At 42.0% G+C, this 72,089-nt stretch overlaps 2 protein-coding genes across 4 annotated transcripts in view; one reads left to right on the top strand and one right to left on the bottom strand.

Moving 5' to 3' along the window:
- INO80C (INO80 complex subunit C) overlaps nt 1–1,943 on the bottom strand; it is a 26,323-nt gene extending 24,380 nt beyond the window's left edge. The window contains exon 1 of the mRNA XM_033169982.1: nt 1,722–1,943. Within this exon, the coding sequence (XP_033025873.1) occupies nt 1,722–1,928 (207 nt within the window). The 5' untranslated portion in view covers nt 1,929–1,943. The remainder of the gene's footprint in view (nt 1–1,721) is intronic.
- Nucleotides 1,944–17,495: 15,552 nt separating this feature from the next.
- On the top strand, nt 17,496–71,319 carry GALNT1 (polypeptide N-acetylgalactosaminyltransferase 1). Of its 3 annotated transcripts, none has more exons than XM_033168844.1 (12): nt 17,496–17,711; nt 34,270–34,496; nt 37,461–37,635; nt 54,904–55,070; nt 57,959–58,166; nt 59,754–59,924; nt 61,056–61,173; nt 61,814–61,994; nt 62,949–63,088; nt 67,593–67,691; nt 68,972–69,138; nt 69,175–69,247. In XM_033168844.1, exons 2-12 carry the CDS (start codon nt 34,358–34,360, stop codon nt 69,230–69,232), a joined length of 1,623 nt encoding a protein of 540 aa, XP_033024735.1. In that variant the 5' UTR covers nt 17,496–17,711; nt 34,270–34,357; the 3' UTR covers nt 69,233–69,247. The 3 variants fall into 3 exon arrangements, with proteins under 3 accessions (XP_033024735.1, XP_033024734.1, XP_033024736.1); XM_033168843.1 differs by lacking the exon at nt 69,175–69,247 and adding an exon at nt 70,213–71,319 and having other exon boundaries at nt 17,499–17,711; nt 68,972–69,106; XM_033168845.1 differs by lacking the exons at nt 17,496–17,711; nt 34,270–34,496; nt 37,461–37,635; nt 69,175–69,247 and adding exons at nt 51,169–51,255; nt 70,213–71,319 and having other exon boundaries at nt 68,972–69,106.
- The last annotated feature ends 770 nt before the right edge of the window (nt 71,320–72,089 follow it).

Genomic DNA, 72,089 nt, shown 5'->3' with positions numbered 1-72,089 from the left:
TGGTCTGCCATAGTCAAAACAAAATAAAAAATAAAAAAATCCTTCCAGTAGCACCTTAGGGACCAAGGGTCTGGTGACTTCTATTTCAGTGTATCTGAAAAAGTGTGCATGCACACGAAAGCTCATACCAAGAACAAACTTAGTTGGTCTCTAAGGTGCTACTGGAAGGATTTTTTTTATTTTTTATTTTCTTTCCAGTCAGTATAGGAACCAGGCGATTGTTTGACCGCAAGCTTCTAGCTCACTTGTTGTTGTTCAGTCGTTCAGTCGTGTCCGACTCTTCGTGACCCCATGGACCAGAGCACGCCAATCCTTCACTGCCTCCCGCAGTTTGGCCAAACTCATGTTAGTAGCTTCGAGAACACTGTCCAACCATCTCATCTAGCTCCCTTGGTCTCTAGCTCACTATGAGAGCAGTAGAATTGTACCAGATCTCTTCAGTACAGTGGAACCTCTACTCACGGCCACAATCCGTTCCGGAGGCCCGTCCTTATGGCGAAACGGGTCACTGGTAGAAGCGCTGTTGTGCACAGGCACATTTGGTGGCAGCACGCTTCTGCGCATGCGCAAATCACGGCAAACCTGGTGTTTACTTCCGGGTTTGCCACGGTCACAACTTGGAATGGGCCTAAGTAGGGCGGGACGTAAGTAGAGGTTCTACTGTATTCCCTAATTGGGTGTCTGGTTTATTTGTTCAATCCCAAGGTACAGTTAAAAACCATTTTGCATGGGGGTTCCGTTCCTGGCCCTCGCACGAGCCCCATAGTTTTGGGTCACTTGTGGGTTCAGTCCAATATGCATGTGCACAAGCGCACATCATTTAGACACGTGTTAATTGGTTGTTGCCTGTACTTGCATGCAACACAGATATGCTTGCTTTTCCTCAGGGGTTGGTAGATGCATATTCAATGCTTACACCCAAAGCCAACAAAACTGAGTAAATCTCACCCATATTTACACACACAATACAACCCAAATCTTGCAAAAAAAAAAAAAAAAAACACAAAACACCACACTTGCTGCTGTTGCCCTAATTTTTGAACTACAAACATTCCCATTTGCTGTTCAGTGTCACAAGTTGGAAATATATCTGCATAAATATACACATAACTGTGCTATAATAATAGTGATTATGCCACTTAACAAGCATTAAAACAGTCAGATATGTATCTTCATAAATATACTCAGAGCTGTGTTGTAATAATAGTGAATGATAATGCCACTTACAAGAAATAAAACAATTTGTTTCAGCCCAGCTATGGCAGCAATGTGTTGAATACAACACAAGGAGGATTTCAAACTTTCAGGCGCCTTTATCTCCACTACCTCACACACGGAAAACTTGCTACTATTTTTTTCTTGATTTTATTGTTTTGCCTTTTTAGAAACTGCTTTGATTAAAAAACCAGGCAGTGTATACATTTTACTAAATAAGAATAATAAAAACTTCCACTCCCAATTTTTTATGCACATTTGCCAGGAAGCAAGACCCACTGAATTAAACGGTGTTTTACCACCAAAGAGGACTGCAGAACACATGGAAAGCTTGGAAATAAACGGAGAGGAAGCGCACGGTACCATTTCTGAAATATACGTAAAAAGCAATAATATACGACTCTAATGCTATCGTACGTTCCAAGAGGGGGGCGGAGAAAGAGGCGTGTCTTCTCCTCCGCCCCTCCCTTTCGGGCGCAAATCCGCGCAGGCGCACTTCCAGTTACCTGAGGGCAGCTCCCGCCTCCGACGCCGCCAACGGCCGCCAGTCGCTTCTTCTTACCGGAGCTGCCGTTCCCAGGGCTGGAGGGGCGCTTCTTGCCGCGCGCTGCGGCGGCTCCTGCCCCTGGCCCAGGAGGGGCGGCCGGAGAAGGCGCAGGGGGCGTCGGGGCGGCCGGCGGGGAGGAAGCGGCAGCGGGTGCCGGAGCCGCCATTGCGGCGAACGCCTCCTCAGGGTGATCTTCCTCTCCCTCCCCGGTTCGCCGTTGGCGCATGCGCACCGCGGCCGAGGGCGCCGCCTGGTTGGTTCGCGGTTGGGCGCGTGAAAGCGCGACGGGATCGACCGAGAAAAGCTCCCTTCCCCACAGGAACCGGCATTCAGAGAGGTTGTTCTGCCTCCGAAAGCTTTATTGTTATTTTATTTTAATTTATTTATTTATTTATTTACTACATTCCTTCATCCGAGGATCGCAGGGTAGTTTGCAGCATAAACACGTATATACACAAACACATAGGGTTTAGGTTTGATGAGGCCCTAAGCCGCTGAAGGTAATGGGTCCCTTTATATGTCCAGCTGTCCTTTGTTAACAACAAATTGCCGCTGTTTTTTCTGTTGAATATATGCTATATGGCAGGGGTCCCCAAACTTAAGGCCTGGGGGCTGGATGCGGCCGATTCACCTTCTAAATCCGGCCCGCGGACTGTCCAGGAATCAGCGTGTTTTTACATGAGTAGAATGTGTCCTTTTATTTAAAATGCATCTCTGGGTTATTTGTGGGGCATAGGAATTCGCTCTTTTTTTTTTTCAAAATATAGTCCGGCCCCCCACAAGGTCTGAGGGACAGTGGACTGGCCCCCTGCTGGAAAAGTTTGCTGACCCCTGCTATATGGTATCGAAATAGGCATTGAAAGCCATTTGCACATAACAAAATATGTATTTTATCAAAGTAATTGTTGAACTGAAATACACTCAAGGTGTTACATTCAAAAGTGCTATGAAATTCTTTGGTCATTCACTCTCACAACTGCTTTATGAAATTGGTCAATGACTGTTCCATCTCTATGAGCAGTGGAGTTGATGCTGATCCTGTCATAACTGAGGTGGATTAAAATCCAGGCCTTGGTGCAAAACTGTCCATTGCACAATGGCTCTTCTCATAAACCCTGTTCAGACATTCCAACGCACTCAATCGGAAGCCGGTTGGACGTTTGGCTTCTGAAAAACATTAGCAAAGCGGAACACTCACTTCCGGGTTTGCGGCGTTCGGGAGCCAATTTGTTCAGGAGCCAAGCCGTTCAAATACCAAGGTACCACTGTATTACTTTATTTGCTGTTTTTGAGATTGTGAGCCTCTTTGAATATGTACAGAAGGAAGTAAACAAACTGATAGCAACATTAAAAAACCGTAACAATTCAAATACTGTACCTCAGAACATTAAAGTACTGTACTTTGTTCCATTTCTGAGGCATTTCTCTGGGAAGATAAAACAGGCACTTCTTAGCTGTGGCACCCAAAATCTAGATTCATCTCCCAAGAGCAGCATGTCTGGCCCACTTAATAATTGTAATTTAGTAATATTTATTTATTTAAAAGCAGGGGCTGCCCAGAAGACTCCAAGGAGAGGGAAGAGGAGAGGAGGCTGAGGGAACACTCCACAAGGAAGGGTGTTCAAAAAAGGGTGAGAGGCTGCCTGATCTGAAGGCAAAGGGGTGGCATAACTGGGCTCTTGAGCTCCACATGGGTGCCACAGAAAGAATGTAGTTGGTCAGGGGAGCCACAGACTCAAAAAGGTTGAAAACCTTTGTCTTAAACCAAAATTGCTTCTGAAAGAGGAAACTAAACAGTGCCTCTCCAGCTGATCAACAAAAAGATTGCCAAACATTTTTGTATTACAGAATCTCATGATTAAGCTATTTAATTTAGGAACATGGCTTGTGCCATTTTCATACTAGCAAAGGCAATTTGGTTTTTTAATCGAAGTTTTCTTTTAAAGTCCAGCAGGATTTCAGTGAAATAGTCAATTGCTTAATAAAATAAAATGCTTACTGTATTTTACATGCGGACTTCAAAAATAGATAAGTTCTCAGCTTTACAGGTCATCAAGCCAACTCCCTAGAGTCCTGCCGTTTTGTGGCTTAATCCCCCCTCCACATGCATTGTAGCAGTGCAATCCTATGTCTACTCAGGAGCAAACCCTATAGAGTTCACATGGTCTTACTACCAGGTAAGTGCATGTAGGATTGCAGCCATAGACATTTCAGTTGGTTAGCAAAGCGCATAGAGAGACTTCCGTGTTTTGCATTTATTCTCTATATTGCTGCAAGCACTGAAGTACTTTGGTTCAAATATGACAGTTTCTTTAAAAACAAGTATTTGAAGTTGTTTTACAGAATAAGTTACAGAAGACTAATAAAAATGCTTTTTAGTCTTACTAGAAAATTGACACCCGATCTCTCATTAAATGCAGTCTTTCAGCTGTTAGCTTTCAAAGTACCACCCTCTGGGCTGTTGGTATCAAAAAAAAAAAAAGGATTACCTAGTAGAAACTGTGCTGTATTTTGACTGTATTTTTAACATTGCCAACTCTATTAAGATTGGAAAAAGAGAGAATGGACAGACACCCCTAAATACGGTAGGCAGATACATCAGGCCTATATGTGGGTGGCGCTGTGGTCTAAACAACTGAGCCTTGGGCTTGCCGATCAGAAGGTCGGCAGTTTGAATCCCCGCAATGGGGTGAGCTCCCATTGCTTGTTCCCAGCTCCTGCCAACCTAGCAGTTTGAAAGCACGTCAAAGTGCAAGTAGATAAACAGGTACCACTCTGGCGGGAAGGTAAACAGCATTTCTGTGTGCTGCTCTGGTTCGCCAGAAGCGGCTTAGTCATGCTGGCCACATGACCCGGAAAAACTGTCTGCAGACAAATGTCAGCTCCTTCGGCCAGTAAAGCGAGATGAGTGCCGCAACCCGAGTCATTCGCGACTGGACTTAACTGTCAGGGGTCCTTTCCCTTTTTACACCAGGCCCTTGGCATATTTCCTGTGTAGTTTATGTAGCATCCTAACTGTTCCTGCAGGAGGTGTGAGGCAGTGCAAGCTTTCATTTTCTTGCCTTCCATTGACTTCTGTTGAATTAATTTGGTAATATTAACATTTATGATGGTGTTAGTTGCACTAATCTCTAGGTGGGATAAGTGAACGAAAGGTGTTAGGATTGGTTCACCTCATTCCCCACCTCAATATGCCCATTCTCAGCCCTTGGCATGCTTTTTGTCGTTTACACTGGCTTAACTTCTATTGGCACAACCCCGTGGTTCCCAAATCCCACCCCACCCCCAGGACTAGGCAAAAATTGCTGACGGTCTTACTGGACCATTTAATGATTTTTCTGCCTAGTGTAGCAATTGTAATGTGCTGTGCTATATGCTGTATGTTTTTTAATTGTGTTTTTATTGCTTTCCTTATTGTATTTTACAGTAAGACAGTATAATAAAATACAATATGACATAAAAGTGATGGGGTTAGGATTGCACCGTTGGTTTTTTAGGCTGTATAAATATTAGACAATGATTTTATTTTTTTTACTATCCAGTAACATTTGGATGGCTTTTTTTTTTTGCTTTTTTTGCTGTTAGACGTATCTGAAAAGTGACCATCTGATTTTAAAAGCTCCAAGAACAATAAGCCCCAGTAAATGTCAGACTGGAGTACAAATAAAACCTGTATGGAGCCTGAAGTGCTTCTTGTATATAATAAAAAACATCATTTGTCTTTTTATAGCACTTTTCAGTTTGCAGTCTTTATATTTGTACTTCTCATGTATGCAAGGAATAAGCCTAGCAATAATTTTGAGCCAGCTATGATAAAAGTTATTAAACATCTGTAATTAGCAACCTCTGCTCTTAGACACTGCTTACTAGAATTCTGCTTTGAATAAGTTGTCCTGTGGTCGCCTTCATGTGGAAGTAAAGGATTATGATAGAAATTTCCCCAAAATATGATTTTCTAATGTTTATTTTCTCATATTAAAATTGTTGATATTTGTGAAAGAGAAAATAGGATGAATTTAACTTTTATTATGCTTTATTTTTCAGGAAATTTCAAAGCAGTTTGTCTCAACAAAAATCAATATATGTTACCGGTATATACAAATACAAATTTCACATTCAGTACAACTACCACTGCATTCAACATCCAATTATGTGCAAATTCCACAGGTTGATAGCCAAAAACCCCACAACTGTTTCATTTCATTTCCTCTCCATCTCTCACCTGGGGCAGTACAAGCACCCTCTCCCAATCTTTTGACTAGGGAGATTAAACCCATTCCCCTCAACAGACATTTAGGGATTTGAGCTGAGAATCCAACAAACTTGGCACAACTCCATGGACAATTACTGTATAATCAATTAAAAAAAAATCCCTTAAAAGAACAATAATGTCTCCCAAACAACAGTTTGAAACAAGGACAAATTCTTAACAGGACTACATACCATTTGACTATACACCTTATTAGGTATCAACTTACAGTATACATATTATTTTGGTGACTTTTTCACCAGTGTTGTAGTGCAGTGTTTTTCAACCTTTTTTGGGCAAAGGCACACTTGTTTAATGAAAAAAATCACGAGGCACACCACCATTAGAAAATGTTAAAAAATTTAACTCTGTGCCTATATTGACTATATATAAAGTAATTCTCTTGAATTTTTCATTTTTTCCCATGGCACACCAGGCAACATCTCACGGCACACTAGTGTGCCGCGGAACAGTGGTTGAAAAACACTGTTGTAGTGGGTTCAACTGGCTATGTAAAAGCAAGTTCTGAGTGATAATATTTTTGTATGCTATTAGCTGCAGATGTTCTGAAGTCGTTTGCAAGCTTTTGAAGATGCTCTATGCACAATGGAACTAGCATGTTCATATTAAAATATATAATAATTTCACAACTGTCAGAATGAATTTTAGTCAGCTCCATGTAGTTTAATTTAGGTGCTCTATGCAAAAGAAATGCTGTTAATCTGCGGTGACATCCTGTCTCTCCCAATTAAAGAAGAAGAATCATGGCAATATTTGTATTTGTTTTATATTTGTAGGTGTGGGTGTATGTTTTGTTATGAAAATGTCAATAAATTCTTATAAAAAAAAATCCTGTCTCTCCCAATTAATGGGGTTCAAAACAGGGTTCCTGACTGGTGCAAGATCCTGGAAGTTCTTTCTTGTGACCTCGCCTGATTCCAGAAGGTACTGAGGACCACTAGCAACAAGAAGGATTCAGCCTCAGCAATCATGTCAGATTGTTGGAAAGTAGTTCAACATTCCCACCAGTAATTTAAGGAACAATTGTGATTCCAAAAGGACATTTGAGGAAGGTATTTTAATATTAAATCTTGCAGTGCTCAAATTACAGAGTCATCAGTGTGTATTGCATAAGACACTTCAATAGACATTGGGTGTGAATGTAGTGTAGATCCCTTTCCAAGGTTTTTCTGATGCTGTGGTTAGGGCAGTGGTGTAGCACGGGGGAACGGGTGGTGGTGGCCCTGGGTGCAAATTCTGGGGCTGCAACCAGGTCTGGCGAAGACTGCAGAGCAGCAAAGGTCCACAGTGAGCACAGATGAAGGGAGGTGGGCAAGGGGTGACCCCAGCATGTTCGCGAATGTCGGGGGGGATTTGCCCACCAAGGGCCATGTTGGCTGGCTGAGCTCCCCCCTGCGTTGGCAGGCAGGCAGGACAGTGCGACCGCACTTGGGGTCAGTGGTTTGACTGTCAGTGGTTTGCTCTCCCCAGACACTGGCAACCCATGCTACACACTGAGTTAGGGTGGGTGATTTGTATGTGATTTTATGCAGTTTTCAAATTCATTATAGTAATTCAAGGGCAGAGGCATGGAAGGGGCCTCTTGAGGCACAGGCACTGAAGAGCTTTAAAATGAAGAAGAAAAGACAGGTTTCAAGCCTCTCTTCCTGCTTGACTTTGAGTGCAACATCAGTATAATAATAATAATAATAATAATAATAATTTATTATTTATACCCCGCCCATTTGGCCGGGTCTCCCCAGCCACTCTGGGCGGCCTCCAACAAATACCAAAATACAATACAGAGTCACAAATTAAAAACTTCCCTAAACAGGGCTGCCTTTAGGTGTTTTCTGAATGTCAGGTAGTTGTTTATTCCCTTGACTTCTGATGGGAGGGCGTTCCACAGGGCGGGCGCCACTACCGAGAAGGCCCTCTGCCTGGTTCCCTGTAGTTTTGCTTCTCGCAGTGAGGGAACCGCCAGAAGGCCCTCGGCGCTGGATCTCAGTGTCCGGGCTGAATGATGGGGGTGGAGACGCTCCTTCAGGTATACAGGACCGAGGCCGTTTAGGGCTTTAAAGGTCAACACCAACACTTTGAATTGTGCTCGGAAACGTACTGGGAGCCAATGCAGATCTCTCAGGACCGGTGTTATGTGGTCCCGGCGGCCACTCCCAGTCACCAGTCTAGCTGCCGCATTCTGGATTAATTGCAGTTTCCGGGTCACCTTCAAAGGTAGCCCCACGTAGAGCGCATTGCAGTAGTCCAAGCGGGAGATAACCAGAGCATGCACCACTCTGACAAGACAGTCTGCGGGCAGGTAGGGTCTCAGCCTGCGTACCAGATGGAGCTGGTAGACAGCCGCCCTGGACACAGAGTTAACCTGCGCTTCCATGGACAGCTGTGAGTCCAAAATGACTCCCAGGCTGCGCACCTGGTCCTTCAGGGGCACAGTTACCCCATTCAGGACCAGGGAGTCCCCCACACCCGCCCGCCTCCTGTCCCCCAAAAACAGTACTTCTGTCTTGTCAGGATTCAACCTCAATCTGTTAGCCGCCATCCATCCTCCAACAGCCTCCAGGCACTCACACAGGACCTTCACCGCCTTCACTGGTTCTGATTTAAAAGAGAGGTAGAGCTGGGTGTCATCTGCATATTGATGAACACCCAACCCAAACCCCCTGATGATCTCTCCCAGCGGCTTCATATAGATATTAAAAAGCATGGGGGAGAGGACAGAACCCTGAGGCACCCCACAAGTGAGAGCCCAGGGGTCTGAACACTCATCCCCCACCACCACTTTCTGAACACGGCCCAGGAGGAAAGAGCGGAACCACTGTATAACAGTGCCCCCAGCTCCCAACCCCTCTACCCGGTCCAGAAGGATGTTATGGTCGATGGTGTCAAAGGCCGCTGAGAGATCCAGCAGAACCAGGAAACAGCTCTCACCTTTGTCCCTAGCCCGCCGGAGATCATCAACCAGCGCGACCAAGGCAGTTTCAGTCCCATGATGAGGCCTGAATCCTGATTGGAAGGGATCCAAGTGGTCCGCATCTTCCAGGCGTGCTTGGAGTTGTTCAGCAACCACCCGCTCAATCACCTTGCCCAAGAATGGTAAATTTGAGACTGGGCGATAATTGGCCATATTGGCCGGGTCTAGAGATGTTTTTTTAAGAAGCGGTTTAATGACCGCCTCTTTCAGCGGGTCTGGGAAGATTCCCTCGCAGAGGGAAGCATTCACCACCGCGCAGAGCCCATCGCCCAGCCCTTCCCGGCTAGCTTTTATAAGCCAGGATGGGCAGGGATCTAGGAGACAGGTGGTCGGTTTCACTCGTCCAAGCAGCCTGTCCACATCCTCGGAGGTAACAGATTGGAATTGATCCCATGAAACATGACTAGACAGGGCTCTAGCACTCTCCCGCCCCGGCCCTGCTCCCACGGTGGAGTCTACCTCCTTCTGAATCTGAGCGACTTTATCTGCAAAAAACTTTGCAAAAGCATTGCAGGAGATCTTGGGGTCCCTACCAGACCCCGGTGACAAAGGTGGTTCTGCTAGGTTGCGAACCACCTGGAAGAGTCTCCTGCTGCTGTTTTCTGCAGATGCAATAGAAACAGCGAAGAAGGTCCTCTTCGCTGTCGCCATTGCCACTTGGTAGGCTCGAAGTTGAGCTCTAGCCCGTGTCCGGTCTGATTCAGAATGAGTTTTCCGCCACCGGCGCTCTAGCCGTCTCAGCGACTGTTTCATCGCCCTCAGCTCCGGGGAAAACCACGGAGCTGTCCGGGCTCCATGCAATCGGAGAGGACGCTTCGGAGCCAGACAGTCAATAGCCCTGGTTAACTCCGCATTCCAGCGGGCCACCAGGGAATCAACTGAAAGGCCATCAACATGGGATAATGCATCCCCTACCACTCTCTGGAAGCCAAATGGATCCATTAAGTAGCGGGGGCGGACCATCTGAATCTGTCCCACCTCCCTGCAGAGGGGAAGGGTCGCAGAGAAGTCCAGTTGCACCAGGAAGTGATCTGACCATGGCACTTCTTTTGTTTCACTTTTACTTAGTGTCAGATCACCAACATCCATAGAGGTAAACACCAGGTCTAAGGCATGTCCGCGGCTATGAGTTGGACCAGACTTATTCAGGGACAGCCCCATGGAGGCCATGCTTTCCACGAAGTCCCGAGCGGCCCCTTGTAAGGTCGTGTCGGCATGGATGTTAAAATCCCCTAAGACAACCAAACTAGGTGTCTCCAGGAGCATATCCGCCACGACCTGAAGCAGCTCGGGCAGGGAATCCTTGGTGCAGCGGGGAGGTCGGTACACCAAAAGGAATCCTGTACTGCCCCTATTGCCCAACTTCCAGAACATGCACTCAGAAAACTGGGTCTTCCCAATAGGACGCCTGGTGCAAACTAATGACTTCCTAAAAATCACTGCAACCCCCCCTCCCCGCCCAGATGGCCTGGGTTGCTGTGCGTAAGAGAAACCTGGTGGACAAGCAGCGGCAAGGACAGGCCCATCTGCTTCATCCAACCAAGTCTCTGTTACACATGCCAGGTCAAATCCTCCATCCACAATCAAGTCGTGGATGGCATTGGTTTTGTTAATCATTGACCTGGCATTACACAGCAACACTTTCAGGTCATGTGGGTATCCCCTGCTGATTCCAGTATCCATCCGGTCAGGACCAGACCTGGAGGCAGGGATAGTCCTCAGACAACGACTAAACCTGCCTCCTCGGTAATGACATGGTCTGGTCTTAGCGTGACTCCTCCTCCTGCCCATGATCACTGTATCGTTTGTCCTAAATCCTCAGCTGGAATACCCCTTTCTCTGAAGTGAATGTGGACTTAAGATTCATCAGCTCAGTGCCCATAATGGATAATACATGTGATTCTAGAGAGATTGCATGCAGATTTCCCTCAAAAATTCTTCTGCTATCTCCCGTTCCTATTGATACCTCCCTCTTGTGTTGTAGACAATGCTATAAATTGCACACATAGCCTGAAGGTTGGAAATGCAGGGAATTGTGAAAATTCTATTTCCCACTGGCATGAATTCAAGTCACTAACTGCAGACAGTTCTTTAAATTGCTTTCAGAGACGGCTACAGTTCTCAAGTGGGAAGTGTGCGCATGTGTGTAAACGACTACGGCTGTAGGAAGCTAGGGCACAGACTGGATTGCTGATTAAAGTGTCCCAAGGCAGCCTGCTCTGCACTAGCTGCAGTTTCCAAGCAATCCTCCAGAGCTGACAGAGACAAAATAGATAATGTCCCCTGCCCCCACAAAGCTCAAAATCTATTTACTGCTTAATTGCTTTCACTACTCAAGTACTCTTCTAATCTAGGGAACTAGCAATTGAATTCATGCTGTAGATAAACAATTGCCAATTTATAGTATGATAAAATCATAGTGAACTGTAACAGATTTTAGCAACATGGATATCCCACAGTAGCATTTTTAAGCATTACTGTTGAGAGACTCCGTGATAAAGGAGCCATGTAAGGATTTTTGCCAGGCAGACCCATAGCAAATACTATGCACAGCTTAATAAAAAAAAAGATAATAAATGAAGTGGTTTGTAGCTTTCTTTGGAAATACAATCAAGGGGGTGATTTCTTTTTTTAAAATATATTATTTAGACTTGTTTCATCTTTGATGAATTGCAGAGTAATTTTTTTCTTTTGAAATTGTGAAAAATTGTTCTAGAAGACTGATATGGGGGAAGAGAATTATTTTTCACAACAGACCTATGAACTGAAGAAAAGTTTCACGACTGAAATTCCAACTGAGGTTGCAAGTTCTCTGCACAGTTACTTATGAGCAAACAGAAAGGTTCAGTGCATGAGTGAGTAAATTTAAAAACAATATTACAGGTCATGTCTAAATGAGGGTCCTAGCTAGGGTAGCTAACTGATCGGGGGGGGGGGGATCCTGACCTGACTTGTGCCTTTAACAACAGCTTGTTATGCAGAAATAAGCATACAAACATTTCCATACATACATAGAGATACACATACATATTGCCACCTACCAATGTCTGCTAATAAGGGCCCCAGCTTCTAATAGGACCAGATCAAAAGGTGGCAACAGACTGAAGGAAAGAGTGGAATTGCAGACCATTTTTATGGCCTTGTTTTCTTTTAATAAACTCACCATTTGGTGGACATTTCTCTGCTGCAATATTTCAAGTAAGCAAGTGGGGGGGGGGATACTCAGCCCCAGAATCTGTTTTTAGCACCAGGGCTGAGTCCTAGAATATGTAAATTTATAACCACCTCTGAACATAATGTAAAACTATATATTTAGTAGTAGTTTCCCCCTGTATCAGGACCTCTATGGTAGATGTAATGGATTCCCCAAAAGCCTTGAGACCACTTTAGAAACAACCCTGACTGCAATTACATGCATATCTACTCAGAAGTAAGTCCCACTGCGTTCAGTAGGACTTGCTCCCAGGTAAATGGGGACAGGTTTGCAGCCTGAGAGTATTTTCCCCCTATAATATCAACAGCATCCTTATAGAAGATTGTAAACTCAAGCACAATAGTGAAACGAGGGTCGTTTAGATGCTATTAGAATGGCTAACAGCGTTCTTCAGTCTTTACAAAGTTGGTGTTCAACTGCATGATAATTTCTTACATTGGCAAAGCAGTAACACCTTCCTGTTTGTGGAAACTCTTTGCACATAGCTCAAAATGCTTGTTCTCATGGAATGGCTTCATGCCCAGCTCTGTCTGGCAGATACTGAGTTAGTAAATGTTAAAATCCTGTTAGACAACTTGCAGTATTAGTGTTGACTGTCAGGTCAACAGCAGATCTTGAGAAATTCCTTTCTGTTTGACATTTGGACGGAACCCCTTGTATGACATATATTGTAATGCAGGGTGAGTCTCCTCCATTTTCGAAACTGTTGCAGTCAGAAAAGCCATCAGTCATAATTCAGCTGACAAAACACAAGCTTGACATCTGACTATCATCTGTCTGTGTGTGTGTCTGCAAGTTGTGGTTGCCAAGGTATATACAGTAAGAAAACTTAAGCAGGTAGGTAAACCAACACCATTTCCCCAAGCTCACCTGATTCAATTTTCTTTAAAAAATCCAGAAATGCATTGATACTATATAGGGGAACTCAGTGGTAAAGCAACTGTTTTGCATGCAAAATGTCCCAGATTCAATTGCTGGGATTTCCCAGGTAGGCAAAGAGCCCTGTCTGAAATCTTGCAATGCTGCTGCCAGTCAGAATAGGCTATAGTGAGCTAGATTAATCAATGGTCTGATTTTGCGTAGTTTGCCATGTTCCTCATTTCCTCAGTCAAATCTTCGTTTTTGGAGGTTGAATGCATGTTAGATAAGCAATGAAGCTCCTTAACTATTTCAGAAGGGATGCCACAATTGCTATAAAGTTTATTGAAATGTATGTTTTCCATGACTGCAGTTAGAAGAGAGTAGCCTTTATTCATTCATTCATTCATTCATTCATTCATTTATTTAATAAAATTGGTATACTGCCCTTCATTTGTAGATCTCAGGGCGGTTCACTGTATAAAAATACAAGATAAAAAATATACAATCAAAACAATAACTAAATAAACAAATAACCCACAGCCCCTCTGCGCCCTGTCCCTGCCTGGTGTGCAATAACCCTCCCAGCGGTAGCAAGAGCTGGAGAGTGGAGGATACTTTTCACCCTCAGTGCCCTACTCCTGCCCGGTGCGCAAGCATGAGTGCCCACCCGGTGGCAGCAAAGGCTGGAGAGTTCACTCCGCACCTGCCTGGCACACATGCACGGGCACCCACCCTGGGCGCTGGCGACTGGCACTATGCCCCTGGCCAAACCATATGTCACATTGATGTTTCGCCATGTTCTTCAGCTGGCACTCTACTTTTCTGAGGGATCTTTTAATAGTTTCTGCCACAACTGGTAGTGATTTTGGGACTGGTTGATTTGTCTTTCTTTTGGGGAAGTTCATCTAACAACCTTTTGAAATTCCACTCTGCCCACATTGTAGTTCTCTTTTTCATAAGTACCAGTGACACCATCCACACAGTGTTATGCACAATTAAATCTTCTTAATTGTCCAGAATCACAGATCTTCTACTGTCATCATGTGGTGAAAATGTACTTCTTGATGTTCCATATGGCCTCCCCATATGGTTCTTTTCTTTTTTTGCTATTGAAGGCCTTGGCAAAGTCTCAAGTATTTCCTCCTGCAAGGCTTCCCATGCAACATTCTGAAACAGATAGCAACTGTATGGAGAATCCGTTTCCAGCACATGCATCATAATTATTTATGGCAACTCCCATTACTAACTAGTGGTGATTTCATTACTTCTGGGATTGCCCACTGTCCATCAAGTGATACGTATTCTCATTCCTTCTCCACTTCTTCAACACAGTTGTAGCTGACACAGTGCCTGACAGGATTATGGATATTAAGTACCTTTCTATTGCCAATGATAATTTTCATGGCAACACCAAGTTGGAAAAGTTTTGATGACTTCACGTGCCCATTACAGCACACACAACACCTTGGAAAATAATATCACAGCCTCCTAGCATTTCTTTTGGATGTGAGCCATAAATTAAATGTGCGAATAACTCAAACGAAAGTTCAGAAACTTTTGTGTCTATATTACATGGTTTACACTTAGACTGAATTGTGCAGGTGTCTTTGAAGCTTTCAGAATGTCATGATAATGAAGAAATGCTGAGTCATGACTGCTTTCTGTGCTGCTGCTTCCAGTTTTGTGCTGCTCTTAAATATAATGGTTCCCCTCTCCTCCAGTTACATTAATATTTCCAATACATTTCTGGAGAAGCAATATCAATGCCAATTATAGCCCTATTCAGTCACACAGTAATTGCATCCATGGAGGGTGAGCTGCCTCCTAAAGCTTCCGCCTTCTTGTGACCAGGAACCGATTACACAGGCTTCCTGTTTTGGGGGAGAATTGTAACCACTTTCAGACGATTGTGTTTAAAATCCCTTCAGATGTCAATGTGGGAAGTTTAGGGAGCAGGCAGGTCTGGCACACATGGTCCCTCTGTGGACACGATTAACAAATGCCTGCATGGTGCTAATGTATTAGTTATGTACAGTGGAAGTTGTAAAGGCTCTGACCATATTAAATGATCTGATTTGGGATGTCAGATACATTGGCAAAACTCCAGGATCCCTCTCCCAGAATGCCACCAGCATGCACATTGGCTGTATGGGTAAAAATTGGGCGGGTTGTGAGTGTGGCATAGTTACGCCACATCCAAAGCCCATTTAGTCCCATGAAATGCCCACAGCAAAGACTGGACTTTATACCAGGAATATATTTTCTCACACCCTTTTCAGTGCAGATCAGGAAGAAGGCTCACTCCAGGGCTGTAGCAGTGATCAGGATGCTCCTGCTGTTCTTCCATTATTAACCTGCTTACTCCATGTGGGTTTCTCTACACTTGGCAATATCTGTTAAAGGCAGATGTATCTCAATTGGAGGCTTATGCTACAAGTGGCACTATTTCCTGACAAGTCAAGTGTCCAAGGCACAGGAGCCCTGTAGTAGTCATGACTAGGTGGCAAGCCCTCATGTTTCCTTCGGGAACATCTCTATCCCAGATACTGTTCAATAGAAGATTTTACATGGGCTGTTTATTGGAAGATAGGATCGTTTGTGCACTGTAGGGATGAGAGAGGCCTCTGGTGTGGAAATCACACTGTTCAACCAGACCATACCTCCTCTCACGTCAATGATTGGGTGTTGGGGCTGGGAGCAGGGAGCCAAATGGCCCCCAAGCTAGATGGCCTTAAAAGAGGATTAGATCAATTCATTGAGGAGAGGGCTATCCTTGGCTACTAGTCATGATGGCTATTCTCTGTTTTCAGTTTGTTCTTGGTATGAGCTTTAGCCGTGTTGGTCTGCCATAGTCAAGACAAAATAAAAAATATCCCTTCCAGTACCCGTAACAAACATCTAGTTGGCCACCCTGAGAACAGGAGGCTGGACTAGAGGGTTCACTGGCCTGATCCAGCAGGCTCTTCTTATGTCACAAATGACCCACAATTGATTGTGCTGCTTGATGCCTGCTGCTTTGGCTTAGCAGGTAGGGAGTTGCCCGGTGGAGTTTGCAGCGTGGCTTCCAGTTTTGGCACAACCTTTTCCCTTATTGCCCCAGTCTGCTTTTACTTATTCCCCCACCCCGCTCCAGCAGGTGTGCGTGTGGTGCGAAGGACCGGAACCCCTCTTTGCAGCTTCCCAGAGCCATGCTTTATGGCGTGGCTGCGTGCCGTCCAGTGCTGGCAGAGTGCCTGCCTGGATCGCCGTAACTACACCGGCTGCTTGCTATCTCCACGTGGCACACAGACATAGTTGCGGGCTCCGCCCGATTGATGCTTGCGGTATGTAACTTCGAGCTGCGCCGGTGTGTACGTGTGCTTTGTCATTTCCCCTCCTTTTTAAAGTCATGGATGCTGCGGACATAGCGCCGGCTATTTGCTGAGAGCTGGCCAAGGGGCTCCTCAGCTCCCTCTTCTTCCAGATGGAAAGACGACTTCAGCCCTGGTGGATCACATCCCATACCCACATTATGCACGTTTTCGATGTGCAGCTAACAACGTGAAAAAAACACAAATCACGAGAAGCGCGGGGGAAGGAGAAAGACAAGTCCCGCGTCCTGCGCGCACTCCTCATTTTACAAAACCATCTGTCCCCACGCCCCAACCCACAGCGCAGAATGAACTTTGTTGTTTAGTCGTGTCCGACTGTTCGTGACCGCATGGACAATTTCCAAAACCCAGGAAGAGGGGAAAAAGAGATATCTCCCGCGTGCTACCTTCAAGTTTCTGTGCAGTCTCTTTGATGTATGGATGGATGATTGACTGGCGTGGCACGCCCCGCCCCCTCGCTCCCTGCCGCCCAATCCCCTCTCCTCGCCTCCCTTCACTCCAAAGCAAGGGAGGGAGGCGGCACGTGACGACGACATCCGGGTCACCTGCAGGCGGAAATAAGACCACCCATAAACCAACCGCCGCTTCCTTCTCCTTTCCTTGACGGGAGTGGGAGGAGTCAGGTGTTACTGGGTGGGGCCGGGCGCCTGACCGGCGAGCGAGCCTGACGTGCGTGCGCGCGCGCCGACCGCGACTGCGTTCTGAGAAGTCGGGGTGCACGCTCGGCCGCGCGCGCGCGCGCTTGCGCTTCGAGGTGGGACCGTTTAACGCCTCAGCCCGCTCGAGGGGAGGACGACGACGACGACGACGACGAGGAGGAAGTAGCCGCTGCCGCCGCCGGCCGTGAAAACGCGCGGCTGAGGGGAGATGCCGAGTGGGCTGCGCGGCTGAGGGCGTCGGCGGTGGCTGGCAGGCTGAGCGACCGACCGACCGACCTCCATCTCCCCCTCCATCTCCGGCGCGGAGTCCCAGCGGCCGCCTCCCGCCGTCGCGGCGGCGCCGTCCTCGTCTCCACGGCGAAGCGGGCTGCTTGCGTTTCCTGAGGGGACGGACTCGGCCCGTGCCGAGCTGGCGGCGGCGCCTTCCCCTCCGCCGCCAGGGGGGCTCCGTTGGCGGGAGAGCAGCGGCGGCGGCGGCGGCGGCGTCGTCTCCTCAGCCCGGTTCCCGAAGACGCTGGCGGCAACGGCTGGCCGCCAAGGGCTACTCGAAGACGGGGGGCGTTCGCTGCTTCCCCCTCCCCCTCCGAGGCGAGTTCGATGGAGGTGGGTCTCTTCCGTAGGGCTGCTCTCTCTCTTTCTCGCTCTCGTTCTCGCTCCCTCCCTCCCTCCTTACAGAAAAGGGAGAGACAATGCAAACCCAACCTTGGAAAGGGCAGGTTCACACGTACGACGTGCCCGCGTCGCTTGCGGGCTTCGCAGGAGTTCCAAACGTGTCGTCTGCACGCGTCGTCTTAACACGGCTTAGCGGAAACTTTTCGCTTCGCCCGAATGGCTCGCGCATTTTAAACCGGCCCTGGTCTAGTAGTTGCGGCTCCTAACGCGTTTGTTTCATTTCCATTTTTAATGGATTACCCTCTCATGTATCGCCGAAGCTTAGATTTGTTATCACAGAGAAGTAGCGGAGCGAGTTTAACGGCGCAGATCGAGAGGTGGCTGGACATTGGCTGCCCCGACAAATCAGTGCTGGGGCATCGCCCTTTACAGCATTGACTGCGAATGAGTGGATTTGCCCAAGTTGGCCCAACCCCGTGCACCTGAAAGAAGTACAGTATGGCAGTATGCAGCGGTGCTTACTTAGAAGAAAGCATGTGTAGGGTCACGGCCTCCAGCAATAGAGTCTCTCCCCTGCCCACAAAGCAGGGGTGTTTGGCTTTCTGGCTGTTGCTGGACTCCAACCCCCAGCCAGCCCCCCTAATTGTTATTATTATTATTATTGCATAATTTTTTTCTGCCCTTTCCCCAAGTGTAAGGGTTATTTTGTTGCCTGAGACTGAGTCAAAATTGTAACCCCACAAACGCTTCTAAAATTCTTGCTTCAGCATTCAGGCACCAGTTTCTGCCTTCATCTACTATCTTTGCATCACCCCACAATGGTCCCACTGCTGCATGACTGGCCCTGTTTGAGAGTGTGGGCCCCCCAGATGCCCTTTTCTTTCCATTACTTTCCTTTACTATACGTTTTTAGCTGTCCTGCTGTGCTGTGCAGTCCTCTGTGTAAGTGTTTGAAGCAAGTGAATTTGACTATGTTCGAGTGGACAGTTTGATACAAAAAATGGCATAATAATTAGCACTATTCATCCTATAATTGTACCGCTTGGCACTGCTGTCTCAAAGTTTGCTTGTTTTACATAGCTGTGGAGGAAATTTAGGATCCTGAAGCAGGCTGTGCCGCTGGCTATTTTAAAATGGTGTGCTCCTGTTCTCTTCTTTATAAAGAAATAAGTTCCTCTTTCACTGCAAGATTGACTACTAAATACTGTATGCCCATTTTCTTCTTGCTGGCTTGATTACCCCTCCGTTTAAAACATATTAAAGTTTGAGTGAAGCACATGAAGGCAGCTGCCTAAACATCAAGACCTCTTCAAAACTCTTTTGAGGTAGGAAAAAGGTGTCCCAGAAAAGCTGCTCTAGGCTGTGCTGGGGATAATAAGATAATGTATTTTACTATGTATCTAATGAACTTCAGGTAATTAGAAATGTTTCCATGACCAAAGAGTATAATGCCTTTTGTTTACAGCAAGTAGAAGGATTTTCTTTTTTTTAGGGAGGGGTGAGGAAATGGACACGTTTGGGGAAACAATACCATCATGCTGCTGGCATTATGTTTGCAACTAGTTTTTGAGAATTTTTGTACAATTTTGCAATCCTGGTAACTCTATATATACATGTAGCCTTAGGAAATGGTTTGTTCTTCTAATATTGAAGTGTTATTTTTATAAAATGTGCTTTATTTGGGAGAGATAATACTATCATTCACCAGTGCTGGTTTATTCAGTCTTTCAGTGCTGCTTTAAGTGTGTTTTGAGGATTGAAGGCACATGTGTCTTTAATTAGTACAGTACATCATAGATACAGAGGATATAGAGAGCGAATTTCTGGATTTCTGGTCTTGGTTTTGGTAAGTGACGTGCTTCCTATTTTCCTTTCTAGGTAGGACCTGGGTGTCTCTTCATGCAGGTACTAGATAGTGAATGTGACAGAGCTGGTTTTCTTTGGTCAAGTGGAGGGGTGGGGGCTAGATGACTAGCTCAGGGGAGATGCCAGGTTCTCGCGGAATTAGATTCCTTGCAAAAGTTTGATGCTTGTGTGCCCATGATTTTTTAGTGGGGGAGAAGAGAAAGATGGAGAACTGGACTGTGTTTGGCTTCAGGTTAGTGGTAGGCAGCATTGTGCCTCCATATGTTGTTGGACTACAACTCCCATCATCTCTGCCCATTGGGTACCCATTAGTGTTGACTTTCTAAAAAATGGGTGGTTTTCATAGTTATGTTTGGTATTTTAAGGATATTAATACATTAAGTATTGAGTACTGTACTTCAGTAATTTCCTGAAGGAGTACAGTTTCTCTTGAATAGTGATCTCAGAAGTGCAGCCTTGGGATACCTTTATTCAGTTTTGTGTGCAAGAGTATGCATTCAGCATCCCTTTACTTTGCTTGGGGTGTGTGTCTGTGTGTACTAGTAGTAGTACAGTAGCTCTATATTGAAAGGTTTGTTTAGTCCTTGGTTTCCTTTGTGCCATGTGAAATTAAATGAATAAATAACTGGAAAAAGGCTTGTGTGGAAGCAACCTTTGCAGTATTTTAATAAATCTTTCCCATTTTGCAAAATGGTGGCAGCATATCCCCAAGAATCCTGGAAAGATTATTATTAAATTGTGTGACATTGGCAGACATGTGTCTGCTGCTCCTGGCAACAAACCTGTGAATGATAATGTACTGCAGGTTAACCTTTATAAATTTAGTTTGTTGTTAACAATGTCTCCTAAGCTCAAATACCATGAGTTAATTTTGTCAACTGCCATATCTGAGCTTATATATATTTGAGAAGTAGAACAGTGTATGTACTTACCGGTAAGTGTTCTTGTTACCAAGGTTATAATAAAGATGTGAACTAGGAATTTCCATTCAAGCACTTTACTACAATAGGTGTCTCAATAGTAGTTGTTTGTACTTTCATAAAGGAAGTGAATGCTTGGTGCATGTTGCATATGGTATAATAATGCATGCTTGTTCCGTATGGTATAAATTAGTCACATTACCTTCCCCCTCCCCAATAATAGTCTTGTTTGTTCAGATTACATTTTGACTATTCATTTATTGTGATTATCTTTTGAGAGAGTCTCTGAATACATTGTTAATGATTACTGTGATAATGAAATTAAAGTTATAATAATAATAATTTTATTATTTATACCCTGCCCATCTGGCCCTACTTTTAAAACCTCCTAGCCAACAAACTCTGCCAGAAATAAATCTACTGTGCAAAAGCAGGGATCCAATTTGGCCAGCAATACCATTTCTCTTAAACCATGACAACCTAGTCAAACAGTTGGTGTCACTTGTTACATCAGCTGCTACATGAGAGGCTGGGCTTCAATCCTACATTGGTTGTGGGTGCCTGTTCCCAGTAGGGAAAGCTGCCTGCTCTACCACTTCACAGCAGGGACACTGATTGGCACCAGCTCCACCTGCCTGCCTGCAGTCAGCTGGTTTGCCATGCTACCCTGCAGACCCTGATTCACCTGGCAGCAAATAAAATAAAATAAAATAAAAACTGCTACCACACTGCCAGGTGCATCAGGTGTTTGGCAGGGTAGCACAGTAGCAAAAGACACATCTTTTGCTGCCACACCTCCCTGCAGACTACCTGATTGCCCAGCAGCATTTTCCCCCCTGGCCTGCCTGGCCTGGTAGCAGAGCAGCAAAAGAAAAAGAAGTAACTTTGACATTTTGTTTTGGCGCCCACAACCTAGGTCCCAGGAGCCACATGGCTCCTAGCATTCCTCTCCCAGTTTCTAACACTGATTGGCATTATGGGAACAGCATTCCAAATTGGGTGGCTACGTATCAAATAGAAGACTTGTTCTCTTGTTGCCACCCTCCAAATTTATTTTGGAAGAGGCACACAAAAGGGCCTTGGATGTCGATCTCTGGGTCCAGGAGAGTTCACATGGGAACCACGCAAGGCTTCATATGTCAAAACTGTGAATTCCACTCAAAAATGAATTGGCAGTCCATGTGATTGGCTCTGAACTGGATACTGGAGTTTCTGAACAGTCTCCCAGAGGCAGCCCAATGTAGAACACATTGCAGTAATCTGACCCAGAAGTTACCAGGATACATGCCTTCTGAAGTTCTAAATGGCAAGTCTGAAGTAAGAATTGCATTGAAGAGATTGAACAAAATATTCAGCTCGGTTCTGCATGATGCTTTTCTCTGATATGCAAGCCTTTCCAATCTCAACTGAGACTGAATCTAGGTAAAAAGGATTATCTCACCTACAAAAGGGGCAGAATCTACCAATAGATGAAAGATAGATGATTCAGGTGAAGGGAGAGATTCAAGCATCTTTTTAAAAGTTACAAAATTTCTAACTCTCAACTGTCCTTCAACAGCCATGCCTAAGGAAAGCACTATCTCCCCCTATGTTCAATGGGTGGTGTGGGGGATTCCATGGTCCTGAATGGGATAACTGCCATTGAAGGACCAGGTGAGCAGCCTGGGAGTAATTTTGGACTCACAGCTGTCCATGGAGGTACAGGTCAATTTTGTGTCCAGGGCAGCTATCTACCAGCTCCATCTGGCATGTTGACTGAGACCCTATCTGCCGGCGCCCTATCTCACCAGAGCGGTATATGCTCTAGTTATCTCCCACTTGAACTATTGCAATGTGCTCTTCGAAAGTGACTCAGAAACTACAACTAATCCAGAATGCAGCAGCTAAACCAGGGGTCCCCAAACTAAGGCCCGGGGCCTGGATGTGGCCCAATCACCTTCTAAATGTGGCACACGGACAGTCCGGGAATCAGCGTGTTTTCACATGAGTAGAATGTGTGCTTTTATTTAAAATGCACCTCTGGGTTATTTGTGGGGCATAGGAATTTGTTCGTATTTTTTAAAAAAATATAGTCCGGCCCTCCTACAAGGTCTGAGGGACAGTGGACTGGCCCATGGCTGAAAAAGTTTGCTGACCCCTGAGCTAAACTGTTGACCGAGAGTGGCCGCCGGGACCATATACCGGTAACACCAGTTCTAAAGGATCTAGACCAGGGGTTGGCAAGGCTTACCAGGCATGGGCCAGATCACTCCCACGAAGATCCTCCGTGGGCCAGGCCGGCACAGCGCAATGCCGCAAATCACATCTGTGCATGTCTGCGGTGCTGGAAATCTCTTCTGTCCATGCCCAGACACTGAAAATCACTTCTGCGCAGGCACGATTTTTGGCATCTGGGAATGTGCATAAGCAATTTCCGGAGCTGCAGAAGAGAGTCCCTGCACGCGGGGACTCATCAAGCGGGCGGCTCCATTCGGGGGTGGCTCATGGGTTGCTTCCGGCCCATGGGCCTTAAATTTGGAGGGTGGCAACAAGAGAACAAGTCTTCTATTTGATACGTAGCCACCCAATTTGGAATGCTGTTCCCATAATGCCAATCAGTGTTAGAAACTGGGAGAGGAATGCTAGGAGCCATGTGGCTCCTGGGACCTAGGTTGTGGGCGCCAAAACAAAATGTCAAAGTTACTTTTTCTTTTGCTGCTCTGCTACCAGGCCAGGCAGACCAGGGGGAAAAATGCTGCTGGGCAATCAGGTAGTCTGCCAGGAGGTGTCGCAGCAAAAGATGTGTCCTTTGCTACTGTGCTACCCTGCAAAACACCTGATGCACCTGGCAGTGTGGTAGCAAGTTTTATTTTATTTTATTTGCTGCCAGGTGAATCAGGGTCTGCAGGGTAGCATGGCAAACCAGCTGACTTCAGGCAGGCAGGTGGAGCTGGTGCCAATCAGTGTCCCTGCTGTGAAGTGGTAGAGCAGGCAGCTTTCCCTACTGGGAACAGGCACCCACAACCAATGTAGGATTGAAGCCCAGCCTCTCATGCAGCGGCTGATGTAACAAGTGACACCAGCTGTTTGACTAGGTTGGCATGGTTTAAGAGAAATGGCATTGCTGGCCAAATTGGATCCCTGCTTTTGCACAGTAGATTTATTTCTGGCAGAGTTTGTTGGCTAGGAGGTTTTAAAAGTAGGGCCAGGGGAAGCAGGGGAGCCTAATTCATGAGGAACCAGAACTTGACTAGTCCTTGCAGCATGAAGCATCTGTCACTTTGACAAAGTTAAAAGCCAGGGGAAAAACAATAGGTTCTGGTGAGTTAGTAGTGTTAAACACACCCCATTATATTCAGATTTATTCCATTCTGGGAGCTCTTTTAGATTCCACGAATCAGAAATCTCAACAGGATCGGGGTCTGCATACATTTGTCTAAAGTGTTGTTCCCATCTCTCAGGAGTAATGTCTGTTTCTAAAATTAAGCGTCTCCTCCAGCTGTTAGAAGCAAGTTGCCAAAAAAGTGATGAGTTTTTTTAGTTTTGCAGCTTGAATTAAGCGGGCCCAAGTTTCTTTCAATGCCTCCTTCTTTTTCTGTTTCAAGATATTTTTATAACTTTTTTAAGCTCGTTAAGTTGCACTAGGTTAATATCTGGTATAGTTGTTGCGTTGTTTTTGAAATTAGAATATGCAGACAAAAGGGCATCCTTAGCCTTAATGCAGTCTTTGTCGAACCATGGTTGGGACACAGGGGCAGCTGCTTTTGCAGTAGCCTAAATGTGGTTTCAATTCCTGAACCAAGTTTTCATATGTCCTTACTGGATTATGTTCAAAATCTGGTATCATCAATTGCTGTCTTATCTTGGTAAGGGATTCTTTGGCTAGAACCTGTTTTAGTTGTTGGTCTAATTTTGTAGTCCACTTTTTTCTACATTTGCCTTTCGTTTGAGATAGTGTTGCAGGTAAGCCACATACCTCAAGACTACTCCTCAGATCGGGGAAGGCTATCTGGATATAAATTGGAAGATGGTCACTATCAATGTAAGGAAGGACCTTAAAACTCACCACCTGGGCCAGTAATGGTCCCGAGACAGCAATGTAGTCCAATGTGGAGGCTCTGTCTCCTGAAAGATGTGTAAATTCGCCCGGATAATCTGATGGGAAGGAGCCATTTACAATATGAAGGTTTAGTTTGTTAGTTGTCAGTGCTAAAAATAAACCTGCATAGTTTGCTTTTGTATCTTTGGAGCATCTGATAAGAGGCATGTGTGTCACTATGACAGACATAGGTTCCCTACTGTCTAGAACTCGGGTAGGGAAGGCGCCGGGTGAGGACTTAATCCCGCCTGAGTTGATTAAGAAAAACAAAGAATGGTGGTGCCCTGTGTTAGCATCACTATTTACATATATTGATAGCACAGGACACATTCCAAAAGACTGGGGTGTTGCCATTATAATTCCCATTTATTTAAAAGAGAGCAAGTTCGAACCAGGAAATTACAGGCCTATCAGTTTACTCAATATTGTGAGTAAACTGCATTCCTTACATCTCAAAGACAAATTTCAAGATTGGCTGAAGGTGGAGCATCAAATCGCAGAAGAACAGGCAGGATTCCGGAAAGGAAGAGCGACCATGGACCATTGCCTAGTATTTCAACACCTCATCGAGAAATACATATCTTGTAAATCTTCCTCCCTCTTTGCGGCCTTTATAGACTTAAAAACTGCTTTTGATTCCATCTTGCGAAATAAGCTTTGGGAGAAGATGAAATCCTCAACAATTGATCCTTGCCTTTTCCTTCTTATATGATCAATATATACAAACACAAGCCTCCTGGTCCGCTGCTCCCATCAGGGACATCAGACACGACGGGTGCCTACTCAGTTGGGTGTCAAGCAGGGATGCATACTAGCCCCCCTGCTGTTCAATTACTTTATTAATGATATAATATCTAAACTATCAAGTCCTGATTTCCACCCACCCAAACTGGCAGACAGGACTATTTCTATTCTCCTGTATGTGGATGATGCCCTGATCTTGTCCAGGACTCTAGTCGGATTAAGACGGGCGCTCCGGTGCCTTGCTCAATATTGTAAAGAGGCCTGTCTTACTATTAACTATCAGGAAACCAAAGTAATGACACGACCATAGAGTATTAATGGACGAAAAATCGAGCAAGTCCATTGTTTTAAATACTTAGGCATAGTCTTCCACGATAGAGGGTCAAGGAAAGCCCACTTAACACACGTTGTGGCTGCAGCCCAGAAGTCCACCTCTGCAATATTAGGTTTTTTTTTAGGATCCAACGGTGCACACTATGTACCTGCGGCTCTAAAACTCTTTGAGGCCAGAGCGCTAGCTCAATTGCTTTATGGGGCTCAACTTTGTGCCCCCCCCAAATCTGACCCTTCTTGAAAGGGTCCAGTCAAAATTTATCAGAGCAGCCCTCCAGGTGCCTCCATGTGTGCCAAATGCTGCTCTTCGTCTCAAAATAGGCATGGTCTGCATCGAGGCGAGACTCTGGATGCAGGCCTGTAACCTTTGGCTGAAAGTTCATCTTATTCCTCAGGGCCTTGCCCCATTGATATTAAAAGATAAACATCGCTCCTCTTGGAGCAAAGCCATAGAAAACAAGATGATGAGTATAGGTCTACATCCAGCTTACCTGTGTTCACATAGTTACAACACAGCAAGGAGGAGCGGAGATACTTGCAACTCACAGCTAGGTATTTTACTCAGCTCGAGGTCCCATCCCACAGCAGGGCGTTCACACTGGCCCGAAATCATGTTCTGCCATCTGCCGTATTGGATGGGAAGTATGGGGGGTTCCTTTGGGTGACAGACTCTGTCCATGCGACTCCGGAGAAGTAGAGACTACAGACCACGTGCTTCTCTGTTGCCGCTTTTATAGGGCTTTATGGAATGAACTCATCTCTCCGCTACTATGTGAGTCTCCTGGATGTCTCGAAGAACACTATACTCATTGGCTCCTCTCAGATGCCAATCCTAAGGTTACAGCTGCGGTAGCAAAGTTCTGTGCTGTCGCTATTAAGCTTTGGTCCGCACAAATAGGTGGCTCCTGATCCTTCTTTCAATTTAAGTATTATAATTGTTGATTCTTTTAATTAATTTCAAATTTATTCTTTTAAATCAATAATTTTAAATCAATAATTATTAATTTTAAGATGGCCAACACCTTTTGATCAAATCTCAGATCAATTCTAAATTGCATTTATTATTGATTATGTATGTGTCTTTTTTCTGTGTGTGTGTGTGTGCTGGTCGTCGACCTTAATAAAGAACTACTACTTCAGATTTATTTATTTTGCATGTAAGGCAGAGAACTTTTAGGCCTGATAGATGAGGCAAAGCTGCCTCAGCATATTTAATGAAGTTAGCCTTCAGGGAAACTTAGATGTTTCAGTGTATCTTTTGTCATCTCTCAGCAATGTTTCACAGCTCCACCTGTACAAACGTAAAGATGCCAGACTCACACGCTCCTGGCTTCCCAATGCCAGAAATTAGACTAGCAAAGTGATGAATGACGGGGAGAGGGGTTAGTTGAATAAGAGTGCTTGATGTTGGAAATTTGGAAGTCATAGCCAATGGATCATCCCAGTTACTCAGTTGGTTTTCTGAACAATTTTTTAAAGTGCTGTGTATTCCCAGTTTAAGGCAGAATGTTCTTAAGGAGGAGTGGGTGGGTGGGAGGCTGACTATCAAGTATTCAAAGAACTCTCTAGGGATAACTCCATTCCTCTATAATCTTAAGGGCAGAAGTCTTTTAGGAATTGAGGTCACTGTTAATACATTTATATACTTAATTTGACATCCTAAAAGGGCTTTCAAATGATGGATGGCTGTGGAGATAACATCTTTAAGAGAAAATTGTTCAAATTATGGATTGGGACTGAAACCTTAGATTGTAAATACTAAAGGTAAAGAACCCCTGGATAGTTAAGTCTGGTCGAATTTGATTATGGGGTGCGGCATTCATCTCCGCTTTCAGGCTGAAGGAGCCGGCATTTGTCTGCAGACAGTTTTTCTGGGTCGTGTGGCCAGCATGACTAAACCACTTATGGGGCACGGAACACTGTGACGAGTGCCAGAGCGCATTGAAACGCCGTTTGCCTGCCGCAGCGGTACCTATTTATCTACTCACGCTGGTATGCTTTTGAACTACTAGGTTGGCAGGAGCTGGGACAAAGCACCAGGAGTTCACCCCATTGCGTGGATTCAAACCTTTTTTTTTTCTTTTATTGTAAATACTATTAGGGTTTTAGTTGACTCTGGGGATCTGCATCAGTAAAGGAAAAAGAGGTACAGTGTTACCTCTAGTTACGAACTTAATTCATCCGTTCTTAACCTGAAACTGTTCTTAACTAGAGGCATGCTTTTGCTAATGGGACCTCTTGCTGCCACTGTGCCGCCAGCACACGATTTCCGTTCTCATCCTGGGGCAAAATTCTCAACTCGTAAATATTCAAGGCTAGTGGAGTTTGTAACCTGAAGCATTTGTAACTCAAGGTACCACTGTATAGCTTCCTGAGGAAACTGCTTAATTGATCTAGACTGAAGTTACAATGTATCCAGTTTGACAGGAATTTGAATTGTACAGTTGTACCTCGGAAGTCGAGCAGAATCTGTTCCGGAAGTCCATTCAACTTCCAAAACATTTGGAAACCAAGGCGCGGCTTCCGATTGGTTGCAGGAAGCTCCTACAGCCTATTGGAAGCCGCATCGGATGTTCAGGTTCCAAAGAATGTTCGCAAACTGGAACACTCACTTCTAGGTTTGTGGTGTTCGGGAGCCAAAACGTTTCACTCACAAAGTGTTCGGGATCCGAGGTACGACTATAGTTGCATTGATTTTGCTAAATGAGGAGCTGTAAGGAATGCTTCTCAGCCATTAAATTATTATTAGAAGGTTAGCTAGTACTCAGGTTTTGGGATTTTTAAATTTTTTTATTTAAATTTGGCTAGACCAAGCCCCTTCATGATCTTCAGAATTAAGAACATTAGATTTGATAGTGGTAATGTTAAAACGTTAAAATCAATAATATGATCTTTATGAGATAAAGTCAATATTTTTTTCCAATCTGGGAATTTTTTAATGTTTTGTTTCAGTTCTACTTCGTTGTTGTTGTTGTTGTTGTTTGCTTAGTATCATTAATTACAGAATCCCAATTCCTAACATCAAATGTCACCCCCACTTCCAAGAGATTAAAATTAAATTAACTGCCTGTTGATTAGATGAAGGTTTTCTGAGATATACACTACCTGTCATTGCATTAACATTCAGTTTCCCTTTTTAAAAAAAAACAAACAAAAAAAAAAACCTCAGCTTGTCAACCACCAGTCCTCAAAAAATCCCCAGGTGACTCCAAAATTTATATTGGGCATGAACCACTGTTTGGCCTCTTGCTTTTCTCATCCTGACAGCATCTTGCTTTTCTAGATCTTCTCAAGGTTTGGGTTTTGATGCAGCAGTTGGGCACAGGAAGGGAGACAGAAGTTCTATTAAAAAAAAGCTCCCATCTTCCACTCTGCATTTTCACATCTATTTTCAGCTGTCTGCCCCCCACCCCCCTGCTGCCACTGCTTCAGTGCTTTTTTAAAGTTGAAAATGTTTTTCAATCCAAGATCCCAGGCAATTGTGTCAATGTCACAGAGGGCAAACAAACCCTTCACTCTAAAGGAGAAAATGCATCCTTGTTACCCAGGCAACTGAGCCATTGCTTCCCTACACAGCAAGACTTTTTTCCTGTTTCAGTTGGTTGTAGGAGCAGGATGGGAGTGCACGTGGTTTGCATGTCCACATTCTGCTCTTACATTCATGATTTAAAATTAGACTTTAAAGAGCTCTAGCATTCAATCACTGATGAAAAATGGAGTTTACAAATGTCTGACTTGGAGATGGAGAGCCTGTCGACTTTCTGATGTTGCTGAACTAGAACTCCCAACTTGTAGAGAGCCACAGCTTGTCCATCTCTGTTATAACTCATATAGTCCAATTAATTGGCTGCTAAAACAATTAACAGTTTGCAATGAAATAGAGTTTTGGTCCAGAGTATGACTCAATTCCATCCTCCACCACTTTTCCTCAGTTTATCTTTAGTTTTGTTTCTCATCTGAATGTAAGTTGCAGGCTGGATTTTCAATAATTTAGCAGAGGCCAAAGACTGTTCTTAGCTTTTATATATGAATTTAAAGAATTTTTTTATCCTGCTCTTTAACCAAAAATATGCTACCCAGGCAGCTTACAAATGAAAATAAGGCACCCTCATTCTATTACATACAGTCTAAGACACAGCACAAAGAGTTTGGAAGGGAGAAGGAAATCAGACAGCATTCTTAGTTATAAGGTTCTTGTCAACTGGAATAGAATAATTTGAAGAGGAGGAGCCAAAAGTTGCTGGTTTTTCAGTACAGTATTGCTGATGGAGGGGCTTGATACTCTCTTCCCCTAGACAAATAGAACATATTATATAATAAGAGTCATGTTTCTTTCTAATAAAATACAGTACTTATATGACCATTTATGGGTTGATAGACTGATGTTTCATTCCCATTATTAGAATATTTATTTTCATGCTCTGTAGTGAACATGATGTTAAACATACAGTAAAGGTTCAATATTCTGTTAGATTTTGCTACATGATTCTACATGATTGATTATTGAGGACAGATAAAGCTTTCCTATTGCCCTTGTGCTGGTGTGGTTAAAGAAAACATGTTTTGTTGCCTATAGACAGATAGTTTTTTGGCCTTTCTGTCAATACCTGGAGTGGGCAACTTTGCATGCGTAGTTTGAGTAAAATGTGCATCAGGATTCATATCCAGAAAAACTGCCTGAATAGTTTTGCCCTGACAGAATTTTTCCTATAAGGAGGATTGGAAGCTAATATGAGGGTGCTGTGTCTATTTTTTCTAGACTGCCAGTTTTGTGGCAGGATTGCTTTTTGAATGCAATAAAATGCTTGAAGAGTTCAGTAAGTGAAAGGAGCTACTTAACTGTTTTCTGCTGTCTCTGATATTTTGGAGCAAGAATATTGAAAAGTGATGTTCTGGTATTCTATTCTATTTGTTTATACTGTCGTAGTTTTAAACCCTTTATTGCCACTGTATTTGAGTGACATGCAGTTGGGTTAATTTTTCTTGTAATATCTGATCTTTTATCAAAACTGTTTCCTTCCAGTTAATCATCAGTAGAAATCCTGAAACAGTTCTCAGGAACTTAAAGTAATTGAACTGGATTAATTGTAGCTGCTTCAGTAAACTGTAAACTCAGTTCAATACACTTTTGTTTGCACTGTAGTACATAAAGACCAGAAAATCTAGTTTACTGCCCTGTAAACAACTTTGAGCATGGAATTATGTGTAACAAACTACTTTAATTGTCTGTAATTTGGACTTAGGTAAAAGGCTAGTGGCTTTGTTAAGTACAGTATAAATAATCTAGTATTGCTAATAGGTACATAGTGGATTCCAACCTGAATCTGTACCCTGGAGTAATTTTATTTGGCTTTTGGCAGTCCTACCTAGTTTTATTCAAGGTGTAGTAGAGAAGTTGCCCACTGTCTTAAAGAAAATGCATTTCAAAGAGCTGAATTTTTAGAAGCTCACAAAATAAGGACTTGAATTGTGGTGGATGATTTATATCTAATAGTACAGCGGTGGGGAACAGGATCCAGTTGGAGGACCAGATCCTGCATTCCCCCTACCCTCACTCCCAGCAGACCATTTTGACAGATGGGCAGATGACAATTTATTTTGTAACATGCCTTGAACTCATCACACTGCAAAAGATGATTACAGTTCAGCAGGGCTTGAAGTCACCACTTATTGGCATTGACGTGGAGCCCTCCTTTTGGGCAGTCCCCACAAGCGTAAATGCTTAGGCAACAGCTCTTTCTGATAAGGGTCCCAGGCAGTTGAAGAAGCTTGCCCCTTGATGGCACCAACTCCTATAGTAGCACTAGCAACTATGCCACTCCAGGTTTGTTTTAATAATATGGTGCCTCAATAAATTTTAATTGGCCACGGCAGCAGCTAATTTCATAGTTACTAGTTTTGAAAAATATTAATTGGGTCACTTAAAAGTGTCTTATTTTTCTTATCCTTCCTCAAATGACTGTGGAAAGTGTACATAGTTCTCCCTACTCTGTCCTGTCATAAGCATGTGAGAAGAACAGGCTCAAGGTCTTACAGTGAGCTTCACTGCTGAGTGGAGTTTTGATCTCTTATCACCACAGCCCAATGCCCATGTCAGTACCTCTATGCTGTCCCATATTGTGTCTCACAGGAGGACATAATCTTTCATGTTAATGCTACTCAAAATGAGCTTGTAATTTGACTAGACTTATCTCAGCCTTGCCTTGAAATAGGATGCAAACACATGTATTTGAAATCAGTTTTGGACTGCTTTGCATTATTAATATACAATAGTATTTAACAGAATAAACAAAGCCTTAAACATCTCAGGACCGCAATACCTCAAGGACAGTCTCCCCACAAAACCATCTGGGACTCTGATCATCATCTTACTTCCTCCACGAGAGTTCAGGAGACTGGCAACACAAGAGCAGAACTTTTCTGCAGTGACTCCCTGTTTGTGGAATGCTCCAGGCTTTGCCTGACACTGTCATTATATATCTTTAGGCGCCAGGCGAAAACGTTCCTCGGCAACCTGACCTTTGGCTGATTAATATTCTATGGCCTTTTAAATGTGTTTGTGGGAGGGGGGTTATTGTTTTGTTTTGGTTTTGTTCTAACTATTTATTTGTGCTTTTATCTTGTGTTTTTATCTTGTGAACCACCCTGAGCTCTTCAGATGAACGGCAGCATATTAATTAATTCATAGTAGAAGTCCAAATATTTACACAATCATTCCAATCAGTGCAATGTCTGTGTTTAAGGGAACCAAATGCAGATTATTATTAATCATACTGCCTTGAAAGACTGCTTTCTAAGCTTTCTCCGAATATTTGCGTTCAAGGGAATAGGATCAATAAATTGCTTAAATTGCAGGAAATGCCCAAGAAGCGTACTCTGGTGGAATTTTGTCAGTAATGACAATTGACAAAGAATTCATCAGCCCAGCAGGTAGAGCACATTTTATGTATTTGATAGATTTATTTCTCCTGTCCTCCAAAATGAAGCAGGGGGCACCTTACAACAGTGATAATAAAATAATAAGAATAAAACATGTTTTTAACCATGAAATAAAGTCAAATACAAGGAACAGCAGCAATAAAACACACTACTTCAGGGGTTTCCAACATAGCACCCACAGCCGCCTTCATTGCTGCCCCTAGGCAAGGGACTCCAGACTCTGAGCTTTCATTTTAAAAGCAGGTTTCTAACCCTCCTAGAAATGATCTCATGAAGCAAAATGTGCAGGTACACTTCTTGCAATTCCTGTGAAATGAGCCAGTCTGGCTGCTCCTTGCCTGTCAAGAAATTTCAGCCAATAATTGAAGTCAAAGCTGTGGTTGACAAGTGAGTTGTTTGGACATCCTGGGGTCCTAAGGATCTTGTGTTTCCCTCTCACCTTTAGTGCATTTCTCCTGCTTGTGTCTTATTTTCTGGTAGTCCTTAGAATCTCAATAGTTTGCCCTTGCATTCTAGCTGCTAGGGGGAAAGCGTATTTCCCGTAGTGGATTAATCTGAGGTGAGGCACTCCTTATAAATTACTTTCTGCTAATACTACTACATAGTAGCATAAAGAGGTTGGTGAAGTTGAGTTGCCTTTGTGGAATTTGGTGATGTGATGGAGCAGAGTACTGTAGATTAAAATGAGTGGTTTTCTGTTTTGGGGTTTAAACCCTACTTTTCTTCCCTTGTAACCAGTTTGCCTTGTATGAAATGGGTGTTTTGTGACTTGCCATATGCACTGTAGTTGTCATTATATAAACAGGCATACCACCTGGCAGTTATTTTGTGACAGCGCTTGCTGAAAATTCCAAAAGTGCCAAGAGTCCCAGAAAAGTTTCAGACCCTGTCTTTATATAATCTGGGATCTGACCTTAATTTTCCATACAGGCATTTTCCCCAGCCTACATATGTCTAGTTATGGCTCTAACACTTTGTTTTAAATGCTAACTGAACATCATATGATGCAACAACCTTACAAAATGCTTTAAATATGAAAACAGATATATTTTGTTAGTTCCAGGGATTATTTGTTCAAGCACTAGTTCTCTGTTTGGAAGAGATCACTGCTTTCAGGATGGATTTGTGTGTATAGCTTGTACACAGGGTTGCTGGGTAAATTACTTAATTAGAATAGTTTGCTTGGAGAAGTAGTTTGCTTCAGAACATCTTTAATAGTTCTTCTGAGCTCCAGAAATTGATGGGAAAGTTAGGCAGTTCTCCCACATTTTTGTAAGTGTGATGCAGAGAAGGCATTTTTAAAAGCATTCTCTTAGGTGTTGGGGAAATGGAAGAGCTGGCTCATGCAGTAATGAAAACAATGCTGTTGGGTGCCCATCTTGGAGTACATAAGATCAAGTATTTCCTCCCCTACATTTTTATTTGGAGCTACCATACTCTGGATAGTTTTGGGATAATGAGACACCAGATTTCAATTACAGCCCATTTTGCTTTGGGGAGGAGTTCTACTGAGAATGCAATTGTCATTTTCAGTAAGATCTGGCTCACTAGAGTGCCTATGGTTGTGGCACTTCACATTGTGAAGGCACATCATACTTGTGTGCATTAAATTTGTCTGTTATACTTTATTCCTCAGATCCTTTGTAACTTTTCTTTTTTCTCTCCATAGATGTGGAACATGATCTCTGAAATGGGATTAAAGCAGCGTCACTGACTTCAATATACACGTCATTTTTTGTTTTTGACTTAAAAGTGCCATGAGAAAATTTGCGTATTGTAAGGTGGTCCTTGCCACCTCACTGGTTTGGGTCCTTCTGGATATGTTTTTGTTACTTTACTTCAGCGAATGCAACAAATGTGATGAGAAAAAAGAGAGAGGCCTACCGCCTGGAGATGGTAAGTAGTATTTAGTGACCAGAGATTAAGTTGTCAAATACCACATAAAATAAGTGAAGTAATGGGCAGTTTAAGACTACAACAGATAGGAGGAATGTGTGTTTGTTTTCTTCTTAAATTATCTGCACCAGAATTAGTGTGGTTCCCCCTGCCCACTGAACAGTAGACCTTTTATGTGGTATCAGAGACTGTTTGCATTTCTTTCATTTCAAAAGAATTTTAACATGCTGGTTGAGAAACGCATGCACAGAATTTGCTTGGATACACTGAACTAACATTTGATTGCTGGCTCTCAAAAAAATGATTTCTTCTGGGAGGGAGAGGAGGGCAGAATAAGCTATGGTCCTATCCAGCTCTATAATTTTATGTAGGCGGTGCAGAACCTTGGGGCCTGTTCAGCTCTACTTTGGCCCCATATAATGACCCATTTGTCTCTCTCTTCCCCAGTAAGCACCATCATCTCATTTTTTCCCCTATGGCACCACCGCCCTCTCACTCCATCTTCTGCCCTCCCTTGTGTTTCCTACATTTCATCTAAACTGCTTTGCTCTCTCCTAGACACTAAACTTCAGGTTTAAACCCTCACTTATTTATTGTAAAAAAGCAGCTTTCGTTGTTAAGACACCGGCCCAGTTCACCAGTATGGTTACTGTCTGAACTAGACAAGTGTTGCAGACACTAATGTGGAGATTTTCTCAAGTTATTACATTATTTTAGTAGGAAGAGAGATATATGATACTAGATTTGTACAAATGGTTTGTAAGAAAAACCTGAAACATGACTAAGGTGTGTCACACAGCAGTGTCATTGCACAATGGCTTGATGCAAATTGAGATGACTGGAAATTAATAGCTTTGAGAGTAATATGAACACAGAATCGGACCCCTCAGGCCAGTTGACCATTCCTTCTTAATGGGATGGGTTTTTGGAAGACACCTGTGTGGGAATTTGTTTTATGTCTGTAGATCAATGCACACTGATCAATGCAGCTGGATTATCACCTTGTTGTGGTGATTGGGTTTACACGTTCCTATGACTTGTGAGCGAAGCCGTCAGGAGTCTCTACTCCCAGCAGGGTCACCCAAGGTGGTAAGGTCAAAGGGGAGGAGCTAGACAAAGAATGATCCAAGAAGTCCTCAGCAGTAGAACAGGCTATGACTAGTGCTGATGACTGCTAGACAGATCACTGATTAATACGTTCCACGATGGCTAAACCTCAACGTGGGCTTCAAGGAAGAAAACCCAAGGCGCAAAATGAACACTCAAGCCGTTCAACATCTATTAAGCGGGATTGCTTCCAAACGACTCTTAAGGACCATCTGCTTTCTGAATTCCCTGATAACATTGAGGAACACTGGGCCAAGCTAAAAACATCCATTATTGCAGCCTGTAAACAAACTATTGGTTACCAAACCAAGAAACACCAAGACTGGTTTGATGAGAATCATAGTGAGATTGAACACATTATTGACAAGAAAAGGAAGCCCTTTCAGATCTGGCAAAGAGATAAAAACTGTGCCACTAAGAAAAAAAACCTATGCCAATGCTAAGGCTGAGGTTCAAAGAAGAACCAGAGAACTAAAGAACACCTGGTGGATTAAAAAAGCTAAAGAGATCCAGCACTTAGCTGACACTCATGATGCAGAGCTTCTTTAAAGCCACAAAGACCATCTATGGGCCAATAAATCATGGCATATGCCTCCTACACTCAACAGATGGTACCACACTTCTAAAAGATATAGAAGCTATTGCACTCCGCTGGAAAGAACATTACCAGCATCTCCTTAACCGCAACTCCCCCATAGCTGCTCAGGTCCCCATACAAATTCTGCAAAAACAAATTATAGATGAGCTTGCAGTATCTCCAAATCTGGGAGAGTTGTGCACAGCTATTAACCTAATGAAAAACAACAAAACCAGCAGACCTGATGGGATACCTGCTGAAGTCTTCAAAGTGGGCAGAATTGAATTTGCACAACAACTTCACAAGCTCATCAAAAAAATCTGGGAGAAAGAGGAGATCTCAGCAGACTTTATGGACGCCAAAATTCTCAACCTTTTAAAAAAAGATGATAGAATGGATTGCGGAAACTATTAAGGCATCTTTTTATTAGCTGCGGCCAGCAAAATTATTGCAAGTCTCTTAGCAAACTATATCTGAGGCTGCCCTTCCTGAATCCCAAAATGGTTTTTGACCTTCCAGGGGGACAGTGAACATGATTTTCATCGCTGGACAGCTTCAAGAAAAATGCAGAGAGCAAAACCAACCTCTGAACATGATGTTTATTGACCTGGCTAAGGCCTTCAACACTGTAAATCGTAATTCCCTGTGGACTGTCCTGAAAATCAGCTGCCCAGATAAATTTGTGAACAAAAGGGAGAAACGAGCTATGAGGAAGGCACAATTGGCAAACCCTCACCATGATCAACTCCTGCCTGGAAACCTATGTCCCCACTGTGGAAGGATGTGTGGATCCAGAGTTGGCCTCCACAGTCACCTACGGACACACATCGTTAAAACCGTTTTCATGGAAGACAATCTTATTTGGCTACGAGTGATCGTCAAAGAAGAAGAGCCACTTAACATTTATATATTGGCAGGCAAACTACTTGAGTATCTATTATGTTTTGATTTTGTTAATTTGCTTTGGCATTTTGTTTTCATCTGTTCATCTTTTCCAGGCATACACATGTCATAATCAGTATGTTATTTTACAAATATTGTTACAGAATAGCCTGTATGCAAAATCAGAGTGAGTTATATAAGCTTGTTTTAGAGAATTGATGCTTTTATTTTCTATTTCATACAATTTTAAACCCTATTTTCTATTCTCTTCTAAAATGTCTTTTCATTTAGTGGATTTTTAAAAATGGGGTTACTGTAACTGGGGTTATACCAGCGTAAGTACAGATGTTAAGTTCCTTTTAAATTCTTTTTTAATACAAACATTTTTTTTTTTTTAGTTCCAGAACTTGTACAAAAACCTCATGAAGGCCCTGGAGAAATGGGGAAACCTGTTGTCATTCCTAAAGAGGACCAAGAAAAAATGAAGGAAATGTTTAAAATTAACCAGTTTAATTTAATGGCAAGTGAAAGGATTGCACTCAATAGATCTTTACCTGATGTCAGATTGGAAGGGTAAGTGCATTTACAGTGCTATAAAGGTATATTTAGTTTAAAATGGACTCTTTTTGAATTATCTTATATAATCATTAGTGTTGGAAAGAGCAACATTGAAAAAGAGTCTCAGAGTTTGTTGATATATATTGCACTTTCTGTATTCTTCAGTGTGAACGACACTTTAGCACCAAATCAGCATACAAAGTATTTTAACACTGGAGTATTTTCCAAAAGTTAGATTAAAGTTTATGAAGCTGGTTTGTGAAACTGATGAGAGTTTGAGATTTAAACTATCTCAGATTTGCATGTAACAACATAGTATGTTTTTTGGTAAGTGAAACTAAACTTCACACAAGTCATAGTCCTGGATATGTGAATGGAATAAGAGAAAGAGAAGAGCCTGAAGTGCACTTTGTACCTTCCTGCTTATGCTACTAAAGCATGGGTTAATAATAATAACAGCAACAATACCCCAACCACTGTGGGTAACTTCCAAAACATATAAAAACATAATAAAACATCAAATATTAATAAATTCCTGATACAGGGCTGCCTTCAGATATCTTCTAAAAGATGTGTAATTCTTTATCTCACTGACATCTGATGGGAGCACGTTCCACCACTGCCGAGAAGGCCCTCTGTCTGGTTCCCTGTAACTTCTCGCATTGAGGGAACCACCAGAAGGCCCTACCAGCTGTACCTAAGTATCTGGGCCAAAGCCATTTAGGGCTTTAAATGTCAGCACCAACACTTTGAATAGTGCGCGAAAACATACTGGGAGCCAATGTAGATCTTTTATGACCGGCGTTACATGGTCCCATCAGCCACTCCCAGTCACCTGTCTGGCAGCAGCATTCTGGATTAGTTGTAGTTTCTGACTCACCATTAAAGGTAGAGTATATTACAGTAGTCCAAGTGGGAGATAACTAGAGCATATACCACTCTGGCGAGACAGGGCGCAGGCAGATAGGGTCTCAGCCAACATACCAGATGGAGCTGGGAGATAGCCACCCTGGACAAAGAATTAACCTGCGTCTGCATGGACAACTGTGAGTCCAAGATGAACCCAAGGCTGCGTACCTGGTCCTTTAGGGGCAAAGTTACCCCATTCAGGACCAGGGGGGTCCCCCACACCTGCCCGCCCCCTGTCCCTCAGAAACAGTACTTCTGTCTTGCAGCCTCAATCTAGTGACTGCCATCCATCCTACAAGTACCTCCAGACACTCACACAGGATGTTCATTGCCTTCACTGGTTCCGATTTAAATGAGAGGTAGAGCTGGGTATCACATACTGGTGAACACCCAGCCCAAATCCCCTGATGATCTCTCCCAGTGGTTTCATACAGATGTTGAAAAGCAAGGGGAGGTGAGTGCTTAGGGGTCCGAACACTCATCTCTCAACACCACTTTCTGGATATGGCCCAGAAGGAGCAGTACCACTGCATAACAGTGCCCCCAATTTCCAACCCCCTTATATGGTCCAGCAGGATACCATGGCCAATGGTATCAAAAGCTGCTGAGAGATCTAGTAGAACCAGGTAAGAGTTTTCACCTTTGTCCCTGGCCTGCGAGAGATCATCACCCAGTGTGACCATGGTGGGGTCTGAGTCCTGATTGGAAGGGATCCAATTGGTCTGTATGCCTGGAGTTGTTCACTGACCACCCACTCAGTCACCTTGCCCAGAAATGGAAGATTTGAGACTGGGTGATAATTGGCCATTATGGCCGCATCCAGTGATGGTTTCTTAAGAAGTGGTTCAATAACCACTTCTTTAGTGGGTCTGGGAATACCTTCTCATAGAGGGAAGCATTCACCACGCCATTGTCCAGCCCTGCCTGGCTTGCTTTTATGAGCCAAGATGGGCAAGGATCAAGGAAGCAGGTGGTCCGTTTTACTTGTGCAAGCAGCCTGTCCAGATCCTAGGAGGCAGCAGGTTGAAATTGATCACATACAACTTGACTAGACAGAACACTGGCACTCTCCCACCCCGGCCCTGCTACCACGGTGGAGTCTACCTTTTTCTGAATCTGAACAAAGTTTATCTGCATATTATTTTTTTTGCAAAATCATCACAGAAGATCTTGGGATCCTCACCAGACCCCAATGGCAAAGGTAGTTCTGTTAGATTACGAATCACCTCAAAGAGTCTCCTGATACTGTTTTCTGCAGATTTAATAGAGGTGACAAAGAAGGTCCTCTTTGCCGTCACTATCGCCACTTAGTAGGCGATAGGTTAGAGCTCTAACCTGTGTTCGTTCTGATTCTGAAACAGTTTTTCACCACTGGTGATCTAGCTGTCTCAGCAATTGTTTCATCACCCTCAGCTCTGGGGGAAACCATGGGTCCATCTGGACTCCATGCAGTTGGAGAGGGCACTCTGGAGCCAGATAGTTGGTAGCCCTGGTTAACTTTGCATTCCAGCAGCCACAAGGGAATTGGCTGAAAGTCCATCAACATGGGATAAGACACCCCTTACCACTCTCTGGAAGCCATTTGGATCCATTAAGTGGCAGAGGTGGACCATTCAAATCAGTCCCACCTCTCTTGAGGGGAAAGGTCACATAGAGACTTCTAGTTGCACCAGGAAGTGATCGGACCATGGCACTTCTTTGGTTTCACTGGAACTTAGTGTCAGATCACCCATGTCCATAGACATAAACACCAGGTCTAAGATGTGTCCATAGCTATGTGTTGGGCCAAACATATTCAGGGACAGCCCCATGGAAGCCATGCTTTCCACTATCCCGAGCTGCCCCTTGTAAGGTCATGTTGGCATGGATGTTCAAATCCCCTAGGACCACCAGTCTGGTGTCCCCAGGAGAACATCCGACATGACCTGAAGCAGCTGGGCAGAGACTCCTTGGTGCAGCGGGGAAGTCAGTACACTAATGGGAATCCTGTACTGCCCCCATTGCCCAACTTCCAGAACATACACTCAGAAAACTGGGTCTTCCCAATAGGAAGCCTGGCACAAACTAATGACTTCCTAAAAATCACTGCAACCCTGCCTCCCCGCCCACATGGCCTGGGTTGCTGTGCATAAGAGAAACCTGGTGGACAAGCAGCAGCAAGAACAGGTCTGTCAGCCATGTCTAGCCAAGTGTCTGTTACACATGCCAGGTCAATTCCTCCATCCACAATTAATGGATGGCAGTGGTCTTGTGAATCATTGACATGGCATTGCACAGCAGCAGCTTAAGGTCATGGTGGTCAGCTTTGTTGATACCAGTATCCTGGTCAGGACCAGACCTGGAGACAGGGATGGTCTTCAAACAATGACTAAATCTGCCGCCCCAGTAGTGATATTGTCTGGTCCTAGTGTAACTCATTCTCCTACCTGTGATCACTGAGATCGGGTGTCTGAATGCATTCCCTCTAGTAGAACCTGCCCCAGCCATTTTGTTGGCTGGGGTCCACTCCTGGGCAGCCCTGTCCTTCCCCCCTTAAAACAAAATAATGTATACACCTAACTAACGTAAGAAGGTAAATTGAAAAAACAAATGCAATTTGAAACAGTTAATTCCAAGGTTAAAACACTTTAAAACAACCCCCCACAAGTTGAAACTCCGTCCCCATTAAATGGCAAGTTTCCCACAGGGGGCTGGCATAATTTAGGGTTATGTTTCTTCTCTACATATATACACATTTTCAAGACATGTGTATCTCTTTTCTCTAGAATGTATGTATCTCCTTTATCTAAAATAATAGAAATTCATCTACTTACTGACATCTGAAATCAGAGTTGACATCCAGAAATTAACGATTATTTTCAGTGTCATACTAATTTCTTACTATATAGGAATCATGAGTTACTGAAAGCTAACCGCAAGCATGCTAGCATACTACTATAAGTTCAAATATTCATTTCCTGTATCTCCCAAGTGCTATTCAGATAATGCTTTCTAATTTTCCTGCAGAATTGAGACTTACTCACTTTTTTATTTAAACCTTATTTAGTGGAGTAAGGTTCCAGTAACTTACTTTTTAAAAAAATCCGCACCCATAAGCATGTCCTATAGCTCTTCCTGTATTGAAGAATCATAGGTGGAAGGAACTACAGATGATCAAATGGCAATTTTTGTTTCTGTTTCTCATTTTTCCAAACTTCAGTTTATTTCTGTATCCTTTTGCAAACTTTTACAAACATTTCTATTGAAAACCTATACACCTTTTTGTGTGCATTTCCCTCAATACACATTTTTGCAAGCGGTTTTCGGTAATGCAATTTTATACATTGTTTTCACTAATCTCTGTATTTTTGTGCATTTTCCTCTGTGTTTTTTGTACACATTTTTACATTACATTTTTTGCATTGCAAAATTGAAAAGTACAGATTCCAAAGTATGCTTCATTTTGTGGATTGTTTTGAGAAGTGCAAATTTGGTTGGTTTGCATTAAAATGCAAACTGAATGAATTTCCACATCAACTCTATTGTGTGGCACAGCCCAACCCTGTTGGAAGCTTCTATGAACTTTTATGCCAAGAGTGTTTTAACTAGATGTATCATGAAATTAGGTGGAGTCAAGCCTGAGCAGAATCCCAGATCGTTTTGCTTATAATTCTAGAAGACTAGAAAAGAAATGTATCTTGTGATGTGTTCCTGCCTTGTCCATGAATGTTGCAAGTACCAGAGTTTGTGTTTGAAGGACTATTTGTAGTAGGAAAAGAGAACTCACATGTGCTGAGACTTCATCAGTTGTGTCTACTCATGGAGAGAACTATATTGAGCCTATGAAGTATTGGTCCTGTTGCTAGTTAATGTGTGGTTTTGAATCACACTGCCACGATCTCTGCAATGCTGGTGATACAACAAATATTTTCAGCTTAGTTGGTCTCTAAGATGCTACTGGAAGGAATATTTTTTATTTTGTTTTGACTATGGCAGACCAACACGGCTACCTATCTGTAACTTAGCCATGTAGGTTAAGGATGGCTAAAAAACTGTTTTCCTACATAAATACAACTTATAAAATATGTGTATTTTTGACTTCATCTCTGGAGAGAATGATCTTGATCTGTTGCCAGTGTTGCTAAGAGTCAGTGTGCCTCAGCAATACCCTGCAACCAGGGAAGAGACAAGAACAAGCAGGAACTGTCCAGCCCTCCCTGCTCGTTAGAACAGATGGTAGACAGACCTTGCTTCCTTTTTCAGGAATCCAACACATGGAACTTGCTTACATATGTTGAGTGTAATTGATGATGGAAAATTTTAGACCGTAGAAACTAGACGAACATAGGCATATTTTATAGTAACTTGAAAATTGCTATCAAGTACATGGGTTCCCAAATGGTGGTCCTTGGACCACCTGTGGTCCACAAACTGCATTTTGGATGTTTGTAAAAAGACAATGAAATATAATGCAGGATATATAGCACAGCATACTACAATTGCTGCAGCAGGCAGAGAAATAATAAAGTGGTCGGCTAAGTCCATGAACAATTTTTAAATCTGTGGGGAAAAGTTTGGGAAACACTGATCTAGAACTCCACAAATAATAATTATGCACTTGCCTATAGCTCTGGTCACAATAATTCTTATATTAAAAACTTTGATACTGCATGAGAGTTAATGTTAGTGAAATGGTCTCTAGTGTGTTTGCTCCTGAGTTTGTTTTAGTAGTAGCAGAAAACATATCCCATCGTGTATTCAGAAGAGTTCTAGATCTTTCATTATTTTCCACAATAGCTGTGGTCCCACAACCTTTTATTTCAGTAAATAAGTTTTCAAGGTTTTGTTTTTAGGTACCAATTTCTCATAAGTTTCATAGCTAAATTATTTTCATACTTTCCCTGATGCTTTTAATAAAAAAAGTAAGGGGTTATATCCAGTGCTGTGTCAGTGGGTTGTGTTGATGCAATGTGACTTGGGGGCACAGAGAAGGAGAAGAAATCAAAATTTGCCCCAGAGCACCCTCCAATCCTGAAACTGATGTTGAGGGTGTATGGGAAGCTTGAGAGGAAGAGAAAGTTCCATTGGGCACATGGAAGTCCCTTGTGTTAGCAGAGCTGCAGTGTTGGATACAACGCAAGGTAATCACTTCAGCTTAGTCCTCAAGAACATGGAATTCATCTGTTTTCTGTATTGTGGAAAACAAAACAGTTGTATAAAAGTGATGTCTCTGCAAGTTGTTTATATGGGGAAAAAACCCTGTAGTAAAACTGTAGCATCATCATCCATTCAGGAAAAAAGACAAGCAAAGCATTTTTAATATCCATTAAACAATAAGCACTAGAAAAAGAAAAGGAAGACAGTGGTAGACCATATAGCTGATTTGTAGTGATCTACGTTTGTGGCGCTGTGGTCTAAACCACAGAGCCTAGGGCTTGCTGATCAGAAGGTTGGCGGTTCAAATCCCCGCAAAGGGGTGAGCTCCTGTTGCTCAGTCCCTGCTCCTGCCCACCTAGCAGTTCGAAAGCATGTCAAAGTGCAAGTAGATAAATAGGTACCGCTCTGGCAGGAAGGTAAACGGCGTTTCTGTGCGCTGCTCTGGTTTGCCAGAAGTGGCTAGTCATGTTGGCCAAATGACCCGGAAGGTTATGCCGGCTCCCTCGGCCAATAAAGCGAGATGAGGGCCGCAACCCCAGAGTTGCTCGCGACTAGACCTAATGGTCAGTTGTCCCTTTACCTTTACCTTTGCAAGACACCAAAAGCTATGTGGTTGGGCATTACCTTGTACCTCATTCCTACGTATAATCAACAAATCCAATATTCAACTGTTGGCAGTGGGAGTTTCTTTATCAAGTTGTAAAATAATATCAGATTAAATGGAGATTTTACTGCCTGGATTGAGCTAATATATGCTGACCCAAATGCTTGCATCTTCATGAATGGAACAAGTTTTGACCCATTCCAAATGAATACAGGAACCCAATAAGGATGCACTTTGTCACGATTTAGTTTTTGCATTGTCTGTAGACTCATTAGCAGAAGCTTTTAGACCAGATAGAACAATTAAGAGAGTAACAATAGGGAGAGAAGAACTCCACATTAATCTTTATGCAAACAATGTAGCAGTGATCGGTTGTAAGAGATCCAGAAAAAATCATTTGAGAATGTACTTATGTTAATTCATGAATTTAGCATGGCATATGGATATAAAACTAATTCAACAAAATCTCAACATTGAATTAGTGAGGGCTTGAATATGAATAAACAGGTTAAAGAGAATAGCACCCTAAGTTGCCATAGAGAAACTTACTAATCAAATATCTGGGAATATATTAAAAATGCAAAATTTAGGAGATGTAGTAAGTATCCTTGCCCTTTCCAGTTGCAGCAGTGTTGGGGGCCAGTGCCACCCTCCCAACACAATCCAGTGACAGGGTGCCTTTTGGCAGCAGCCACTGGCCTTCGGAGGCTTGCAGCCTGCCTTGATGGCCTCAGCTGTGGATACAAGGCTGCCCGCAAATTGGCCTATCGCAGGCAGGCTAGGGAGCTGTCTGAGCCCAAGGGACAGGCCCAGCTGAGCCTGCAGGCTTTGCTTGGGTCTGTTCCTGGGGTATATAAGAAGGGTTGCCCCTGACTTTCTCATCCACTTGTTGCCGGATCTCCCATCCCTCCTCTCCTTGTATTCTGCTGTGTGCTTGACCTTGCTATGGACATCATTGGTCATATTTGAGGCTAGGCAGGAATTTCCTACCCAGCACATTGGCTCTCTCCTTGTGGTTTTCCCAGCACGGTGTAGTGGTTAAGAATGGTGGACTCATAATCTGGTGAACTGGGTTCGCTTTCCCGCTCCTCCACATGCAGCTGCTGGGTGACCTTGGGCTAGTCACACTTCTCTGAAGTCTCTCAGCCTCACTCACCTCACAGAGTGTTTGTTATGGGGGAGGAAGGGAAAGGAGATTGTTAGCCGCTTTGAGACTCCTTAAGGGGTGTGAAAGGCAGGATATCACGTCCAAACTCCTCATCTTCTTCTTCCTCCCTCATAGCAATCATTATAACTTTGGCGGTTTAGACATTGGGTAAGTCTTGGTCAGAGGGGAGGTTGTAAAGGGCTGTCCCGTTAAAGGAAGCTGGATGGAACTGCTTCTGTCCAGATGCCCAGGTGGGATTAGTGCCATAGCACTCCAATCCTGTGGGGGGGGGGACACATTCCTATTTGATGTAAATCATAGGCCTTGTCCCGCTTCTGGATTGGTTTGCTTCCTGGGCGTGCAAAGTATATTCATGACAGATTAGTGGTGGAGGTAAGAAAAAAATACTGGTAGTCCATTGGATGCACATGGAAATTTCATGGATGGGCAAAATAGTGGCTATTAAAATGTTGGTGCTTCCAGAGATGCTTTCTTTTAAATCTTCCATTAGGAATAAATTATAAAATAATTACTAGCTGGCAGTATTATGTTTGGGTTAAGAAAAAGCTCAAAAGTTGCTGCTAAAATGATCAAATTTTAAGAATGGTGGACTAGCCTTGCTTTCTTTAAGTAAATAATATGATGCAGCTGTGCTTACAAATTTACCGCAGTGGGGCCACCCAGACAGATCTATCATATTAGAACAATTCATTGTTTCAGCAGAATTTTTGAAAAAGACTGACACTACACAAAATTTGATAAGGGTATTAAATTAAATCCATGTACCAAATCTTTATGAAATCTTTGAAGTATATATAAACATAAATCAAGTCCAGAACTATCACCTCTCATAGAACTTTAACATAATGAAGAAATATAGGAAGAGTTTTTTTGGGGGGTATAATATAGTAAGATTCACGGGCATTTTGAACAAAGAAAGTTATTTAAAGAGGGTACTGTTAAAACTTGCAATCAGATTGTTAATGATATACAACAAAATTATCCTCTCTTTTATCAATACTTGCAGTTGAGAAATATAGCCATACCTTATTGGTAAGACATGGACAGTTTAGAGAAAGGATAGAATTTATAAATTTGATGAGAGAAAAACTCAAAAAAATTACTAAGCAAATTATACAAAATCATTAAGATTACTGATACAACACTTAATACAGGCAATCCTCAATTTGCCTGGGTGTTGTCTTCCTGGCACCCCCCGTGCATCGGTAGAGTGTGCATAAGCCCACTTGGTTCCACCCTTTTCTGGGTCCAAAATGACCTATGTGTTGGCTGTCATGCGTCAATTGAACACACGCTAAATGGTCTCCACCTGTACTTCACCTGTAAATGGTAGGGAGGTGTGGGACATGAGATGTTACTGGGTCAGTGGAGTTGGATTTGGCAAAATGTCCCTTATACAATCAGCTTAAGACCTAAAGCAAGTTTTTATACATTCGTCTTTTGTTTATTTAATACCACTATGACTCGGTCATATCTATGATACAAGTAATTTATATTGGAGGTGCAAGGCAGTTGATGCTGGAATGTTAAGTGCTGTATTTTTCTGTGTATAAGACGCCCCCATGTATAAGACAGCCCCTATTTTTTTAAAACCAAAAATTAAGGAATTAAGTTGTTTAGCTTTTTTGTGGGGTGGGGGAGTTCACTTCTGCCAATCGCTCACCTGCCTGCCTGCCACTGCTGATCGCTTGCCACACCCACTGCCGATCGCACACCTCTGTGTCTGCCCGCTCACTGCCACCAACAACCAACCTGCCCACGTGCCGCAGCCGCCAATCGCCTGCTCAATTACCACAGCCACAGCCAATTGCCAGCAGGCCTTGTTGCAGCCACCAAGCACCCGGCCAGTCGCTGCTGCCAATCTCCTGCTTGCTGCTGCCATTAATCACACGGGCCCCCCTCTGCATTTGCTATCTGTGTATAAGACGACAAACAATTTTGCCTTTTTTTTTTAAGCAAAAAGCATTGTATTATACACGGACAAATACGGTGCATCTTTGGCTGGTGTAGTAAAAGTTATTGAAGTGATAACGGTGTCTGCCAATGGATCCTTTAATTATTTGGGCTAACCAAGTATCAAATATTATTGGAAGTAGGGAATTCAAAGTTTATGGACAGCTGCTAGACTGATCATCTGTTGGAATTGGGGAAAAGTGAGCACTGGAGGAAAAGGGAACCAAAGGATGGGGTATTGTGAATATGGTTAAATAGATAAATATTGGGAGAGTCAAAGAAGGAAGACAATCTGATCTCTTTGTGGGAAAATTGAGTGTATTTATTGGTTAGTAGTATAATAAGGTACAAGAGATGATCTCTCGCAGGGACAAAAGTGAAAACTGTTTCCTGGTTCTACTAGATCTCTCAGCAGCTTTTGATACCATTGGCCATGGTATCCTACTGGACCATATAGGTGGGTTGGGAATTGGGGGCACTGTTATGCAGTGGTACTGCTCCTTCTGGGCCATATCCAGAAAGTGGTGTTGAGAGATGAGTGTTCGGACCCCTGGGCACTCACCTCCCCATGCTTTTCAACATCTGTATGAAACCAATGGGAGAGATCATCAGGGGATTTGGGCTGGGTGTTCACCAGTATGTGATACCCAGCTCTACCTCTCATTTAAATTGGAACCAGTGAAGGCAATGAACATCCTGTGTGAGTGTCTGGAGGTACTTGTAGGATGGATGGCAGTCAGTGGATTGAGGCTGCATCTCAACAAGACAGAAATACTGTTTCTGAGGGATAGGGTCAGTAAGGCTCAGGGTGAATTTAAATTAAAAAAATCTGATTTAAATAAAAATCCGATTTAAATTTTTTTAAAAAAAATCTTTTTTATTTAAATCAGATTTTTTTGATTTAAATCCACCCTGAGCCTTACTGACTACTGATTTTTATCAGTTTGATTTAAATCAAATCCACCCTGCTCAGAAACTACAACTAATCCAGAATGCTGCTGCCAGACAGGTGACTGGGAGTGGCTGCTGGGACCATGTAACACCGGTCATAAAAGATCTACATTGGCTCCCAATATGTTTCTGGGCACTATTTAAAGTGTTGGTGCTGACCTTTAAAGCCCTAAATGGCTTTGGCACTGCATACCTGAAGGAGCAACTCCACCCCCATTGTTCAGATTCGAGGGCCTTCTGGCAGTGCCCTCATTGTGGGATGTGATGCTACAGGGAACTAGGCAGAGCGCTTTCTTGACAGTGGTACCTGCCCTATGGAATGCCCTCCCATCAGATGTCAAAGAGATAAACTACATGAGTTTCTGAAGGCAGCCCTATATCAGGAAGTTTTTAATATCTGATGTGTGTTTGTATTTGTACATTCTGTTGGAAGCCACCTAGAGTAGCTGTGGTGACCTAGTCAGATGGGCAGGGTACAAAATAAATCATCATCTACTAACAAAGCTATGCTAAAGATCATATGCAAAGGCTTGATTAGTCTTTGCAAGAAATGGTGCCTTCTCTGTTGCAGACCTGGTATGTTTTTATATCCACGCTTAGGTAAAGGACCCCTGACCATCAGGTCCAGTCGTGTCCGACTCTGGGGTTGTGGCGCTCATCTCGCTCTATAGGCCGAGGGAGCCGGCGTTTGTCCTCAGACAGCTTGTGGGTCATGTGGTCAGCATGACAAAGCCGCTTCTGGCAAACCAGAGCAGCTCACGGAAACGCCGTTTACCTTCCCGCCAGAGCGGTCCCTATTTATCTACTTGCACTTTTGACGTGCTTTCGAACTGCTAGGTGGGCAGGAGCTGGGACCAAGCAACAGGAGCTCACCCCATGGCACGGATTTGAACCGCTGACCTTCTGATCAGCAAGCCCTAGACTGTGGTTTAACCCACAGCGCCACCTGGGTCCCTATATCCACCCTTAAATTTGTATGATTACCTTTTCTTTCTTTCTAGAGGCAGGTTAAAAGATTTTCTTTTCTGTTCCTCCTTTGGTAGTTGAATTGTTTGATTTCTGCTGTTAATATCTGATAGGTTTTTTGTTCTTTGGTTTATATTTTCATTTTAAAGTTGAAAAGCAGTATAAAAAGGTATCAAAATCACCTGCTCAGCAACACTGTCTCTTGAATGCTGCCCATACTCTTAGATCAGGGTATGTAAAACTTGCTTGGAGACACATCTTGTTTTTAACTTGTGCATGGATATTCCACTCTATTTTGGACTTTTCACATACATTAAATTAGTTATGTATGGATTGTGTTTTTATTTAGATGTATGAACAAGGTCTTGCATGTTTTTTTAATACCCATTGTGTTTCTAAGACGGTCTACCTACTGAGCATATGTGCCTTTAAAAAGTTATTTTTTTGTAATTAGCATAATTATTAAGCACGTTGATCTGATCTAGTAAAAGTAATGTTTTGAAAATACTTTGACCAAGTATTTTTTTGTCTGGTCTAATGTGCACATCTAGTCCTTAACTTTAGATCTTGATTTCTTGCATTCAGAGCCATTTAATTTAATTTGGAATTACATGTAAAAATGAAGAATATTATCCCACTAGTGATTATGTGATATATTTTCAGTTGTATGAATTGGGTGATCTTTTGGAAGTTTTCTGAAGTCTCAACAGTGGAAAAGGTTTTGATGGATGATTTTGATCTTTGGATGCCAGATTTTGTCTTGTCCACAACCCCCAAGTTGAATGCATCTGTGGCTTGAGGTTTATTCCATTGGTAGGGTGTTAGCCTCTCCCCAGTCTTGGTGTGCATTCATTCAAAAATTCATGCTTATTTCTGTTGTGTGCTCTCTTTTCCATGACTATGCTTTTAGATAATATTTCAGGTAATTCTGTGAAAGGTAAAGCAGCTTTAACACCAAAAGTATCCATTTTGGCCCACAATAAAATTCAAAAATCCTTATTAGGGCAATAGCTTTATGAGACCAACCAAAATGTCTTAAAGTGTGTACTTTGATAACCTCTGTGGAGGTAATGTATTAGTAAGAAAGATAATAGGAACATCACCTCCAATGCTTAGAGTTATGGTTGCTCAAGACCCACACAAGGTTCGGCTTTGAACTAGATTTTAAGTAGGTTTCACGATAAGGAGTGCTATTTTTCTAGAAAAAGAGGTGCCGGAACTCACCACAAACACCTGCCTTGTTCTCTTACAATGACAATGGCACCTACCTGAGAGGTGTCGGAACTGAGTTCCATTGAGTTCTGGCTGAAAAAAAGCCCTGACAATAAAGTAAATTGATGATAGAAGCCTCCAGTATTCCTAGTTGATCGCAAGCAAAGGAGGTGCTAATACATAAGTCCGCTGTGATTCTTGTTCTTTCTAGGAACTTCTAACCTAGAGGAGAGTTGGAGACTTAAGAGTTGCTTCTCTTAAATACACAGCAATACTGCATGTTTGGAGCCCATGACAGAATTGACCTAGGATTTTCTTTAGGCACCTACATTTTAAAAGTGGATTTTTCTGGAAAAAAACAGAAGTCTAAATCTTTTTAATTTTTCTTCTCAAACATAACTAACTTTACATATCCTAGATTTGTAACATCTTTTACTAATACATACAGTCTGGTATTTCAGCCTTCATCTAGTTAGCATGTAAAATAATTTTATACAGCAAAGAACAGAATTTTAAGTTTTTCACCAGAAAGCTCTCTTGGGGGGCAGCTGACTTATGCCATAAGCACTAGAAAATCTTTCTTTATATGAATTCTGCTTGAATCTCTAACCACAATGGTTTTAAGGACCATTTTGGATTTTGTTTCTAGGGTCTAAAGAAGATTTCTACTTGAATCATGAGATATTGCAACTTTCTTATATCAGAAGAGAGGAAAATTTCATTCTCTTGATGTCAGGTAAATTATGAAATAACTGTTAAGGTCAGACTTGAACTTGACTACAAACCAGTGTGTGGATGCTGAAAATATTTAGTATACATAGGCTACTAGATGGAGTAGTGTCTCTTGGAGACTTAACACACAAATTCCTATTGATTTTCATAAAAGTATTGCTGCTTAGCCCTGCTGCTTCCACAGGAAATGTTCCACTATGCGTCTTGTGCCTGTTTTCCGAACTATTGGCAATTAAGTTCATTGTTACCATACTGCCTGTTGGGTGGGATTACAAAACAGGTGTTCAAGTTTGATATATCCTGTATGGAACAAAATCTCAATGAATACTTCATGTCTTTTAGATGCAGTCCTGTGCCCATTTTTATGGGAGAATGTCCCACTTACTTCATTGTGACTTATTTTGAGTAGATATGTATTAACAAGGGTGCGGACTTGAATAAAATATTGCAAGGGCCCAGGTAAGCCCCACCCCATATAATCAATCACATGACATGACACACTCACAACATTTGAATAGCAATGCCCGTCAACGTTGGGGTGCCCTGGCCCCCTCAGATATTTTATTGGGGGGCCGAAGCCCCCTTGGCCCCTAGGAGTTGGCTCCTATGATATATAAGATTGTGCTGTACATCTATAAAATATACCTTGGGGTGTGTGTGTTATGCATTTCCTGCAGTACTTTTCCCCTTTGTGGCATTTTTGAACTATTTTGAACCAGTGACATGCTTGGCCTCGTCTGAGGGTTGCCTAGAATTATTAGCAGTTTTGACCAGTTCTGCTTCCGATAATCCATGGTAATCACAATTGATGAACTTTACCTGTTTGTGGGTACATAGAATGTAATCAGTCGAGTATTGATTGATTAGCCACTAGGGTATCTTTAGACCTGAAATGTCTTATTGGGCTGTTTAATTGAATGTGAGTGGTCCTTTGTTAACCTTATTCTGCTGTTAACATAGAGCCAGCTCAAGACACTGGCTCTTTGAAGACTGCTGTAGAATATTTTGTTGCGTTTTAGGTGATCTACATAGACACCTCCTCCTAGATTAAGAATCTTATACAGAGGTACCTTGGTTCTCGAACATAATCCATTCCGGGAGTCTGTTCGACTCCTGGAACCATTTTAAAACCATGGCACGGCTGCGTCGGACGTTTGGCTTCCAAAAAACATACGCAAACCGGAACACTTACTTCCAGGTTTGCAGCGTTCGGGAGCCGATTCGTTCAGCAACTAAGCTGTTCAGGAACCAAGGTTTGACTGTACCTCTACTTCACAGCTAGGTGGCTTTAAATATGTCTTATAACTATAAAAATAAAGCAGGTTAGTGTTGCTCCAGACACTAAAGGAGCTTCAGAAGTTTTCTCATTCAGCCAAAAGAGCCTGCTGTATGGAAGCCCTTTTCCACGTCTCAACATTACTATATTGTGACTTGGAATTTAAATGGTTCTCATGATCATCCTATCAAATCTGTTTTTGTAAAGGTTTGTAAAGAGCCAGAGTGGTATAGTGGTTAAGAGCGGTAGTGTTGTAATCTGGTGAACCGGGTTCGCGTCTCCGCTCCTCCACATGCAGCTGCTGGGTGACCTTGGGCTAGTCACACTTCTTTGAAGTCTCTCAGCCCCACTCACCTCACAGAGTGTTTGTTGTGGAGGAGGAAGGGAAAGGAGAATGTTAGCCGCTTTGAGACTCCTTCGGGTAGTGATAAAGTGGGATATCAAATCCAAACTCTTCTTCTTCTTCTTCTGGTCAGCCAGGCAGCAGCTTCATTTGTCTTGTCTTGCCGGGGGGAGGGGATTTCAACTACTGTACTGTGTGTATACCTACCATGCAATGTATATTTTAATCTATTCAATATTTTGGCTAATAGGATGCATTCCCACATTTACCTCAGTCAATAGAAACAATAGTCAAAGTACTGTATCAAGGACTGCCTTTCATGCCTAGACATTTTGTAATCTATACTGCTTTACCAGTTCTCAGTCCTGACTCAAATCAGTTCTTCACTTCTAGCAGAAAAAGCAGAAAAAACAGCTCTCTGCTTGATGCACAGGTTAACCAATTTCCTTTTCTTGTGGGGAGTCTGAAAATACCCTGTCCTTTGAGCTTCTGTCCAAATTTGAAGGCTGCTTGCCTTTTGTACTGAAATTATTGTGGCTTTCTTTTTAATTATAACTGTACGTAATAGAACTTGGCATTTGAAATATGTGTCAGTATGTCTTAAACCAGGGTAACTAGTGTAGTACTCAATTCCTTTAATTTTAAACCATTTTGTTACTGGTATGCTACTTTAAACAGAATATTCCTTATTCCTAAATATACTGAAAAGATTACATTCTAACTGTCGGTGATAGCTTCTCTTTATTAGATTGTAAGTTCTTTTCCACTTGAATGAGAACGTCCTCTCCTTTCAGAGTTGTCAAAGCTTCTTAATGTTTTGTGACATGTAAGTTAGTTAAAGTGGTTAAAAGCCAAAAAGTTTAATTTACCTTGTAAGGAGCTCCCAGGCTTACTAACAAAAATACTTTCTTGTTAGCAAACAAATTGTGATCCTCTTTTGCATTTGATGGATACTGGGTTTTTTGAGGTGCACCTCCATACCAGGGGGAACTGTTGTCTCATGAGAATAGGCTTTTAGGATAAGTAGTACATTTGGAACTGGACAGGAAGGAAGCTATTTGCATATTCTTGGGGTCTTACATCGTTTTCATAGGGGTAATATCCCATGCTAATGGAGGAGACCTGAGGTGCATTTGCTGCTTTCTTGAGCGGGGTATCTAAAACTCAGCTTACTATACCTTCATAGAAAAAATGGAGAACCTTTTGGATCAAAGCACTAAGAACATACTTAGTGTGGCAGAAGAATATATACCAGCATCCTGAAAGCACTTCTCTAGGATGGGTAGCATTACAGATGTTGGGAAAGCCCCATTGTTAGAACAACATTTGAGGTACTAGTCTGCCTCCTTCAAGACTGTTTCTGCCTATATAGAGCTTGATCCAGTACTTTGCAAGTTGTAGTTCTGTTCTGATTACGGTAGCAGTGATTGGGCCAGTTTCTGATACAGTGGTTCACTCACTGCTTGGAGCATTGATGGTGGCGAGGTCACCAATGGCATCTTCAGCTAGTCTCTGATTAATTATAAAGGATTACTCTTTGCAGTCTTTAGCCATAACCTGGAAATCCTCTTCATGCGTAAGAACTATTTTAATTGAACAATAGACCTGACAGGAAATTCATTCTGCATCTGGACATTCTATTCTGCATGAAGCATGTTTCACACAGCTAATTGTGCCCATAATTTTCTTGTGCATTCATTGATGACCTATGCAAGTTAATGCTATTACAGCCTTCTTGCTTCAGTGTTTCGGTTGAAATTGAAATGGCCAGTGTAGCATGGGCCAAAGGGCATTTTTACAGGTGAGTTCTGAATGCATCAGTGAACAAGGGCCTATTGCTAAAAGCTTGGGGGAAAGGGACTTTTCAGTGATGACAACCCATTGATGAAACACCCTCCCCAGGGAAGTTCTCCTTGTCCCTACCTTATATTTTTTAATATAAATAGAATATTAGAGAGAATATTTTTTTTATTCAAATGTAATAATAAAGGGTTCATTTATTACTGATTTGTTTTATTTGTGTTTTGTCTTAGGTGTAAGACAAAAGTATATCCAGATAACCTTCCTACAACAAGTGTTGTAATTGTCTTTCACAATGAAGCTTGGAGTACTCTCTTGCGAACTGTACATAGTGTCATAAACCGGTCACCACGACACATGCTGGAAGAAATTATTCTGGTAGATGATGCTAGTGAAAGAGGTAAGATTGCATAAGGTGCAGTTTGGGCATATTGCATGAATTCAAAAAAACTGAGTAGCAAACAAAAATGAAATGCCGGTTGCTGATGTGACTGTAGTTACTGGGCAGATTAGAGCAGTTTTCATCAGGTGAAAATGAAATGCCTGTTTTGATAGGTGGAGTGTAAATATTTATATTTGAGAAAGCCTCCTTTAAGTCAAATGCATATGGTAGAGGAATTGATTCAAGTTATAGATAGCAGTGCAAAACACTTCGTGCATAACTTTGCAGGTCTGCAAACCCCATTTTGGCTGGGCCAGGTCTTTCTTTACCTTCCCTAAACTTGACATCATATATGATGGCAGGTCCACAGGGCTTGACCAAAATGGCCTGGCAGATCTAAATAGATTCATAGATCACCTGTTTTAGATTAATCATAAGACTAATGTACTTGCACAGGTTGTTTAATATTAAATTCATTATTATTTAAGAGAAATGCAGTATTCACACTTAAAAAAATCAAATCTGATTTTAAAATTCAATTTTAAAAAGCAACCTGATTCTTTTAGGTTGTTTTGTAATCAGTATTCGAAACAGGGATAGAAAAGCTAGGAGCCAAATGGCTCCTGGAACTTGGGATGTGGGCACCAAAACAGAATGTCTAGTCGCCATTTTGGGGTGGGGCGGCAACACTTTCTATTTATTATTTTGATAAGCATGAACTAATACACAATTCTAATAAGTGACACATTGTTAATATCACATTTTTAACAGAAATCGTTAATACATGTTTAATTTGGTGTTTACCATAAAAAATTTGGTGCCATACTTCAGTTTTCAAAACACTATTCTTTATTCTTAAACTCCTAAACATATTGTTTATCCTTAACATATACTTTGAAGCTTCAAGGCACATACATTTCAGTAATCCTTGAGTGTCAGCCAGGCGCACAAAGTGGCACCCAGACTTTTTGAGGTGCTCACGAATGGAGAATCTTTAGGCGCAAAATGCGCCTGGACTCCCTGCTAATTTTGAACCCTGTTTGTAATACCAATTTTTACTTACCATAGCCCTTATATGAACTTGTATAGCAAGTATATAGCATAATATATAATCCATGCTTCTCTGTGCTAAAAACATTCTCCATACAGGTACATACATTCACTCTTTTGAATTTAATGAATTCATTAAAGCTACCCACTGGAAGCAGTCCTTTGAACACTTCACAGACTGCATATGTTGAAATAGAGATTACTCTATGCCAGGGTAAAGTAAATCACACTCTTCAAATAACCTAGGGTGCCCTTAATGCTCAAACATGCATGAAATGAATATTCATTAAATAGTGCCTGTTTAATCTCAAAATCACTTTTTAGTTGGATTTTGCCGTATTGATAAGTACAGTGCACCCACATTCTGTTTTTCCTTTGGAATTGTAATGAACCTGCTTCTTAAGAGAATTCTTTTGCCTTTATGTAGAATTATTATTATTGTGGATTTCTTCATTGAAGCAGTTTTGGAATAAAGAGCTGTTGTGTGAGCTTTGCTTTTAAGAGTTTTCTAAATGTAAAGATAAAGGACCCCTGACCGTTAAGTCCAGTTGCGGATGACTCCGGGGTTGCGGCGCTCATCTCGCTTTACTGGCCGAGGGAGCCGACGTTTGTCCGCAGACAATTTTCCCAGGTCATGTGGCCAGCATGACTAAGCCACTTCTGGCAAAACCAGAGCAGTGCACAGAAATGCCGTTTGGCAAGCCCTTGGCTCAGTAGTTTAGACCACAGCGCCATCCGCGTTCCTAATAGTTTTATAGTACTTAAGTAAACTGTACTCTGAAACCATGTATACCTGTCTCTTCAAGTTGTACATAGCTACATAAAGGTAAAGAGACCCCTGACCATTATTAGGACCAGTCGTGTCTGACTGGGGATGCAGCACTCATCTCGTGTTACTGGTCGAGGGAGCTGGCATACATCTTCCGGGTCATGTGGCCAGCATGACAAAGCTGCTTCTGGCGAACCAGAGCAGCGCACGGAAACGCTGTTTACCTTCCTGCCAGAGCGGTAACTAATTATCTACTTGCACTTTGACGTGCTTTCAAACTGCTAGGTTGGCAGGAGCAGGGACCGAGCAATGGGAGCTCACCCCGTCGTGGGGATTCAAACCTCCGACCTTCTGATCAGCAGGCTACATAGCAATATGCTAATGTTTTCCTTGATCGTGCTTCTATGACTCACACGGAACTTTGTTAAAAAGAAATTGGGTTTGAAGTTTATCAAACTGAAGGATGCAGGCAGAAAAGGCAGAAAATGTTTACATGCTGGTTAAATACTTTGTAAGTAGGAAATTGGGCTTCTACAAAAATTTCCTAATCTGAAGAGAGTGGGTTTCAAATTTTAGCATCAGTTGGCTGAACTGAATAAAGCAAACATTCAGCTTTACCTTTGTATCTGCTGGTGCCATATTCCCAGTAATAAAGCTGATTTGCATAATATTTCACTTTTGCACTGGAAAAAGAAACATCAATAATACAAGACTACTCTTTGCATAATTTAGAAGTGCTAATTTTTCATTTAGAAGAAAAATAGTGGATAAATACCAATTAGTTGTTTGATTACATGTGGAAAAAGTCACCAGCCTGAACCAGAAAGAGAAAAAGAGAGTTTTAATCTTCCATTAAAATCTGCAATTTGGAGCATAATGTGTGTGTCCTGGTTCTGTTGCACAGTATTCATAGTATATTCAGTCTTAAATTTAGTGTTGATATCTGGATTGTTCTGCCCCCTTTTGACTACTCTTGTTGAGAGTTCATTTAGACGTAAGCCATTTTACACGTTCTTACCAAAATTATGAGTGTACATGTAGCTTGAATGTTTCATTTATTTTACCTTTTGTTTGTCATACTTTTTAGAGTTCTTGAAGAGACCCTTGGAGAACTATGTGAAGAAATTACGAGTACCAGTTTATGTGATTCGAATGGAGCAGCGTTCTGGACTGATCAGAGCCAGATTGAAAGGAGCTGCTGCCTCTAAAGGCCAAGTCATCACCTTTTTAGATGCTCATTGTGAATGTACAGTAGGATGGCTGGAGCCACTGCTAGCACGGATAAAAGCAGACAGGTGCTTATTTTATAAAACATGTTAAAGGTTAATACTGACTAATGCAGCTACTCTGTTTCTTTAAGCGTAACTCATCCTTGGACATAGTAGGCAAACTTCATTAATCCTTAGAATATGAGAAATTTGTAGTAGAATAATATTTGCACAAAGGATTAATTAAAGAACAGTGGCAGACCTTGGTAATCTTCAAATGCAGTATGGATGTATTGCAGATATAGTTATATGTATAATTAATAACTGTGACATCTCAGGTATCCGGCCATAGCCTGTTACTATTGTTGTTTTCTGTGTTATGCTCATGCCTTGCAGCATGTTTCTCCGGAAATCGAGCAACCTGTTCTCTGTGGTACATAGGAACCTACCATTCTACCAAGTTAAACCTTTGTTTCATTTAAGGACTTTTCTGCCCTAATTGCTAGGGGCTATGACCCCATCTGCCTCTCAATATAAATACCTTGTTTAGAGAGGTAACACTTTTGAATATGGTTAAGTTGAGCTTCAGTCTACTACCTTGTATTATTTAATTTCTAAGATTTCTTCTTTTTTCTTCCCCCCGATTTTACAATAATCAATATCTCATCACAAATACATACATCATAGTTTGACCCCCCCCCGCTTTCTGTGGTTTCTTCTATTTTCACTTTTGATTTATGCATCTCCCCTATAACTCCTTATAATTGTTACTCTCAGCTTTGAAAAGGTTAATAGTTTAACTGCTCAGCTTCAGTTAATCCTGCTAATGTAGTTAACAGTTTACAATGATTTTTAAAATACTCCACATAATTTTCCCATTCTTTTTTTACAAGTTCCCTAATCTTGGTTCCTTATTGTTCCAGTAAGCTTAGCCATTTGTGCATAGACCATTAGTTTTGCCTGCCATTCTTCCTTGGTTGAAACTGCATTTTCTTTCCATCTATTATTTATAAGATTTCTTATCCACCCTTCACCCCACATAGAATAGAAGTGACAACTCTTGCAGATAAAGGACTATTTCAAGTGCTTGATCATTACAGTGGTACCTCGGGTTACATACGCTTCAGGTTACAGACTCCGCTAACCCAGAAATAGTACCTCGGGTTAAGAACTTTGCTTCAGGATGAGAACAGAAATCGGGCAGCGGCAGTGTACTTTGTTTAATAGCATAGCACTGTTTCTTGTATTCTATGTTGCTGTGGTATAAAGTGAGCATGAGCCAGACAAAAGTGAACATATTAAGCCAGGAATAGGCAAACTCTGCCCTCCAGATGTTTGGGACTACAATTCCTATCATCCCTGACCTGGTCCTGTTAGCTAGTGGGATGATGGGAGTTGTAGTCCCAAAACATCTGGAGGGCGAGTTTGCCTATGCCTGTTTTAAGCCTCATTGAAATAACTGAAGCTATTTCAAAGACACTTGTAGATACTTAACATGAGCTGGATCATGCCTATCATTGTACTAAAACTGAAACTTTTTCAGAGATGAACTGGAAATGAGATGCTCATTTGTGGTGTAGGGCTGATATTGTATGTAAAAAAGTCTGCTCTCCTGTATTTTTGTCACATTCTTGCTTTTTCTCTTCTAATGGTCTATGCCATTTCTTTCTTTAGGAGAACAGTAGTTTGTCCAATTATCGATGTAATCAGCGATGATACGTTTGAATATATGGCAGGTTCTGATATGACTTATGGTGGATTCAACTGGAAGTTGAATTTCCGGTGGTATCCTGTTCCTCAGAGAGAAATGGACCGAAGGAAAGGTGACAGAACCCTTCCAGTCAGGTAAAGGGAGCTGATGAGCATTATTGGGATATCCCTTCATGCATGTGTCTAATTCAGGGGTCAGCAACCTAAGGCCCATGGGCGAGAAGCAGCCCGCACAGGTCATTTGACCGGCCCACGAGCCGCCCCTGAACTGAGTTGCCCGCTTGCGCACTGCGCTAAACCGATGCAGTGTGGCGCCAAAAATGTCTGCATGGACGCAGATGCTGAAATTTGCGGGCATGTGTGTGCACGTGATCCAGCCCACAGAGGGATCTCCGCGGGACCAATCCGCCCCAGGCAAGATAAACCTTGCTGAACTTTGGTCTAATTGCTCAAATAATACACAGTTATATACTGTTCAAATAATACAATCCAGGTTTAATCAGTTCCCAAGTCCATTTCCACATTAAAAAGAACTATGAAGGTGCAAGGAACTGTGAGGGAAATATGATATGTAATCAGCGACCATTAACTTTATTTTTTTTAAAAACCAGTAAATTAAGACAGATCTTAGAAAGCCTGCTGAAACAGGTAGATCATACAACTTTTACTAAGTGATTGCAGGTTGAACACTAGGAAGTGTGTTCTCCCTTAACTGTGAGCATCTAGTTTGAACAGGGAGGTCCATTTCAAGTTAGTGATTAATATGCCACCTTTTCTAAGCCTGCGGCAGTGAAACAACACTGTTTTGGCACAACAGAACTTCTTCCCTAAACCTGCTCTGGGGGTTTTGCCCAACCCTCCAGAGCATGGTTATGGGGTGCACAAGGATATAGGAGAGGAAGGGGGAGTTCTGTTGTACAGCCCAAAGTGCTTGTGCTAACATAATTGCTTAATTGGATACTGCCTATGGAAATTAATGGACCTAAGTTAATCATGTATTCATTTTATTGAAATTAATGTTCTGAGTTGGACTGGCATTAGATGCAGTTCAGAATGTTGCAACATTAAATGCAGTTCAGGATGTTGCAACATCCTTCAAATCTGTGCTGCCTTCCTGTACTCCCAGACTTGCAAATGCCTCCCTCTTTTTCACCCTCTGGCAACAATTTTAGCTTTATTTTCGTTGGGATAGAGTTCACTGCTAAGAGTAATAAATGTAATAATAAATGTCAGAGTTGGATTTAAAACATTTTCATATTCCTTTAGGACGCCTACAATGGCAGGAGGCCTTTTTTCTATAGATAGGGACTATTTTCAAGAAATTGGGACATACGACGCAGGAATGGATATATGGGGAGGAGAAAACCTAGAAATTTCATTCAGAGTAAGTAAACTTCATTTTTATTCCCATGTACTGCAGCTTAGTTTACTGTATACAGACATATTTTGAATGTTACCAGAGGGAAGAGGAAAATGTGTATAAACAATTCATAAAAGGTAGACAATTAGTGCTATCTTTCAACAATAGACTATTTTTTTTTAATTAAAAACAAATGCAGGGAAAAGAGAGAACAGCTGCTTTGCCAGAGTGCTCTGGTGCAGTACTGCAATGCACATGCTTCACAGCTGTAAACAAAAGCTCTGGGACATCCCAGTACTGTCTCTGCATGTGCAGTTGACTGAAGAATAGTTAAACTTGGGTAGAGCCAGCATGCTACCATCTATGATGTTTCAGTAATACTGGTAAGTGCCTAATATCCTTGCTGCAACAGAATGGTCTTGCTATGTTATCTGGATGTGATTTCACATGGGCTGGAAGTGGGACATCTGCTATGAGTTCTCCATGAAATGGTGAAGGGTGACATCCACTGGTCAAGTGTGATGTGTAAAAAGAATTTAAATATAATTAGTAAAATTATAATGCAGAATTATTACTCATGCAATTTTAGTTTGCATAGTAATCAGAACCTTTTTTTCTAAAAGACAATAGAAATACGTTTATGGTGTACTCTTGACATTTTCAGATTTGGCAGTGTGGGGGAACTTTGGAAATTGTGACATGTTCGCATGTTGGACACGTTTTTCGAAAAGCCACTCCTTACACTTTCCCAGGAGGCACAGGGCAGATTATTAATAAAAATAATAGACGACTTGCAGAAGTTTGGATGGATGGATTCAAGAATTTCTTCTACATAATTTCCCCAGGTAAGCAAGGAATCTTCAGCATTATATAGTGCATTAAAACTGATACGATGAATGTATAAAGCCATCTGCTCAGAATATTGATTCATCTAGCTCTGAAATGTGATGCTAATGCAGTTTTAGGCTGTGTTAATAGAAACCATAGTTTCCATCTCATGAGAAATAATAGTTACACTTCATTTTGTACTAGACAGACCTCATCTTGGAGTATTGTGTCCAGTTGTGGACTGTGAGAAGGATGTAGAAAAATTAGGGGGCAACCAAGGTAGTTTGTGGGATTGAGGAGACATCATATGAGAAAAGATTGTATGAACTGTGTATGTTTAGCCATGAGAACAGAAGGCTGAGGGGACCGAACGGCTATCACACAATAGAAAGGAATCTCTGCTACTCTCAAGCGGCAGGAATAGATCTGCAGAAGTAGAGATTTCAGGTGAACATGCATTGCAGATGCTTTAGCTCTAGATTTCCTACATCAAGCAGAAGGTTGGACTAGATTCTGTAAACATTTCTGTACTGTACTCTTAAAGATACTTGTGCTGTTATGGGGCTCAAATAAAGTAGCATCTTGAGGCATAATTCAAAGACTGTACAAAAACTACCCTGTTTGGCTGCAATTTCCTTGGAATGTTCAGACTCCTGCTACCTTATATTAAATGTTCATTTGTAGCTGTGTAAGCAATTTTCATGGAAGTTGGTCTGTAGATAAGAAATTGATGCAGCCTCACAGTATCAGATAAAACTGTTTTTTTTAAAGGTATCCATATCTCTTAGAAGACTTTTTGTGATAGTAAGATACCCAGAATAAAGGTATATAATGATCTTGCTTCAGAACCTGTCCTCAAAGATCTATGTAAAGATTACTCTTCTCACCCAGTCTAATTTTTGTGCAGGTCATCTATTACTGTATTTATTCAAGTAAAACTGTAACTAACTATGAAATGCAATTCTCTGCAGGGGTTACAAAGGTAGATTATGGAGACATATCATCACGACTTGGACTTAGACACAAGCTGCAGTGCAAACCTTTTTCCTGGTACCTAGAGAGTGTTTATCCTGATTCCCAAATACCACGACTCTATTTCTCTTTGGGAGAGGTAATGTTTTTAAGACCCTTACAGTTTTGAGAACTCTTAATTAACTGTAGAATTCTTTAATATGCCTCAAGTGTTGAAGTAAAAAATGTGTGTCAACAGCACACCTGTGCTTTTTTTAATGTGCAAAGTTTTAAAGTTTGTGTAATAAGATTAAAGCAGATTTATTTCTCCCATGTGTAAGTCTTTCTGTAATGCTGTAATATAAGAATTCAAATTCTTAGGTCATATAAAATCTAAGTTAATACTTGGAAGGAAATTCTTTTCCAGAAACAGGGAATTTACATGCTGCTGCTAATGTGCACTGTACTTTTAGCTAACAGCTTCTAAACTTAAGTACTGTATTTTTCACTCCACAAGACGCACTTTTTCCCTCCTAAAAAGTAAGGGGAAATATCTGTGCGTCTTATGGAGTGAATGGTGGTCCCTGGAGCCGAATTGCCCAGGGGCCAAAAGAGGATCATGCTTTTTATTTTACAAAGAGAAAAGGGGGTGTTGAGAGGACCCCACTCAGCAGCTGATCAGCAAGAGATCGGGAGAGAGATAAGTCCCGGCTCCCTTTCAGCCCCGCCCTCCATTGTTGAATGTGCTGCAGAGGGAGGTTGTTTGTTTCCCCAGTAACATGTGACTGGCTGATTAGATTATCTGTCTGGAAACTGTAGAAAAGGCTCCCTTTAGAAGCTGCAGAAATGTGAGTTGAACCTCATAAAAATGGGGCTTTCCCTCTTTGCTTTTCCCCCTTTGCAAAAAAAAGCTGCAAAACTTTTAGCTGATCCTCAAAAAACAGGTATTTTAACTTTGCAAAAAAACTGCAAAACTTTTAGCTGATCCTCAAAAAAACAGGGCTTTTAGAGGAGGAAAACCAGAAAAATATTTTTTCCCCTTGTTTCCTCCTCTAAAAATCAGGTGCGCCCTATGGTCCGGTGCGCCCTATGGAGCGAAAAATACGGCAACCACAGGCTAGTGATGTAGCAGGGATTCTAAAGAGGAAACACTTGTTTTCTCAGAACAAATTCTTTTCCTCTTATTATGTTCAGCATGTTTCTATACTGCCTTTTTTGTAAATAATTTTTTATTAATTTTCACAGATACTAAACAACAAAATAAGGCAATCTAACATTTGAACTTCTAATAAGGAATCCTACTATTTAGAAGTCTTCTTTTGAGGTTCTTTAAACCTCAAGACCCCTTCTTCTGGTTCTTTACATCTTACATCATTCTCTGCATTTTGTTATCATTTTTATCCAGCTGTTACTCCTTAACATTTTCTAGGGCCTTACTGCTTACAAGTGCTTAATCGAACCCTGCCAGTGTACCAACTTGTTTACAATATTTCTGCACATATACAATAAGTTTTTCCCATTCATTTTTAAACTTCTCATTGTCAGAGTCTCTGGGTTTTGCCGTCAGTTTTGCCATTTCTGCATATTCCATAAGTTCTACCTGCCGTTCTTCTATTGTTGGCAACTTTTAAACCTTTCTCTCTGATTTCCTCAAAATATTTTGACTTTAATTGATTATCCACTTCTGTTAACAGCTCTCTGTACGTTGGCCATTTAGTCCTTATGCTAACCTTTTTAATACTGATACAACTTCTGTCGGTGAGATCTACCATGGTGTCTTTTGTTCTAATAAATCCTTATATCTCCCATACTTTTAAAGTTGCATTTCTTATTATGTGGTTCTGGAATGCTTTGTGCACTTTGGCTTTATTATACCATAAATACACACGCCAACCAAATCTATTGTCATGTCCTTCTAAATCTAAAAGATCTGTGTTTTCTAATTTAATCCAGTCCTGAATCCAACAGATACAGGATGCTTCATAATATATATTTAAATCTGGTAGGGAGAAACCTGCCTTTTAATACAAATATTCCCAAAGTGGTTAACATACAACAGCTTAAAAACTCCTGTATTTTATTTAATAAATCTTTAACTTACCATACAGAGTATCTACCCTCACAATGCAGTTTGCAACATATATAATAAACATTAGAATACTGAATTATTAAAATAAGAAACAATAAAAATGATGCTCCCAATGGACATCAAAAGCATTTTCCTGGGGATGAATTTTATTAATGCATTATATTAGGGTTACCATCAGTGCTGTCAAGTATCCCGTTTCCCCCGGGAATCTCCCTTATTTCAAGCAGTTTCCCGTTGCTATCTCTTATTTTTTATATCCCTTTAATTTCCCGTTTTTTCAAAGGAAGCAGCTCCTCTCCCTCCCCCTGCTGGCCAGGGACTGGGAAGACCTCGCCTCCTTGCAGCCTCAAAGCAAGCGGGAGCCATTTCCCGCGCTTACAGGCGTCGTAGCCCACGGGCAGCGTTTCCAAAATACAGTAAGCCTACTGTGCGCGTTCACACCAGTGCCGCCCACTACTGCCATGTGACTGTCCCCGGGATAGGTGAGGCTGCTGATCCCTTATTTTCAAATCCAAAACTTGACAGCTATGGTTACCATACGTCCGGAAATTCCCAAATATATCCTGAATACTTTAGTCAGAAGCAATGTACAGGCAGAAATTGCTAAACTGTCTGGGAAAATCTGGAAGTATGGCAACCCATGTTGGCATTGTCGTTATTGGCAATTTTCCTTAAAATTGGCAGCCCTACATTATATGCTATATTATAATAAACTAATTTAAAAGGCAGTAAAGTACACACTCTCTGGTCAATCCAACAGTAAAGTACACACTCTATGGTCAATCAAGCCCAACGGCCTTATCGAATAAAAGGACTGTTGCTTACCTCTAAAATGAAGCCAAGGAAGATTATAGACAAGGCTTTAGAGTCATACTCAAAATGATGATTAGAATCTGATCTTGGATTAACAAAGCTAAGTGGACCACTAAGGCTATTATAATGTTTGATCTGATTAATCATCCTATTCAATTTCAGGTTGGACAGGTAATCTCACTCCCTATCCTTCCTCTCTCTCGCCCAATTTAAGGTTAAACTAATTTGATAATTTAGAGTGAATGCCATAATTACCACTCCGTAAGTGATTCTCATGATCACATATTGTCGTCTAAACAATTGTACTGATTTTCACTAAACTTTAGATAAAACTTTCCACATTTTAAAAATCACATTGACTCTGAAACATATGTTGGACTATGCAAGAATATCCTTGCTTTTATCAAGGGGTTCAGTGAGTTTAAGTTATAAGTCTTAGTGTTATTAAAATCTCAGTTGTTGGAAAGGCATGGGTAGCTTAGCTGGTGTGCAAGCTATAACCATTCTTGGGAAAGTGTAGTCTGGCCATATTATCCATGCCCTAACTAAAGTTACGTTTACAGTACTGTAGTGCATTCCATGTGGGGTTCCCTTGGGAGACTGGAAAATCCAACTGATTCAGAACACAGCTTCCACTAGTGCAGTGCTTACTCCTACAACACTGCAGAATACTGGTTTACTGAAAGGAAAGCATTGGAATGTGGGGAGGAAAAAGTCTGTTAGGTGACAGTTGGGGAGAAGTAGTAGAGTAGAGCAGCTGAAGAGAAAGATGAGAGAAAGCAGTGGACTAGGGAAACAGAGCGGGGCAAGTGGTCCAAAGTTTAACCATTGGGAAAAAGTGAGCTATAATAAAACACTGAATACTATTATATTTCCAGGAACAATCACTGACTTTTAGGAGTCTAAGGATCTAAGTAGCTCTTGAACACCATGCTGCTATTCTATGCCTTTCGTTTTATTGGTGGTTTTTAAAATTGTGTGTGCTGCCTTGATAATTTGATTTGGAAGCATACTGCTGCAAGGTTGAGGCCTGGTATTGCCCTGCATCCCCACGTGGCCCCCATGCCACAGCTCATTCACTATTTCTCTGCTCTTCCATTGTGGTTCTTTGTTGTATACAGTGAAGGGCATAAAGAAGGTGCATGGAAAGAGCCTCAAGACTGCTCCTGATTTGTTTGTTTGCTTGCTTGCTTGTTGAATTCATATGCCACCCTTCACCCAAAGATCTCAGGCCAGTTCACAGCATAAAAATACAAATTAAAAACACAAGATGCATAATAAAAACAAGAAAAAGGAAAACAAACAAAAAACCACTACCCTCCGGAAGCACATTTAACATGACATAAAATGTTATCAGCCAAGGCCTGGTTGAAGAGGAATGTTTTCCCCTGACCTAAAGATGTATAATGAAGGTGCCAGGCAAGCCTCCTGGGGAGAGCATTCCACAAATGGGGAGCCACTGCAGAAAAGGCCCTGTTCTCGTGTTGCCACCCTCCGGACCTCTAGTGGAGGAGGCCCGCAAAGAATGGCCTCAGGTTGGCTCATATTATTATTATTAATTCAATTTATATACCGCCCTATACCCACAGGTCTCATGTGGAGAAATACAGTCTTGTATGTATAGGATGGACAGGGTAACTGAACAGGGCACATATGCAAAGGCTTTCTTGCTTGTGATTTCCAAGGCTTGCATGCAGATTGTCTTTCTACTGTAAACATGTATAGCAAACGGAGTGTGCTGAATTTTTGTTCTTGTCTTCAGATAAGAAACATGGAAACAAATCAGTGTCTGGATAACATGGCAAGGAAAGAAAATGAAAAAGTTGGCATTTTTAATTGTCACGGGATGGGTGGCAATCAGGTAACAATATAAAATTCCTAAAACTAAAATATTAGATTTTTGAACTGTATATAATTAGACAAGTCATTGTGTATGTGAATGTGAGAGTGCATATGTCTGTGTACATGCATGAGCACTGTGTGTACATATGCCACAGAGTGCGGAGGAATTAATGTTTTGGGGAGTGTGCGTGCATATGTCTGCATGGCAGTATGCTTGCGTGTGTGTGTGCATGTTTGAGTGTTCAAACAGTGTAATGCAAGAATGTACGCGGGTGGCGCTGTGGGTTAAACCACAGAGCCTAGGGCTTGCTGATCAGAAGGTCAACGGTTCAAATCCCTGTGATGGGGTGAGCTCCTGTTGCTCAGTCCCAGCTCCTGCCCACCTAGCAGTTCGATAAATAGGTACCGCTCCAGCGGGAAGGTAAACGGCGTTTCCGTGCGCTGCTCTGGTTCACCAGAAGCAGCTTAGTCCTGCTGGCCACACGACCTGGAAGCTGTATGCCGGCTCCCTCGGCCATTAACACGAGATGAGCGCCGCAACCCCAGAGTCAGACATGACTAGACGTAACTGTCAGGGATCCCTTTACCTTTACCTTTATGCATCTGTAGGACTCTGTGTACATGTATTTGTGCATATATGTGTGTACACAGATCTGTGTGTGAGAGACGGGGGTGGGGTGAGATATGTGGGGGAGTGAGAGAATGGAGGAGAAAGAGTGCCCCCACTTATTTGTGCTTTGGCCACTCCTTCTGCCAATGGTATGTGGCTCCAGTCACTGTCTCCCAAAGACAATGTGCCCCTTGACCTCAAAAAAGGGTTCCACACTTACTGGGAAGTAAGCCTTGTTAAATTCAGTGGGACCCATTTCTAAATAGAAATAGGATTGCACTTTGACAACTTCTTTATAGGATGCTTTGATTCTTGTAGGACTTTCTTGGAATAATATTGATTTGACTGTTGTGAGATTGCAAGCTTGTGCAGCTAGAGGGAGATAATCCTGTTTCATGCTGTAGACCTGTTTGTTTTAGGACATAGATGGGTGCTGTTGGGTAATATGGCGGGGAAAGTTGTGATTCCCTCTCAAAAAACTATTGCCCTGGAATGAAGTTCTGCAGCAGCCCTGCCCTCTATCCAGGTGCCCAGTGACTATATCTACTACTAGTTTGAGGAACTCTTTTATGCATTGATTATTCAAAAGCTGTTTTCCAAATGTGTACATTGAGGACAGGTTTAATATTCAGAAAAACATATAAAGTGGTATATAGCATGGTAATAACAGGCTATTGCTTTCCATCAAGGTTTTCTCATATACAGCCAACAAAGAAATTCGAACAGATGATTTGTGCTTAGATGTCTCCAAACTTAATGGTCCTGTCACAATGCTCAAGTGCCACCATTTAAAAGGCAATCAACTTTGGGAATATGATCCAGTGGTAAGTTGTCTTATGACTGAAGTTCAAGTGATTAGAAAATTCAGTGAATAAAGATTTTGGTATAATTATAGTTATTGTGGAGTATGCTGGTTGGAACTAGGAGATGGGAGTAATAATTTAAGATAAGTAACATGATGTGTTGCAATTTTAAAACTGTGTTGGAATTAAAGCTTCTTTTTTAGTATTGCAGTTTTGTAAGCAATGGGAGGGAACTCATCTAAGGAAATAATTCATTCCTGTGTTCCATGTATTACAAAGGACACACACACCAATTACACCTGTACCCTAACAAATAACACTCCCTATTTTTTCCACAAACTGCAATGCTAGTTTTACCTGCCTTTCTCAAACTACAGTAATTCCTTGCATGATTAAAGGAAGCGCTGGCGGCCTTGGAGCTTGCAGTCACATCCTGTTTTGTTTTCCAAAGGGCCTGAACAAAAGGTACCAATGACCTTTTTGTTGGCCCCTTGAATGCAAACCCTTTCCAACTCTTCCCCATTTCTCATTGTGCAGTGGTGCATTTAAATTTCTGTTACAGCAGCATCAAGGCAAAGCTAGAAATTGCTGTTAGAACATGGTTACAGGTTGGATTAAAATGTCAATTTGTATAAAAGTTTTGATAGTCAATTTCTAGTAGTACATTTTTAAATCTGTGGGCCCATGGTCCATTTATTACAGTGCGCCTGCTCTGAGTATGATTTTTGTTAGATATTACCTAGTGTTTTAAATTGGCCCTATTTCTTGCTGATTTAAATAATGATTTAAGTCTATGCTGAGTCATTACTTTAAAACAAAAGAGTTTCAAAAGCAGTGTGCACTTTAAGGGAGGCTGCTCGTGAAAGGAAACACATTAAAAAAATATCCTAGACACCCTCCCACAAGCCCTTAAGAATCTTCAGTAGCATTTCCAAGATACCTAAGAGGTACTGAGTTCCATATATGCTCTCAAAGGATATGGACTGCTCGGAGAGAGGAAAACACAACTGTCCTTTTCCTAGCAGTGGTCCTAACATAAACCTACCTGACTGGTGTAGATTATCTCTTCCTCTTCTAATTAAAATATTCTTTTTTTTCCCTCTTTCCCCTCTCCCCCGCCAAAAAAGAAATTAACCCTTTTGCATGTGAACAGTAACCAGTGCCTGGATAAAGCCACTGAAGAAGACAGCCAGGTACCCAGCATCAAAGACTGCAGTGGTGGCCGCTCTCAGCAGTGGCTTCTTCGTAATGTCACCCTTCCAGAAATATTCTGAAAGGAGTCAAAGAGGAGGATTGACTGGACTACCTCAGCAAGTACGTGGGCTACGTTTTTATGTAGCAAGCAAAGGCTGCAAGGTTTATTGGCCACTGGAGCAGATTTCTAAATCTTGAAGAGCCAGCCATCCTGGTGTTAAGGGTGTGGGACTACATGAGTACTTGTGAACCTGCGCACACTGATGTTTACAAGATTGAAAATAGTTCATCGAAGAATCATTTAATAGAACATTTGGACCGTGGAAACAATCAAGGAAGTAGGCACTCTGGAGAGTGGCACAACTTAGTTCGCTTGTACATCAGCAGCCTTGGACAAAGGTGCTGTTACAAAGATTCCTAAGATTCTTTTACAAGGTTTAATGTTAACCAAGGTATCAAACATAAATGCAAATATAAATGGAGAAGATTTAATATCACAAGGGGGGGAATCACTGCAGCAAGAATCAGGGTTCAGAGGCAAAAAAACAAATCAGAACTATATAAGAAGTACAATTTGTAATACTAAATATCAGATTTATATGTAGATTTTTTTACTTCGGTGGGGGGGGGGAATAACCAAGTGAGACACAATTTCTGTTCAATTGTGTGGTAGTCCATTAATATCCTTTCTTCCTCCCCTGATGGGTCTTGAGCTTATTAGGAGCAAAAGTAAAATTGAGTATAAATAAAATTGGCTCTTTGAATGTCAGTTCAACCTTTTCAAACTTTTCATTTTGGCTTGCAGGCTGTTGGAACTGTTAATACATTTTTAATCATCTGAAAACTGGAGATGCATCCTTTGATGTGACTTGCTATTTCAGTTGTACTTGGGTCAATCAGCTTTTGACCTTCCATCACCAACTTAAGAATTTGTTAGTAAAATCTGTTAACTTGACTGATAATGCTTAATGGCCAACTCTCTTACTACTGTACTACAGGTTTTGTTTTCACAGCAATAAATCTTTCATTTTTTGACTCCAGTCAGAGCCTACAAATATTGCTTATTCAGGTAATAAGTAGTTGACAACTGAATGTTTCTTGAGAACATTTTTTCCACTCCATACTTCGATTGCATTCATATTTACATTGCATTTTTTGAATTGTAATGTTGATCTGCTTTTTTTTCCTAATAAAATCTAAAAAAAAACCTTTAGAAATGGCCTTTAAAAAATTGATGTAACTGAAGGCCCTATGATTTGCTGCTACATTAGTCCAGCATTTTGAACTTGAATAGCTTCTTTCAGCAATCTCTGAAAAATCAGAGCAGTGGGGAGTGGGTAATATTATGGTTCCTAACATTCAAAATGAGCTGTCTTTTAAAGAAAGAAACATGGAAATGACTAGGATAATTTTGAAAAGAATGTGGAGTCCTGTTTCCATTCCAGTTGGTTATATGCTGCTTTGATCAGCTATTCTCTCATTTTAAACCCATTATGTGACACATCTATAAAATAGAACCAGAATGCTTTTCAACACAAAATGGGGAAGCTGTCCCCTCACAATTCTCTCCATCATATCACTGTTATATGCAGTTTGAGCGCTAAGTGTTTTATATAAATGTGAATCAACTGTCCTAGTAATGTTCTCTTCAGTTAAATGTTAGCTAAGTAGTCGGAACTAAGGAACCTTGATATATGCTGCAGAGCTTTTCCATGATATTTGCCTGAGTTGTTCATATCTACTATGTGCCTTTCAGATGTGTAATTTGTTTGGTAATATTTGAATTTGAAATACTTTGTCACTTGTACAA

Source organism: Lacerta agilis, chromosome 14 (genome assembly GCF_009819535.1).
Source record: "Lacerta agilis isolate rLacAgi1 chromosome 14, rLacAgi1.pri, whole genome shotgun sequence".
Lineage (NCBI taxonomy): Eukaryota > Metazoa > Chordata > Lepidosauria > Squamata > Lacertidae > Lacerta > Lacerta agilis.
This window is presented reverse-complemented; position numbering and strand designations above follow the sequence as displayed.

What these genes read in the sequence shown, in the direction of transcription:
- GALNT1 (XM_033168843.1), top strand. Translation starts at nt 34,358, where the DNA reads ATGAGAAAATTTGCGTATTGTAAGGTGGTCCTTGCCACCTCACTGGTT. An exon ending in CCTGATGTCAGATTGGAAGG is followed by an intron (nt 37,636 to 54,903) that starts GTAAGTGCATTT and finishes GTTTTGTCTTAG; the next exon opens with GTGTAAGACAAAAGTATATC. An exon ending in TCTATTTCTCTTTGGGAGAG is followed by an intron (nt 63,089 to 67,592) that starts GTAATGTTTTTA and finishes TCTTGTCTTCAG; the next exon opens with ATAAGAAACATGGAAACAAA.